Raw genomic sequence first — 72,089 nt, forward strand, 5'->3', positions numbered from 1 at the left:
GATGTAGTCAATGAATAGCATTCTCACATAGGTGTTGATTTTGTCTAGGTGTGAAAGAGCAGTGTGGAGTGCAATAGAGATTGCATCTGTGGATCTGTTGGGGCGGTATGCAAAATGGAGTGGGTCTAGGGTTTCTGGGATAATGTTGTTGATGTGAGCCATGACTAGCCTTTCAAAGCACTTCATGGCTACAGACGTGAGTGCTACGGGTCGGTAGTCATTTAGGCAGGTTACCTCAGTGTTATTGGGCACAGGGACTATGATGGTCTGACCAGATAATGTTGTTTCTCATGGTCTGAGAGTTCTTTTGGTGACTTTTGGCAAACTCCAAGCGGGCTGTCATGTGCCTTTTACTGAGCAGGGACTTCTGTCTGACCACACTACGATAAAGGTGGAGTGCTGCACAGATGGTTGTCCTTCTGGAAGGTTGTCCCATCTCCACAGAAGAACTCTCGAGCTCTGCCAGAGTGACCATCGGGTTCTTGTTCACCTCCCTGACCTAGGCCCTTCTCCCTTGATTGCTTAGTTTGGCCGGGCGGCCAGCTCTAGGAAGAGCCTTGTTGGTTCCAAACTTCTTACATTTCAGAATGATGGAGGCCACTGTGTTCTTGGGGACCTTCAATACTGCAGACATTTTTTGGCACCCTTCTCCAGATATGTGCCTCGACACCACCCTGTCTCGGAGCTCTACGGCCAATTCCTTTGTCCTCATGGTTTGGTTTTTGCTCTGGAACGCACTGTCAATTGTGAGACCTTATATAGACAGTTGTGTGTCTTTCCAAATCATGTCCAATCAATTGAATTTACCACAGGTGGACTCCAATCAAGTTGTAGAAACATCTCAAGGATGATCAATGGAAACAGGATGCACCTGAGCTCAATTTCGAGTCTCATAGCAAAGGGTCTGAATACTTATATAAATAAGGTATTTCTGTTTTTTGTTTTTAATAAATTTGCACACATTTCTACAAACATGTTTTAATTTTGTCATTATGGGGTACTGTGTGTAGATTGATGAGGGAAAAACATTATTCAATCAATTTTAGAATAAGGCTGTAACGTTACAAAATATGGAAAAAAAAATATATATATATGGAAAAATAAATAAATAAATATATATATATATAAAGTATGTTTAACTCACATAATATATATGTAAAGTATGCATTAAGGTGTCTGTAATAGAATAAACGTGGGAAAAAATTGTTTAGACATTAATAATTGCATTTCTATAGCTTCCAAAATGATTTTGTTTTTACTGTGTTGGGCGCATGCCAGGACGTAGGCGCGTTGGCTTCAAAACAGTGCCCATGTCAGTCATCTAGTGTAATTATAGAGAACCGGTTTTGATCGATTACCTTTTTCTATGAGTAAGGTTTGATTGACAGAAGGTTCGTTGTCGTTACTGCCTGTTACAAGTAGTTCGTTCACTTTTCCTAAACGGTTAGCTCGCTAGATAAATTGTATTTAGATAGCAAATGTATTGACAGTTGGGTTTAGTCGGTGACTACAAGCTAGCTACATTGCAAGTTAGCTAATGCAGCAACTGGTGGTGATGCAAGACTGAACAGTAGTCGAGTCGTTGCAGCTGGATAGCACAGCAGAATGGAACTTTGTTCTTTTTCTACAAGACTTTATCAAGCAAGGCAAGTGTGATAACACGAAATTATGTTGGCATGGGTGGCTGTAGCACAGATACATGAGGGTTAGTTAGAACATATTTGGCTGTAGTGTTAGCTTGCCAGGTTAGTTAATGTTAGCTAACTATGGGCAAGTGTATGAAATGTGGGCTAATTTGTCAGTTAACGTAACATGAACGAGTAAGGACGTCTAACTACGTTAACTAGCTATAACTAAATTAACTCTAGTCTAGATCTACACAGCAGCTAACAAACCAGCCACGTCTATCCGTGACGATTGTAAATATGGCTAACTTGTTGACTAACGAAGCTTAGCTAGGCTGCTAACTATCGAATGCCTTAACCAGACATCATTTCAAATGAGACGATGTAGCTAACGTTAGCTGATGCATCCATTGTGAAACACAATTTTGCAATGCAATTGCACTGTTTGCATGTAATTAGCTGACTAACGTTAGCTACCATTCAAAGTCACATTATTAGACCTCTTGTGTGCATGCAATGTCTAGCATTAAACAGTTGAATCTATTGGTATTCAGTGTCTCTGGTTAATGATGCGTTTTGTTTTACAGAGCACAACCCATGGAGCACGCGACATTAGGTACGAGTCAAATATGGACCGAAAGATGATACGGAACGGTTTTGTGCAGATGTTATAACGAGGTAGCTAGCTAGCAAGCCAGGACATTGGATAAATACAACAGCGTTGCAAGTGAAACACCTACATTGCAGCTTGACAGCTACGCTTGGTTTGCCTGTGTCCGTCGAGTTCCTATGGCGGAGTTTGGAGAGATCGACGGCTCATCTCCATCGAATACTGGGGATTCGGTGGCCTTGCCCAGTGATAAAACAGACGGGAAGACGCAGTGCGAAGTATCGGTCTTCAATGGGGACTGTGGGATACCGGCAGACATGGTTGGATCACAATCTGTCGCCGTAACGTTACCTGACAGCCCAGGGCTTGAAACAGCCAACAACTCCTCTGTCGGATTGGATTCCAAATCTGGAATACCACGCAGGAGCAGCATTATAAAGGTAAATCATATTTGTATACGGATTTGAAAACGCGAAGAGGGATAGATGGTTAGCATAGTGGATGCATCCTTAGATTAAATTTTCCACGAAGTGTAACATGTTATGCACATTGATTGGTTCAGCAACCTCGACCATACGACCACTTGCAATCCAAAAACCACTGTTCACACACATTGACAATGCAAACAGTCAGGTGAAAGTATAGGTCTCGTCTGAATTTCATCGCAAGTATCAATTCACCATTCAGAGCAAATTAAGTAACTTCTATGTTGTCAACTCATGGTAAATATCTGCGCGATTTAGCTGAATTCTGGCTAGGCTACTACTAGGAGGGGATAAACCTCCGTTATCAGTTTGAATACTATTGTTTAAAAATATCCTAGGCCAAGTCCTCACTAACTCATTTATGAAATTGAAGATGGGACCTTAATATGAAGACACAGGGAGTTAGTATGGGACAACAATGTCTAGGCTACAGGCGTTGTTACAAGTACGTTCTGTTCTGTTGGAAAACATTGCTTGAATGCTTTGCGTAAACTGAATTTGGAGACCAAAGTGATCTGTTTGCGACATCTTTCAAACAACAATCTTGAGTGCTTGACTTTTACCATATGTTGCCATTCCACATTTGGGAAAAGTCGGGGCCAATTCCTGTGGTTAAGAACGGTTTCCAAATTAAATTGGTGCCGTTGTTGTCTGAACACATTGGTTTTGTAAGCAGTTCATCACGAGACAAGGCTTTTCCTCATTAAGACTTCCCAGCTTTGTATTCCGTTGTCTTCATTACGATAGTGTTGTCAGTTGGCCTCTATATTAGACAACAACAGATGGCCTCATGAAGGAAATGATGCATTCACCTATTTCCTCATATTGACTGTGTTGCAAGGTTGTTCGTTTGACTTGTTTTCCCTGAAAGTGAAGGCTACAAATCCCTAAATAGGCCTATAAATTGCATTCAAGTGTAGCCTAGGTCTTGCAAACTGAGGCTATCACATTGCTAAACTCACAACATTTTTGTATTTAGCTTATTGCTGCTCATTAGGCAGGTTTCCATTGACCCAGGTTTATTCAATAAAAGCAATGTCGCAAAGAAAACCATTGCGATGTGTAATAGAAACAGCAGCTATTGAAGAAATGTTCTAAAGATTGACAACATTTTTTTTATCCATTCAATGTGTGGATTTGTAATTTGTCAAACGTTCTTTATTGTGAGGAATTATGATGGAAACAGTTTTTCAGAACAAATGATTATTGACGAATAATTTAAGGTACTCTGGGCACGTGATGTCATGCATAACTATAAAGCTCCACTACAGTTTAATTCTAAATGTCTACTGCTTGCAAAAATAAAAATGTTTCTTTGCAGAACAAGGATTGTCTTGACTTTCAAGAATGCCTGAATTGTTTCGCATTGCTTTTCTGGTTGGCTGGATGCAAGTTTCACAACCCAATTATTTCAGATCTACAGGAGTGCAAGTTGCACAATGGCACAGACCATGGCGATATGTTGGCACATGAGAATTATTAGAATATGGCAAATATGAGTCAATTCTTGCATTCTATCCATGCTGGCCTTTGTGGGCCACCTGAGACATGAAACATACTTTAGGTGGGAAGGCATACAAACTGTCACATTTATTAACGTGCAATTTCCCTAAATGGATTATGGAAACAGTTCAACCACTTGAATTTTTTTTATTCGGCACTCAAGTTTTTTGCGAATGTTTACATTTTTTGGGGGCAGTGGGGTGACATCATTACAGCCTGCTGTTTGTCATAAGACAGTTCAGAAGAAACAAAGGCAGTTGTTACAATTTCTATGCAAACTTTCTAAATGTCAACAACAAAATCACTGGACAAGTTAATGGAAACGGCTTATGTAGGTCTTTTCCTTATTTCTATGCTTCTTTTGATTTTAAGCTGCTTATGGCTTACACTCTAGCCCAGGGATGGGCAACTCCAGTCCTTTTGCCCCAGCTAACACAACTGACTCCAATAATCAAGTAATGATATTTTAGTTTAGACTGCAATTAGTTTAATCAATGTGTTTGCTAGGGATTGGGGGGAAAAGTGAGACAACCACTTTGGCCCCTGAGGACTGGAGTTGCCCATCCCTGCTCTAGCCTTCTTATCATATCTGCAAGTCAACTGTATAGCCTTATGAATGGATAGTCCCCACTGTGACTGAAGTTGCATCAATATCTTTTGATCAGCTAATTTCTGGACCAACTGTAGATGAGGCTCGTACTTGTTATTGTCCAAAATCTCAATCAACTATGTTATTCATTGTGAGCCTTTTCATTGTGGTATTGTTGATTTGCCGGCAATGAACATGGTTCTTTCCAGTTAGCTCTTTTTCAAGCCAGGTTTTGTGGGCAGCACTTTCTTGGCATATTGAAAGCGTTGAACTTTGACGCTCTCTCTGCCTGGAGATTGATGAAGGTAACATTGACATTTCTGCCTTGTAAAGTAATCTCTCACCACCACACAAGGACCTGTCTCACTTCCCAGCTGTGAAGAACTATTTATTTCATCTGATGTCCACTCCTGTGACTCACGGTTAAAAAAAAACTACAAATGAATAGATCAGTTATGTCTATTGAAAGGTATTGGAGAGCAGAGAATTCTGTATTTCCCCCCAAAAGATTTGCTGCACATACTTTCACTCACCAAGCTCTTGGTAGGTCCAGGGTGCCCACATTTGGGAAACCTTCTGTGTCGACAAACTTCTCATTGCTATTGAACAAAGCTTAATGCACACGTCGTGTTAGAACTGCCAAAGGATCCAGTCAGAAAATGATCACGTGGCTTACCACCAATGTCCCAAATGCAATATGGGACTGTAAGACTACACAATAACAGCCTTCTCTGCCAGCCTTGACAAGTTGGTATAATACAACACTGGTCCATATGCAAATCAGCGTTGGGCAAATTTCCAGGCTAGTCATGCTCGCCCTGTCAGACCAGAGCTAAAATGGACAGCTCCCATTAGTAGCAGTGGGTTCTGCTGCAGGTCTTAGACCTGTGCTGCCATATTACGCCACTCCACTTCCACCTTACACTGTAGCCTTGCAGATATGTCAGTGAATAGAAAGTGAACAAAAATATATAAATGCAACAATTTCAAAGATTTTATATGACTGGGAATACAGATATGCATCTGTTGGTCACAGATACAGTACCTTTAATAAAAAAATTAAAAAAAGAAGTGGTATGGATCAGAAAACCAGTCAGTATCTGGTGTGACCACCATTTTTGCCTCATGCAGTGTGACACATCTCCTTCGCATAGAGTTGATCAGGGTGTTGATTGTGGCCTGTGGAATGTTGTCCCACTCATCAATGGCTGTGCGAAGTTGCGGGAACTGGAACACGCTGTCCTACATGTCGATCTAGAGCATCCCAAACATACTCAATGGGTGACATGTCTGGTGAGTATACAGGCCATGGAAGAACTGGGACATTTTCAGCTTCCAGGAATTGTGTACAAATCCTTGCGATATGGGGCTGTGCATCATCATGCTGAAACATGAGGCGATGGCAGCGGATGAATGGCATGACAATCGGCCTCAGGATCTCGTCACTGTATTTCTGTATAATGATCATGCTGTTTAATCAGCTTCTTGATATGCCACACCTGTCAGGTGAATTGATTATCTTGGCAAAGGAGAAATGCTCACTAACAGGGATGTAAACAAATCTGTGCACAATTTGAGCTAAATAATTTTTTTGTGTGTATCGAACATTTCTGGGATCTTTTCAGCTCATGAAACATGGGACCAACACTTTACATGTTGCGTTTATATTTTTTGTTCAGTGTATAATTAATTGAGCACTTCCAATGAGAAGACTGGCACTTTCACTTTTTGTCCTCACACTCATAACATGAACACTGATTTTTCAACTGTATTATGGAGCGCAAATCCCCATTGGCACACATTGAAAGTTTTCCTTCATTTTTGTTTTAGCCTTTGAAATCAACATTTGTTTTTACATTTTACTCCACCAATTTTCAGAGAGAGCAGCTTTTTGTGAAACGGATAAGATATTTGTTTACATGTTTGATTGGTCAGATAAGTGCAGGCTTGTGGTAATGACTGGAGTAGAATAAGTGGAATGGTATCAAATACATCAAACGCGTGGTTTCCAAGTGTTTGATATTCCATTTGCTTCGTTCCGGCCATTATTATGCCTCCTGTGATGTGGGGATGGAGGGGGCTTGACATGAAGTGAATCGGAATGTGTTTAGGATATCACATGAATTATTACAGAATGATGCACTAGAAATGGGTAATCTTTCTGGAACAAAGAAAAACATGAAACTGTTCTTAAGATTTGAAAATAATGGTTCTGTTCCGGAACACTAGATATCACTTTTGTTTCTGTTCCTAAAAATGGTTTGTTCTTTTTTTATGTTCTTTGAAAACGGTTCCAACCCCTGAGTAATATAATAAGCTATTTCTCTACTAAAGCAGAATAGTTTTTCTGCAGTGACGAGAGGATGTGGTCGGCAGCGGTGGAAGAAGTACCCGATTTGTCATACTTGAGTTAAAGTAAAGAAAACTACTCAAGTGAAAGTCCCCTATTAAAATACTGCTTGAGTAAAAGTATTCGGTTTGAAATATACGTAAGTATCAAAAGTAAATGTAATTGCTGAAATATACTTAGTAAGTAATTATGCAAACCAGACAGCACAATTGGCTTTTATTTTTTTATTTGAGGATAGCCAGGGGCACACGTAAACACTGAGTCTGCCAGATCAGAGGCAATCGGGATGACCAGGGATGTTCTCTTGATAAGTGCATGAATTTGACAATTTTCCTGTCCTGCTAGCCATTCAATTTAATTTTGGGTGTCGGGAGACATGTATGGAGTAAAAAGTACATTATTTTCTTTAGGAATGTAGTGAAGTAAAAAGTCTTCAAAAATATAAATAGTGAAGTACAGATAACCCAAAAAAACAACTTGTGGTTGGCACTTAAAATAACACTTTCTCATATTAACACACACACAGTGGGCTGAAACTTGGCTTCCAAAGTTGTGGTATTGCTGAGTGGAGGGGAGATAGGCCTAGCTTGGGTCAGGTCACAGTATGTGCTCAAAATATAATCAAAAGTAGACTCTCACAATTAAAACCACTGTGTATCATACTGCTTGAGGTGTCAAAATCCAGATTTTTATTTATTTAATTAGTCAAGTCCGTTGAACAAATTCTTATTTACAATGACGGCCTACACATTATGTGAATGATAATGTAGCTTTGGCCTAACAGTTTTTAAAATGATCTGTTCAGTTTTGACCAACCACTGGAAAGGACTGATTTTTGAATGAACCTGTAGCTAAATCATTTTTTCATAGAGTTCCCTTAACATGGTCCCTCCATTGTTTGATGGCTATCAATTCTCTTCTGTATCTTGTTGCCAAAACCACAGCTCAGAGCATGTCCCTGATTTAATGATCATCCAAGCAAAATGTAGGCCTAGGATTTTTCCGACTGTCCACTGCAAATAAATTGATCTTCTGATCTGGTCAAGGCAGAACAGGAGTAGCAATACGTTCTCTTTCAATTCAGATGCTCCATATTTCAAGGGGAGCCTTATACTTCTACTTAGTTAGCTTAGGAATCCCTTGCAGCAATTAGTTTTCTTCCCTTTTCTCAAGATCAGGGTTATTTGTCTATTGAGTAGTTTACATGACACATACCTACACCAGTTTTATGATGCCTGATCTTTCTTGCACCCTAGCGTTAACCAAACCCTGTTGAATGTGAAATGTCACTGGTCTCATAGACTAGATGTAACATGGTAAGTGTAAATCCTGGAAATTGTAATGATATGTTATGTTTGCTATGGTTACATAAGATGGAAGATTACTTGAGGCAAAAACTAAAGGAAGGTTTGTATGGTCGGGGTGGGTGTATAACGTGAATGTCTAGCAACGCAAAGGTTGTGTGTTCGAATCTCATGGACATGTTTAGCATTTTAGGAAAATGTGCTGTTTTGCAACTACTTTTTAGCTACTTTGCAACTACTTAGCATGTTAGTGAACCCTTCTTCTAACCTTAACCCTCTTAGCTAACCCTAACCTTGACCCCTAACATCTAGCAATCCAAAGGTTGTGTGTGAATCTCAAGGACAATTTTTGCTAATTAACAGCATTGTTACTTCTTAGCATGTTATCTAACCCTTCCCCTAACCTTAACTCTTTTAGCTAACCCTGACCTAACTCCTAGCCCTAACCTTGACCCCTAACTCTAGCCCCTAGCCACTTAACTAACGTTAGCCACAACAAATTGCAATTGGAACATATCATACGAAATGGATGATGGACATCCACAAAATAATACATATTATTCAAAAACATAAAAATTGGGCGGTATGATGATATTTTTTTTAAATACTGTGATATATTTTGGCCATATCACTCAGTCCTACTTGACTGCATCAAATCAATGTAGAGAAGATTGCTCAGCTAGCTAAGTTAGCCAGCTAGCTATTTAGGTAATTGAGGCTACAATATGCTGCGCTCCCTGTCCTTGTAAACAATTAACATCATAATTCAGATTAATCAGCATACCTGTTGGTTGTTTGTTGTAGCTCACTCATTCTCATTTAGCTAAAAAATAAATATCCTATGATATCCTATCCTTGGCTACGCATGGCCTATCTGCAAGGAACTTGAAACATTGTCAACTATTAGCTTGGTCCGGCCCAAAGCTCGTGCTAGCGAAGTAGTAACATTGCCTATAATTTTCTGGGCCCTCAGTTTCCTGTGCCAGTGAGCTCCGGAGAGACACACAGCTGTAGGCTATTTGCGGGATAAGAAGTAATCAGGTAGGCCTATTTTATGATATTTCCACCGGATCGGGGCATGACATTTTTTTTTCTTCCCCTTTCTGAGACACAAATAGGCTACATTGAGGAACTATTGGCATTTTCAATGGATGTAAAAACAGACAAAGGGGCATATTTATAGGCCTGCATTTGCGTGCAGGCCAGGTAGCCTATAGGCTTACTTCTATGTGTAATTAGGTGTGTGTCCTTAGTCAAGATTGACAGGAGCGCTACAGTACAAACAAAAGACAATTAATAAATTGACAACTTGTAAATGGAATGAAATAAATCAGAAATCAGTGTAGCCTAGGTTGTGTGCTCTGCAAACAATGTGTCCACTCCTACAAGGACGACGGTAAGACTGTAGTGATAATATATTGAATGCATTAACAGAAATTACCTTAACCAAACAAACATTGTAGATTAGAAATAGTGGGAATTAATGGTAAATGTACTACTGGTGATACTGGTGTGCCATCCCTGCGGCCTCTGCAATGGATTAGTCCACTCAGACAGGCGTGAATCAGACTAGTGTCTCGTGTGCCATACATATTTTTATTTTATTTTCCACTGCTTGACTAAAAAGAAATCTTGGTCGACCAACAGCCTATCGACCAAACAATCGACCAGTCGACTTAATGGGGTCAGCCTTAAAAGCTATGAAGTGAACATGGATCAAATGGATTGCAGGAGCAATGCGTCATTAATCCTATAATTACTTATCATTGGGAAGGCTATTTTATGATTGCTATTTCAGTAATCGGCCATTGGATGCAGGTAGGCATACATAATTGTCACACATGCACTGTGCACCACTGTTAATCTTATTTTTTGTAATTCATATTTCACCATGCTATATCAATGGCTGCAAGAATGTTAGGAACTAAGCACTGCGGCAATATTTTGCCTCTGTTAAAAAGAAAGAAGCTAGGCCTAGTATGCTGCGCAACATTTGCTGTCAGTGAAAAGCCGGAAAATATGTGTTGGCAAATAGAAAGTTCGAAAGCCAACCCATTTTCATGCCAAGCTACTTGGTCATAGGTCCGTTTTTCATCAGGGGAGCAGTAGTACGTTTTTAGGGAAGACCGCAGTAGTGGTGCGTGGGTATAATCACTGGGGAAGCCAGAAAAAAAGCAATATTACAGCCTACAGTTGAAATCGGAAGTTTACATACACTTAGGTTGGAGTCATTAAAACTCATTTTTCAACCACTCCACAAATTTGATTGTTAACAAACTATAGTTTTGGCAAGTCGGTTAGGACATCTACTTTGTGCATGACATAATTCATTTTTCCAACAATTGTTTACAGACAGATTATTTCACTGTATCACAATTCCAGTGGGTCAGAAGTTTACATACGCTACGTTGACTTTGCCTTTAAACAGCTTGGAAAATTCCAGAAAATGATGTTATGGCTTTAGAAGCTTCTGATAGGCTAATTGACATCATTTGAGTCAATTGGAGGTGTACCTGTGGATGTATTTCAAGGCCTAACTTCAAAGAAACCACTGCTCCAAAATTGACATAAAAAAGCCAGACTACGGTTTGCAACTGCACATGGGGACAAATATTGTACTTTTTGGAGAAAGGTCCTCTGGTCTGATGAAACAAAAATAGAACTGTTTGGCCATAATGACCATCGTTATGTTTGGAGGAAAAAGAGGGAGGCTTGTAAGGTGAAGAACGCCATCCCAACCGTGAAGCACAGGGGTTGCAGCATCATGTTGTGGGGGTTCTTTGCTGCAGGAGGGACTGGTGCACTTCACAAAATAGATGGCAGCATGAGGCAGGAAAATGATGTGGATATATTGAAGCAACATCTCAAGACATGGGTCAGAAAGTTAAAGCTTGGTCGCAAATGGGTCTTCCAAATGGACAATAACCCGACGCATACTTCCAAAGTTGTGGCAAAATGGCTTAACCTCTCTTGGGTAGGGGGCAGTATTTTCACGTCCGGATGAAAAGCGTGCCCAAAGTAAACCGCCTGTTACTCAGGCCCAGAAGCTAGGATATGCATATATGGTAGATTTGGATAGAAAACACTAAAGTTTCTAAAACTGTTAAAATGTCTGTGAGTATAACAGAACTGATATGGCAGGCGAAACCCCGAGGACAAACCAAACCATCCCACCCAAAAGAATTTAGCCTACCACTATTTTCAATGGCTGTCACTTTTATTATAAGGCGAAGTCCTCCCAGATTGCAGTTCCTAGGGCTTCCACTAGATGTCAAGTCTTTAGAAAGAGTTTCAGGCTGGTTTTTGGAAAAATTAGCCAGAAATTGTAGTTTTTCTAGGTGGCTCCCATTTTGGCTGTAGTGTTTAAAAGTGCGTGAATGAGAGCGCTATGCAATTTGTTGTTTAAAAGTAGTTCTGTTATACTCACAGACATCATTCAAACAGTTTTAGAAACTTCAGAGTGTTTTCTATCCAAACCTACTAATAAAATGCATATCCTAGCTTCTGGGCCTGAGTAGCAGGCAGTTTACTTTGGGCACGCTTTTCATCTGGACGTGAAAATACCGCCCCCTAGCCTAGAGAAGTTAAATTGTTTAACTTGGGTCAAACGTTTTGGGTAGCCTTCCACAAGCTTCCCACAATAAGTTGGGTGAATTTTGGCCCATTCCACCTGACCGAGCTGGTGTAACTGAGTCAGGTTTGTGGGCCTCCTTGCTCACACACGCAGTTCTGCCCACAAATTTTCTATAGGATTGAGGTCAGTTCTTTGTGATAGCCACTCCAATACCTTGACTTTGTTGTCCTTAAGCCATGTTGCCACAACTTTGGAAGTATGCTTGGGGTCATTGTACATTTGGAAGACCCATTTGCGACCAAGCTTTAACTTCCTGACTGATGTCTTGAGATGTTGATTTCAATATATCCACATAATTTCCTGCCTCATGATGCCATCTATTTTGTGAAGTGCACCAGTCCCTCCTGCAGCAAAGCACCCCCACAACATGATGCTGCCATCCCCGTGCTTCAAGGTTGGGATGGTGTTCTTCGGTTTGCAAGCCTCACCCTTTTTCCTCCAAACATAACGATGGTCATTATGGCCAAATGGTTCATCTCTAGGAGACAGAACGCGTCTCCTTTCTGAGCGGTATGACGGCTGCGTGGTCTCATGGTGTTTATACTTGCGTACTATTATTTGTTCAGATGGATGTGGTACCCTCAGGCATTTGGAAATTGCTCCCAAGTATGAACCAGATTTTAAATGTTTTTTTTGAGGTCTTGGCTGATTTTCTTTTTGTTTTCCCATGATCTCAAGCAAAGAGGCACGGAGTTTGAAGGTAGGCCTTGAAATACATCCACAGGTACACCTCCAATTGACTCAAATTATGTCAATTAGCCTATCAGAAGCTTCTAAAGCCATAACATCATTTTCTGGAATTTTCCAAGCTGTTTAAAGGCACAGTCAACGTAGTGTATGTAAACTTCTGACCCACTGGAATTGTGATACAGTGAACTATAAGTGAAATAATCTGTCTGTAAACAATTGTTGGAAAAATTACTTCTGTCATGCACAAAGTAGATGTCCTAACTGACTTGCCAAAACTATAGTTTGTTAACAAGAAATTTGTGGAGTGGTTGAAAAACGAGTTTTAATGACTCCAACCTAAGTGTATGTAAACTTCCTACTTCAACTGTATATTTTTTTTTATCTTGCTTTGTTTGCTCTTTTCAATATTATGTCTATCTCTGATAAGCTACCCAGGAAAGGGCTGAAAATAGCCCATATTAATATACGTAGCCTTAGAAATAAGGTTCATGAAATCAATAACTTGCTAACATCAGATAACATTCATATATTAGCCATTTCTGAGACTCACTTCGATAATTCATTTGATGATACATCAGTAGCAATACAAGGATATAACATTTATCGAAGAGACAGAAATGCGTATGGGGGTAGGAGTTGCTGTATATATTCAGAGCCATATCTCTGTAATGCTTAGAGAAGATCTTATGTCAAGTGTTATTGAAGTGTTGTGGTTGCAGGTTCACTTTGTACATATAAAGCCTTTTCTTTTGGGGTGTTGCTATAGGCCACCAAGTGCTAACAGTCAGTATCTAAATAATATGTGTGAAATGCTTGATAGTGTATGTGATGTAAACAGAGAGGTCTACTTTCTTGGGGACCTGAATATTGACTGGTTTTCATCAAGCTGTCCACTCAAGAGGAGGCTTCTTACTGTTACCAGTGCCTGTAATCTGGTTTAGGTTATTAATCAACGTACCAGGGTGTTTACAAACACTACAAGAACAAGATCATCCACATGTATCGATCACATTTTTACTAATGCTGTAGAACTTTGTTCTAAAGCTACATCCATACCCATTGGATGCAGTGATCACCATATAGTGGCTATATCCAGGAAAGCCAAAGTTCCAACAGCTGGGCCTAAAATAGTGTATAAGAGATCATACAAAAGATTTTGCTGTATCTCTTATGTGGATGATAATATTTGTTGGTCTGATGTGATTTGAGGAGCATCCAGACACTGCACTTTATGAATTTGCTTCTTCCAATTATTGATAAATATGCACCTGTTAAACTGACTGTTAGAACTGTTAAGGGTCCATGGATTGACCAGTTGAAAGAGATGGGGCAAAAGGAGTAGCTAATAAGTCTGGCTGTACATCTGACTGGCTTACTTACTGCAAATTGAGAAATGATGGGACTAAACTCAACAAAAAGAACAAACTTTATTATGAAGCCAAGATCAATGATCTAAAGAATGATGGGGAAAAAACTGGTGTGGCTGTTAAACAAGTTGAGGAGACTAAATTACTTGGTGTTACCTTAGATTGTAAACTGTCATGGTCAAAACATATAGATTCAATGGTTGTAAAGATGGGGAGAGGTCTAGCCGTAATAAAGGGATGCTCTGCTTTTTTGACGCCACACTCCAAAAAGCAAGTTCTGCAAGCTTTAATTTAGTCTAATCTTGATTATTGTCCAGTTGTGTGGTCCAGTGCGGCAAGGAAAGACCTAGTTAAGCTGCAGCTGGCCCAGAACAGAGCGGCACGTTTTGCTCTTAATTGTAATCAGAGGGCTGATAATAAATACTATGCATGCCAGTCTATCTTGACTAAGAGTTGAGGAGAGACTGACTGCATCACTTCTTCTTTTTATAAGAAACATTAATGTGTTGAAAATGCCAAATTGTTTGCCTTGTCAACTTACACACAGCTCTGACACACACACTTATGCCACCAGGGGTTTTTTCACAGTCCCAAAATCCAGAACAAATTCAAGAATACGTACAGTTTTGCATGGAACTTCCTTCCATCTCATATTGCTCAAATAAACAGCAAAAATGGTTTCAAAAACAGATAAAGCAACACCTCGCGGCACAACGCTTCTCCCCTATTTGACCTAGATAGCCTACATATCAATGCATTCACAAACTATGTGTGCCTTTTTAAAAATGTATGTAGTTCTGTTCTTGTCTAATGATGTTCTGTATTATGTCATTCTGTTTTATGTTTTGTGTGGACCCCAGGAACTGTAGCTGCTGCTTTTGCAACAGCTAATGGGGATCCTAATAAAATACCGTAAGTCCAAATCCCTATTTCCATGGCTAATTTAGGAAAGGGACAATTTTAGCTAGCTTTCCACCGGAGGACAACACAACAATTCAAGTTGTTTCTGTCAATGACGTTTGCTCTCAATGCGATTTGATAGGAGTGACGCCAAACCCAAACTGGCTTCCATCGACACTTTTTTATTTCTTTTTTTAAAACATTTTTTAAACATTTATTTTTTAAATTGGGGGTGCGCCAGGACCATTCACAGTTGAACTCACACTGATTGGCTATTATTTTATTTAAAAAAATGTATCAAGAGAGGCCAAATACTTGCTGGCTTTCCTAGCATTCAATGCTACGGGCTGCAACAATGTCATACGCTTTCAGCCAAGACCGCATCAGATAGATGGCCTACAGAGACAGAGGGGTGCTGTTTCGATCATTCGGATACTTTCTCAGATACATTCAGCCTCCTGTGATTTGAAGGAAAATTATGAAACACAGAGATGAAAGATTCTAAATTATTTGCTTTGTTTTCTTTCTTGGTAATTTTTTGGGCGAAGTCTGGCTATCCTTCACATCCACGAATACACACCACTGGAAGACGGTCCATCCGCCATGTACCAACTTCCCTTTCGAAAATTGGAAAGTCAGGCTTACTGCCATTTTTTTTTTTTTTTTGTGTGTACCGTCTCTCAGCACCAGCTTAACCACACCAGGATTACACTGGCATTTTACCCAACCACATGCTGTTATCCACCATGAGGACTTATGGCATTACCTTTTAAGTTAAAATATTGTGTGCCAAGTCCAATGTTTGAGTGTTGCTTAATTTACCAAAATGCCATGCTCTGGTTGGGATCCAATGGCATCAGCCAACGCTGTATTTTTTTTGTCGTTGATTAAAGATCTTCTGTCACCATTCCTGGTCTGGGTGCTGTCTCAAGTTGCTCACTGTGCTGTATTTGTTCCAGACGACTCACTACACTTTACCAAGCCTGCAGTACCATTTATTCATTCATCCACTAAGATGTCACTCATTTACAGGGCTGGGGACTTGACGGAGAGCTACCGGCTATAACCTGTTATTTCAGGGGGACCACAGATGACTTGGCAGTACTCAAGTGGCTTTACTAGGGTTAAAGTTTGTAGTAGACACCATTAACTGAAGGGAAGTGCATAAGAGCCTGATAACAAAGGTATACACATTTCTGACACCTTCAATTATTAACAGATCTTAGCACCTGTTCACTTTAAACACAAGTCTGTTTGAATTGTGTAGTGGTATGGAATTAGCAACTAGATCCAGCTGTGGTCTGATTTTTGTCAGAGCGGATGTTCCGGGGTCCGGAAGAGAATTATAATTATTTGTACATTGCAAAATGTACAAAAAGTAAGCCCAAAAATATATTATATTTGAAAATAATAATTTTGTAAATATTTTATATTGACATGATCACATCTCTTTTTATTTGTGGGAATACTTAGTAGAAGTGTTTACTGAATTCCTGGTGAATTTAAAAAAAAAAAAATATATTTTATTTTTTGCAGAAAAAATGAAATCCTTTATTAGACTTGTTTGTTTTTTTTTACAAAAATCTTTGCAGGGGTGGGGAAATCACTCACAGGCCGGTTTTTACCCACGGGACACCTGTTACTGACCCCTGCCATACCCCTGCCATCTTCAAGAGTTGGCCCAGGATATGACATAACTATTCGATAGCATACATTTTGCTCAGTCTGCAGTCATCGACTGCAATGTAGGCTAGTCGATCTCAAACACGGCCGGCATCTTTTGATCTGTGATTGAACGCTAGAAAGGCAGTCACTGTCACGACGCGTTGGCATTGTACTCTACAACTTTAGTACAATTATTGATCTCACAAGATTTCTCTTCTCACATCCTAATTTGTTCATGATTGGCATATGGATTTCTTTGACCTGACCACATTTCCTCTGCCCCAGCACCGTCCTCTTCTCCTGTTGGACCTTGGGGCTCTTCCAGCTATGCAGCCAATTAAATCGGCAAAACAGTAATCACAATACATTTTATGCAGGCTTTGGGCATCTTGATACCCTTGGCAAAAACTAAGCAGTAGGGCCCAATTTTATTCACAGTGCAGTACTGTGATGTTAAGAAGCCTTCCAGCAGGATGAGTTAGGCTAGTCTCATTAAAGATGCCTTATTAGATGCTGAACTATATTGAAGCTGCTCACTCTCCTTCATGGATATAAATTGTGTGACATGACACCTATGATTTATTGCTGCTTGCCTCTTTAAAGTGATACTTTGGGATTTTGGTAGGAGTCAGATTAATCGTGGATACAATTTTTGTCTGTCCAGTATGAAGGAAGTTAGCATTGGCTAACGAAACTGCCTCTAACTAGCGTTACCCTATGCAATACGATGACTGCACATTTTGCCTTACGTCCCATACTGTTTTTGAATATGAAAGTGGTCACACTTTCTCATCATAAAGCAATGTTATAACTGATGTGATTTTGATATTGTACATTTTCATTTCCCATATTGGCTATTGTTTCTCATCACATTGTAGTTTAATACAAATGTGGTTCTGGTCAGATTTAAAGCAGGGGTTCCCAACTAGGGCAGGGCTCGACATTAACGCTTGTCCTCTTGTCTGGGACAACTTAAATATGAGCGGAGGCGGTCAGCATTTTAAAACGATTTAATCATAATTGTTTAAAACCTGGATGTTTGTCATTTTATGAAGCATGTATTACCTTGTTTCAAATTCGACCTTGATAAAAAATAATTCCCTCAACATTTATAAACACTTAACATGCTATTGAAGCCAGCATTTTTCTCATGTTCTTTAAAAAAAAAAATGTAATCATTTTTTTAATTTTTATTGTCCAGCAGCCAAAGGCATAATCCTAGTCATAGCTTTTGAGAATGGCGTCTTCCCTCTAATTGCATTTTGGAACATTCGCGTGTAGCCTACAGCCATGTGTGCACTGTTGTGCTTTATAATATGAAAATATAAAACTCATCAACATTTCTTAAGCTAAACGATCTGATCTGTCCTCCCAGAACTGTCCCCAGAGCCTGTTTTGAACCAAATACATATTATTTTATTGCCTCCAATTTCAATCCCTGGAGGGACTTATTTTATCAAGGCATAAAAAGTATTTGGTTTTAATTGTAATGTTGCAATATTTTATAGGCTACCAAGGGTGGCCAACCATCATTCAGGAGAGCCTTTAAAAGGGTTGTGTTGTATTTTGAGACAGGCTGGGATATGCAAAGAAGCCAGTAGGCAGAGTGTAGCCTCCATTTTTGTCTGATTCTCTATCTTAAAAAATATAGTAATGCATTTCATTTTGTGAAGTGGTTCCTTGCATCTTACAGTGATGTAAAAATTGTGCTACTTGTCCTTTTTGGATGAGTGATTTTTGTATCTAAAATAGTTAATGTCAGGCCCTTATATGGGTCTCGCCCCCCACCGGTGGTCGCCAAAGTTTCCTGGTGGGTCACAGGACTTTCCTTGATTTGAGGGGTAAAACATGTTTTAAATGATCATTTGTATAAACTGATCTACAACGATTCATATCTCTGCAACGCTTTAGGCTTGAAACAAGCGGTTGTCTTTGGTTTGTGTCTGATGTTCAGAAGCTGAGCTACGACCTTCTAAATATATATATAGATTTACTTTCCTTGTGAAGTCATCTATACAATGTGTGACTCTGTCGCTATCAGTCGATCTATTCACTTTCTGTAAAATAATATGTATAATTAAATTGAGGGTTCATATAAATTATAATAAAATATATTTGGTAGCGGAATAAAATTTGGGGAAAAAGGGTCTAGACTTTGTTTTCCTTATTTATTATTAGGATCATCATTAAATAGCCTACCTAAAATATGTAATGAGTCCTGTTAAACTACAAAGAATTGCAGGAATTGAGCTTAAAAATCCTAGGTCCCTCAAATTAAACAAAATCAAGATGGCGGATTTAATATTGGCTATTTTAATAAACAATAATAAAATGGACGGGGGACATGTTTTCTAATGTGAAAAAAAATGGATTAAAGGACTCAAACCTCTTGGTAAAATAGCTGTGACAGTGTCGTGAAGTTGCTTAGCTTCCTCACACACTAGTGATGTATTATCCATTGATTGCATCACTCAAATCACACTCTGTGTGAGGAGTGCATCGGGGCTTGACTGGAGCTAAATCAATCAATGTGGATTTGGGTAGCTTCAGGGGCTCTATCGACGTCCTGTTGCTGCAGCAGTTCTCTTATGACTGCCTGTCTCTGTTTTGTAAAGCCTGTCTGATTGGTAACCCAGCTTGGCCCTTTGTCATTCTGCTTTCCTAAAGCTGTATGTTCGTTATGAAATAAGAAGTGATTGGTGTAGTGCAGTGTTTCCAAACTCTCCTCGGGACCCAAAGAGGTGCACTCTTTGGTTTTTGCCCTAGCACTACACGTCTGATTCAAATAATCATCAAGCTTTGATTATTTGAATCAACTGTGTAGTGCTAGGGCAAAAAACTAAACGTGCACCTCTTGGGGTCCCGAGGACAGAGGTTGGGAAACACTGGTGTAGTGGAAATGGCCCAATTCACTGGGGTTGGTAATTACTTAGTCTTAGAACACTCACCAGTCCACATGTGAATTTATGTATCACTATAGTCAATGTTTTTGAAGTAGCTGTGAACTAATTGAAATGGGCAATCTGAATACTGCAGTAGAAAAGAACCAGGCCTAGATAATTACCACAACAGGTGTGCCTTTTGTGTGAGGCACCCAGTGAGGAAACCATCAGCGTTTTGGAGCTGCTTCTGTGTTTACTGTTTTTGTTAGTTCACTTTTGGATTACAATTTCTTTCACCCGGGATGAGCTACTGAATAATAGGGACACATTACCAGCTGGCTTTTGTCCTGAGATTCTGTCCTCATCAGACGATATACTGCTGAAAACCCCCAGACCACGAGTCTGATTTCTAACTGAGGCTATGTGACTGTGCATCGGAGAAAGAGGGGAGAAAGAGGGGGAGAAGGCGAAGTCGCCGTGCTCTGCTCCAAGGTCATTTCCTCTCCAATATGCATTTACTCGCCTCAAAATCGACGCGCTACAACTTCTGATTAGAACAAAAAAAAGGACTTCTCTGTCATTTCGGTTTCACTGAATCTTGGCTAAATGACGACACGCCTGAAGCTGCTGTGGCTCTACCAGGCTTCCAGCTATACCGGGCTGACAGTGTATCCGAGCTGTGCAAAAAATCCTATGGTGGCGCTGTATGCTTTTTACGTCAAACAACGTTTGTGCAATGATGTCACTTTACTGGCGAAATCTTGATCTCCTGACTTGATCTTCTGACTTCCTGATCTATTTTCATCAACTGCCATCCGTTTTATTCACCACGTCCCTGCCCCCCTTGTTTTGGGGTCCCCCCCCCCAGATAATTGTTATGTATAAAGACTTTTTAACAGGACATTCTACTCCAAAATGAATGAAAATACAATGATGCTGACACATCTAAAATATAATTTCCACCTCTAGAAATGATTCCAATTTTTGTTTGTTAGAATTATTTGAACATATTGGACCATGCGTATAGCCTATGCATGGTCCATATTATCAGGTATGCTAATAGCAATAAGCATTACCACCTGGAGTTGAGCTGTTGCGGTGACTGTATTACCGCCACACCGGCAGTCACGAAGGCAGTCAAATTCCATGGAATTAGGCTTCCCCAAGCTCTCATGCTGCTGATGGTCATTAGTAGCCTACCAAACTAGCTAACTGCCTAGTACTCAGCACTCGTTTGTCCCTCTAATCACTCTGACATCAATGCAAACGTAATCGAAAATCTAATCATGAGCTCATGTTGCGCATAATTTCTATAGGCTATGCAATTGCGTGTGAAAACAGTGATGACCTCTACTAAAAAGAGGAGTATCCTATCAGCTTTCTATAGGCTAGGCCTACTTTTTTTATTTCTCAACTTTCCTAATATTAAGCACAATGCTTATCTTTACAACAGGAGTATAGCCTACCTGGTTGGCATGAAAATGCACCATGGGCCAACAGGACAACAACCCTAAACACACAGCCAAGAAAACACAGGAGTGGCTTCGGGACAAGTCTCAATGTCCTTCAGTTGCCCAGCCAGAGCCCGGACTTGAACCCGATCGAACATCTCTGGAGAGACCTGAAAATAGCTGTATAGCGACGCTTCCCATCCAACCTGACAAAGTTTGAGAAGATCTGCAGACAAGAATTGGAGAAACTCCCCAAATACAGGTGTTCCATGCTTTTAGCGTCATACTCAATAAGACTCGAGGCTGTAATCGCTGCCAAAGGTGCTTCAACAAAGTACTTTGTAAAGGTTTTGAATACTTATGTAAATGTAGCTTCAGAGCCGGTGTATTAGGATTCGATTTTGGTTTTGTATTTATGCTTTGCCTGTTTGTTTGTTGGAGGGTTTAGCGGGATTTCTTATAAGCGTCCGGATTAGTGTTCCGCTCCTTGAAAGCTGCAGCTCTAGCCTTTACCTCAGATGTTACCTGTAATCATGGCTTCTGGTTGGGATATGTACGTACAATCACTGTGCTCCTAGAAATATTAAGTATTCTAGCTTTATAACCTCAAATGTTTTTGTCTGTCTAACTGTGCACAGCACCATTTCTGAGTCAAATTCCTGTACAATCAAATGTACATGGTGAATAAAGGTGATTCTGATTCATTTTCCCCACAATTAACTTTCCTTAACACTAAAAGCATGCATTTTGCATGAAGAACATTTGTAAATGGGGTCTAGTTTCTTACAGAGAGCTGCAGAATGAGTTTTTATTTAGCCCTCCATTTTGAGAGAGACACCTGATCCTGGAGGTTAAGCAGACATTGCAATATTCATTTCTGAAAGACCATGGTTTTAGCTTCAAAACAGGGTTTTTAAGATAATTCATATCAGTTCAGGCACACATAATTCAGGAAATCCTCTCCATGGCTCCCATGCTAGTTATCTATTTTATGGTTGATTTGACTCAGGTCTGATACCAAATTACAACGTGAACAGCTGGGCATTTGTCAGGTTCCTCAGTGGTATAACAGCCACATCCAGCATCAGTCCATAGTTTCCACCTACAACAGGCTTTTACTCCATGTTTCCCACATCCAACACCCACCATGTTCCTAAATATGAAATATCCTTGAAAGCACTGTTTGCCAATGTGGTCAACCCTGGAAATAGCCTACCATAAACATATATGATATTTGCTGTGACTCCTAGCCTATTAATGCATCTAAATTACCCTTTTATATAGTAAAACCTAAGCCAGCATGGCTGACTCCTAATGGCTGTTTTCAGATGTGCTCTTTAAAATGTGACTATGGTCTCAATCTGCTCTGTGGATGTGAATGAACCCTGGTGTTTGGAGGTCAGAGTGGTAGATGAGGTTGCAGTCACAGAGTGGGGGGCACGAGCCTTCTCCACATAGGGAGGCTTCTTCACATTGTAGTCGGGGGAAAGTTCAGTCTGGGCTCAGGTATCAAAGCCAATGCTCTTTTCCCTTTTGAGCGTTTGATGTTATTGAGACGAGAGCCTGATAAGGGACAAAATGATGAGCAATATCCCCTTTATGCTATAATAAGATTTCAGATTACACATTTAGCTGCCAACCTATCTGCACTTCTGGAGTTTAGTGCTGTTGAATGTCCCTTGGTAACATTATCATTTGAATGATAATTTATAAAGTCAAATATCGGTGTTGAGAATTCTATAGTATTTAGCCTAGCATAGATGTAGACTAATACTGATGATCACATTATGCAGCAGTCGTGGTTGGTCTCTTGTGTGATGCTCTATACAATGCACTTGGTCTGGACTGTAATGGGTCCCCTGTGAATTCTTCAGACGTACAGACAGTCCTGAACTGCTCATTGAACCAGTAAAGGGGGTTTCAGTCTATTAGGGAATTCAGAATCCTACGGGAGTTTTTGGCAGCTGAACACACTCAAATGTAATGCAGGGAGACAAAAATACTCTCCAAATCTCCCCATGCCGCTAAGCCCTGCACAGGTTTAGCTAGGCCTATTGTTATTAAATTTATCGAACATCATGTCTCTGGGTATTTCTGGGAAAAGTAAAACCACAATCGATCTCTATGTGCAAAGTGACAAGAACTCCAGGTGTAGACCTTTGCAGAATCTGACCTGCCTATGTATTAGGCCTAAACATTTGCAAAGGAAATCAGGACATCCAGTATCTGGAAATAAAGGGAGAATTTCAATATCATTTCTCATACACTGGTGAGGTTGGCGTCTGCAACTTATGACCTATTTGGATTCCACAAATTGTCCAACACGCAAGAGTGAGTCAGTTGTGGACCTCTCAGCATGGTTGCTTTACCAACGCAGGCCTACGCGTGATGATAATTGGGCCTGTGTCATTCTTAATTACGACAGCACCTCAGATCAGCAGACTCCTGGGATTGTCTGGATACAGCATCATCGTAGAATAACAAAACACTGATTTTGTGTTGCTTCAGAAATTGGACATTTTTAATATCCAGTTAAAATCTATTAATGAAATGGATTGTGGACCAGTATGCTGGTAATAAAGTAAGAATCTCTGCTGAGCAAGTAGGCTAAATTGAAACATTGGAGATTGTATGGTTGTCGTTATCATCCCTAAAAAGTATGTTCTTGAGGATTTCCTTTTAGCATCAAGAAATGTTTCTCTTTCAGGATAATTTTGAGTCTTAATGAAATCATGTGTAAGTGACTAAAAACACCCTGCTGACTTTGGCCATTACATAAGACGCAGAATTATATTTTCAGGAAGGGGGGGGGTTCTGTGGTATCGTTTTCTTGCTTGGGGAGCTGAAGCCAGTCCTCACTGAGCGCAAGAGGAAATCCTGATTAGCAGCCACACCTAAAGGCCAACACGAATGAAAACTCCTTCCAAAGATAAAGTCAAAATTCTTGTCCAGATCACATGGATTATCTTCAGTCATGCATTTTGGCTTTTTCTAAGCCTCAGGAAAGCTCCTCCAGAAGCACTTCTGTCTGGAGTGATGTACTTATTTTGAATAATTTACTTTTAGATTAGATCCTTCCTCACAGCACAGAGATGTATGTGAAACTCTGGTTAGGCTCTGCAGGGGGTAAAAATGAAGTGGTGGGGCCCTGAGATTGATTAGTACCCATTAAAGTACAGCCTGCCTTCTCTTCAATTACACCACAGAGCAAGGGTGAGAAAGTGTTCGATTAACATGGCCAGAGTCCTGTTACCAGATGTGACGTGTTGATACAAGAGATGAATGTGTCTCTGGAATGCCATGGCTTCAAGGAATAATACAGTTTTCATGGCTTCATGCTGCCAAACCCTGAATAATGTCATGGTTGAGACTTTCACCTGCATTTGTAGACTAGGTTAAATCTAACTCGTAAATTCCACACAGACTTTGCCTGCTGATAAGCTTGACTTTTAAGATTTTGCAGATGTAAAGGCCCTGAGGTATCAAAGCTATAATGTTACTAACCATTTATGACAACCAGGCTAGCCGGGATGTACGACTATGATCCTAGTTGCCAAGAGCAAAAACTACCACTTTTCCTTTCCTTCTCAAAAGATGTCTTGGGGCTCTACAGACCCTGGTTCGATTCCAGGCTGTATCACAACCGGCCAGGATTGGGAGTTCCATAGGGCAGCGCACAATTGGCCCAGCGTCGTTAGGGTTCGGCCGGGGTAGGTCATCATTGTAAATAAGAATTTGTTCTTAACTGACTTGCCTAGTTAAATAAAGGCTTTTCCTGGAAATGCCAAAAGAATTGAAGGCACGAGTAACATTTTAAAGAGTTTATTCATGTCGAGACAATGTTTCTCCTAGCTAGGGCTGGGAATTCCCAGGGACCTCATGATTTACAGTGAGGGAAAAAAGTATTTGATCCCCTGCTGATTTTGTACGTTTGCCCACTGACAAAGAAATGATCGGTCTATAATTGTAATGGTAGGTTTATTTGAACAGTGGAGACAGAGTAACAGCAACACAAATCCAGAAAAACCCATGTCAAAAATGTTATAAATTGTTTTGCATTTTAATGAGGGAAATGAGTATTTGACCCCCTCTCAATCAGAAAGATTTCCTGCTCCCAGGTGTCTTTTATACAGGTAACGATCTGCGATTAGGAGCACACTCTTAAAGGGAGTGCTCCTAATCTCAGCTTGTTACCTGTATTAAGACACCTGTCCACAGAAGCAATCAATCAATCAGATTCCAAACTCTCCACCATGGCCAAGACCAAAGAGCTCTCCAAGGATGTCAGGGACAAGATTGTAGACCTACACAAGGCTGGAATGGGCTATAAGACCATCGCCAAGCAGCTTGGTGAGAAGGTGACAACAGTTGGTGCGATTACTCGCAAATGGAAGAAACACAAAAGAACTGTCAATCTCCCTCGGCCTGGGGCTCCATGCAAGATCTCACCTTGTGGAGTTGCAATGATCATGAGAACGGTGACGAATCAGCCCAGAAATACACGGGAGGGTCTTGTCAATGATCTTAAGGCAGCTGGGACCATAGTCACCAAGAAAACAATTGGTAACACACTACGCCGTGAAGGACTGAAATCCTGCAGCGCCCGCAAGGTCCCCCTTCTCAAGAAAGCACGTATACATGCCCGTCTGAAGTTTGCCAATGAACATCTGAATGATTCAGAGGACAACCGGGTGAAAGTGTTGTGGTCAAATGAGACCAAAATGGAGCTCTTTGGCATCAACTCAACTCGCCGTGTTTGGAGGAGGAATGCTGCCTATGACCCCAAGTACACCATCCCCACCGTCAAACATGGAGGTGGAAACATTATGCTTTGGGGGTGTTTTTCTGCTAAGGGGACAGGACAATTTCACCGCATCAAAGGGACGATGGACGGGGCCATGTACCGTAAAATCTTGGGTGAGAACCTCCTTCCCTCAGCCAGCGCATTGAAAATGGGTCGTGGATGGGTATTCCAGCATGACAATGACCCAAAACACATGGCCAAGGCAACAAAGGAGTGGCTCAAGAAGAAGCACATTAAGGTCCTGGAGTGGCCTAGCCAGTCTCCAGACCTTAATCCCATAGAAAATCTGTGGAGGGAGCTGAAGGTTCGAGTTGCCAAACGTCAGCCTCGAAACCTTAATGACTTGGAGAAGATCTGCAAAGAGGAGTGGGACAAAATCCCTCCTGAGATGTGTGCAAACCTGGTGGCCAACTACAAGAAACGTCTGACCTCTGTGATTGCCAACAAGGGTTTTGCCACCAAGTACTAAGTCATGTTTTGCAGAGGGGTCAAATACTTATTTCCCTCATTAAAATGCAAATCAATTTATAACATTTTTGACATGTGTTTTTCTTGTTTTGTTGGTTGTTATTCTGTCTCTCACTGTTCATATAAACCTACCATTAAATTTATAGACTGATAATTTCTTTGTCAGTGGGCAAACGTACAAAATCAGCAGGGGATCATATACCTTTTTCCCTCACTGTAGATATTATCACAATACTTAGGTGCCGATGTGTTGCGATTCTATGTATCACAGTTCTATGTGTTGTGATTCGATACTGTGATTTTATTGTGATTTGATGTTTCAAACACATTGCTCACTACATGTCTGCTGCAGAGGGACAGTAGAAAGCCATGAGAGGTAAAAGTACACAAAACATGTTGGCTCACCATTTAAAACAATGAAAAATATGGGGAACTAGTTATAGGATGATATACCAGAGTTTTGGGGCAGGTACAACTGACTAGCGATCGCTGACATTACAAATCGATACTTGGCGTCACAGTTTCAATATAAAATCGCAAAATATTGCGATAATCTACTGTATTAATGTTTTTTCCTTATCCACAGCATACGCTTGTGGATGAGTTTGTTTAAATCTAATGCAGTGTTGGCCAATATTTTTATAGTGCGCTTCTCAATCTAGAATTTGGCGTTTTGAAACAAATAGTGATGCAACAGTCCTCCTTCTTTTTTTTTTTTTACGCACAAAGCCAAGCCAAATTTATAATGACAGGGTATTCTTTTTTTTTTTTTTTTTTTTTTCTTCTTTCAACTAATTTCTCTCTGACTGGCTTTGTTAAAACAGCTATGATGAGCTGTTATGCAATGTATAACGTGTAAAGATGTGCTAATGTATAACGTGTAAAGATGTGCTAATGTATAACGTGTAAAGATGTGCTAATGTATAGGTTGTAAAAGAAAGATGTGCTGATTTCATTTATCTACAAGACCAGACGAGTGGGGGTTACAGTGAAGTTTAGACCTCTGCCAGTAATGGTGTTAAACAAAATAGCTCACCAGTAGTTCTTCATCACAATCGCCACTTATTCATATGAAATACTGAAGCTTTCTCAAAGGTAGAAGATTCATAGGCTACAATCTGTGGACCATACCTCCCAGACATGTTTACAATGGTTTACGTTTTGGAATCCGGTCATACAATTGAGTTGTAGGCCTATAGAGTGTATTGGAGGATCTTTTCATTTCTCTGTGACGAAGTCCTATATTTCTGAACATGTCTCCCAGCACTGTGTTGAACATGAAATCCTTTGAGTTGTACCTTTTTTAATCCTCTGTGTACACCGGCAGACTATAGAATGAAAGAAAAGCTCTAGCCCTGCCTGCAGAGAGGCTTGTCTGTCTTTTAAAGTGCATTCATGGCTCAATGTGGCCTTCCCTTTTGTCTCATTTCAACCTCAAGGATGAGAATGAGGGGCAGGAAGTAGCCGACTAGAATAGATAAAATGTCAGGATGCTGTTGCTATTCTTTCACCAGGATGAGGAACCACAGCATCAGACGGGTCAACACTTTCATATACCGTACTAAAGAAAATATTTGACCTTGCCTACTATTGTTTGTAGGCTATGAAGTCTGTAGTGTACTCACAGCCTGTGATTCTTATTTAGCTAAATCTTATAGCATAATAGATTTGGTGTCCACACCTCAAGTGTTACAACGAAATCAACTGAAACTCTAGGCTATGCAACTGTTTTGACAAAAATGTGATTCTAATTTTCTTCATCAGCAAAGCATGTTAGAATTTCTACTCAAACTAGCTTGGCATTCAACATGGTTGATAGGAATACATTGTCAAAAAATATATAAATGCAAAGAATGCAAAGATTTTGTTGAGTTACACTTCATATAAGGAAATCAGTCATTTGAAATGAATTTATTAGGCCCTAATCTATGGATTTCACATGACTGGGAATATAGATATGAATCAGTTGGTCACAGACACCTTAACAAAGGTAAGGGTGTGGATCAGAAAACCAGTCAGTATCTGGTGTGACCACCAATTGCCTCACAACGTGACAAATCTCCTTTGCATAGAGTTGATCAGACTTGATTGTGGAATGTTGTCCCACTCTTCAGTGGCTGTGCAAAGTTGTTGGAAATTGGCGGAAACTGGAACACGCTGTCGTACACGTCTATCCAGAGCATCCCAAACCTGCTCAGTGGGTGATGTGTGGTGAGTATGCTGGCCATGGAAGAACTGGGACATTTCAGCTTCCAGGAATTGTGTACAGATCCTTGTGACATATGGCTGTGCATTATCATGCTGAAACATAAGGTGATGGTGGTGATGAATGGCACAACAATTGTATTTATTTATTTTTATTTCACCTTTATTTAACCAGGTAGGCAAGTTGAGAACAAGTTCTCATTTACAATTGCGACCTGGCCAAGATAAAGCAAGCAGTTTGACACATACAACAACACAGAGTTACACATGGAGTAAAACAAACATACAGTCAATAATATAGTAGAAAAATAAGTGTTTTACATTTATTATTATTATTTTTTTAACCTTTATTTAACTAGGCAAGTCAGTTAAGAACAAATTCTTATTTTCAATGACGGCCTAGGAACAGTGGGTTAACTGCCTTGTTCAGGGGCAGAACGACATATTTTAACCTTGTCAGCTCGGGGATTCGATGTAGCAACCTTTCGGTTACTAGTCCAATGCTCTAACCACTAGGCTACCTGCTGCAAAGTGAGTAAATGAGGTGAGATAAGGGAGGTAAAGGCAAAAAAGGCCATGGTGGCGAAGTAAATACAATATAGCAAGTAAAACACTGGAATGGTAGATTTGCGGTGGAAGAAAGTGCAAAGTAGAAATAATGGGGAGCAAAATAAATAAATAAATAAATAAATAAATAAATACAGTAGGGGAAGAGGTAGTTGTTTGGGCTAAATTATAGATGGCCTATGTACAGCTGCAGTAATCTGTGAGCTGCTCTGACAGCTGGTGCTTCAAGCTAGTGAGGGAGATAAGTGTTTCCAGTTTTAGAGATTTTTGTAGTTCGTTTCAATCATTGGCAGCAGAGAACTAGAAGGAGAGGCGGCCGAAGGAGGAATTGGCTTTGGGGGTGATCAGAGATATATATATATATATATATATATATACCTACCTACCTGCTGGAGCGCGTGCTACAGGTGGGTGCTGCTATGGTGACCAGCGAGCTGAGATAAGGGGGAACTTTACCTAGCATGATGATGACCTGGAGCCAGTGGGTTTGGCGACGAGTATGAAGTGAGGGCCAGCCAACGAGAGCGTACAGGTCGCAGTGGTGGGTAGTATATGGAGCTTTGGTGACAAAACGGATGGCACTGTGATAGACTGCATCCAGCTTGTTGAGTAGAGTGTTGGAGGCTATTTTGTAAATGACATCGCCGAAGTCGAGGATCGATAGGATGGTCAGTTTTACGAGGGTATGTTTGGCAGCATGAGTGAAAGATGCTTTGTTGTGAAATAGGAAGCCAATTCTAGATTTAACTTTGGATTGGAGACGTTTGATGTGAGTCTGGAAGGCGGGTTTACAGTCTAACCAGACACCTAGGTATTTGTAGTTGTTCACATGTTCTAAGTATTCTAACAATGGGCCTCAGGATCTCTTCACGGTATCTCTGTGCATTCAAATTACCATTGATACAATCTGTAGCTTATGCCTGCCCATACCACAACCCAACCGCCAGCATGGGGCACTCTGTTCATAAAGTTGACATCGGCAAACCGCTCGTCACACAACGTCATACACTTGGTCTGCGGTTGTAAGGCCGGTTGGACGTACTACCAAATTCTCTAAAACGACATTGGAGGCAACTTATGGTAGAGAAATTAATATTAAATTCTCTGGCAACAGCTCTGGTGGACATTCCTGCAGTCAGCATGCCAATTGCACACTCCCTCAACTTGAGACATCTGTGGCATTGTGTTGTGTGACGAACCTGTGTAATGATCATGCTGTTTAATCAGCTTCTTGATATGCCACACCTGGCAGGTGGATGGATTATCTTGGCAAAGGAGAAATGCTCACAGGGATATAAACAAATTTGTGCACAAAATCTGAGCGAAATAAGCTTGTGTGTATGGGAAATTTCTGGGATCTTTTGTTTTGGCTCATGAAACATGGGACCAACACTTTACATGTTGCGTTTTATATTTTTTGTTCCGTATATATTTGGTGGTGCTCATAGTCAATCATAAACTTACATTTTCAGCAGTTAATGTCTGTCATTCAACTCTGTCTAGAAAAAGGGTAGTCAGATTTTTCTTGACCCAAAGGTAATACATTTTCAATGGACTTTGCCCTGGGGGTGAAGCACATAGACTTTCATGAGAGCCATTACTCTTAGTAAGTGCACACAAGCGTGGACAAGATCACATGGCAGGCCTTGGGACATTGAACATCGCAGGCCATTTGATCAGGAATGGCAGTGCGTTCGTTGCAGGACGATGGGCGCTGAAGGCTTCCCCACATCTATAGCGCCATATGCATGCTGTTTATTTCAGTATAAACAACTTACACGAGAACCAGCAGCACGCTTGTCTATGTATTTTGAATGCCCATTTTAAACTTCCAATTGGCCTTAAAAAAAGGCATCCAAAATATTGGGTGAAAACAAATTGGAACCGCTTAGTAATGTCATGAATCTTTTCATCAGCAAATGGAAATGGAATCTATTCATTCATAAGTCAGGCACTTTCAGCATGCATTGAAGGCTTCACCTGATGCTAGTCAATTGATGCAGAATTCATGTTTTATTTAGTTCAGCTTGAATGTGGAAAGGTTGAAAATAAAGGTGCTGGAACACAATGACACGGACTACTTGGGAAATGTCACGCACGTGGCCAATACACTACTAGATCCTTTTTAGGGGGGGGACTCATTGTGGTTCACCCATAATGCACTGTGACAGGCACCTTAAGTCGAGCAACACAATTGTTGAAGGAGATCCTTCAAGGTAACGGTCCTCAGTTCTCAAGAAAAATAGAAGGGGTTGGGGGGAGTTAGGAAAGACGTATACACAAGATATGTCAACAACCAGTGTTTTTCACATCATGTGACGCACCATAAATGGTATGCTGCTCTCAACTTTGCTTTGACCTCTTTGTTAGCATCTCATCAAACCAGTTTATTGGATGCGTACACAGTTTAGCAGATGTAATAGTGGGTTCAGTGAAATGCTTATGTTACTAGCGCCTAACAATGCAGTAAAATGTCAAATAATCCTCCAAAAAACAAACAAGATATCAACAAATGTCGGAACGAACCTGAATAGCACTGTAACAGTAATCCAAATGCAATTTATATGCATGTACACTTGATGAATTTAAACAAGATATACTAAGAATGATATGTACAGCAGTAGATACTGTATATTAGAGTGAGAAATTATGATGCATTAATTAACCCATGCTGAAACATGCTCTTTTAACAATTGTTTATGTTCCCCCTAAAGTTATTTTAAGCTCTCTACAGCCTATAGTTTCAGTTTGAAGCACTTATCCAAGGTCAAATATTTAGACACTAGGATAGCTTGGCAACATTCCTTCGAGGATGTAATTCATCTTAAAATGGTGTGCTGCCTGCGCCCCATTTAAAAAGACAGGTAGCCGACCGGTAGCCTTCAGGTATCATGTGTAGCTTGTTGTTTATGTTGGCCAATCGAAGTGGCAAAGAGGCTCAACATGTAGCAAGTGGAGTGAGAGTTCACTAATTCAATGCAAGATGGAATACAATTATGGAATTAACAGTTTGCAAAATGAGAAGGAGTAGGAGTAGGCTACAACGAGCAACCAACAAGTAGGATATTGTTTTATCGGAATGGGGTTGGGGAGAAAGCCCGGCATTTAGCCTAGCTAACTATAGCTTCTCTAGGCTACTCCAGTCAAGACAGGTACTGTTGTATGGGATGATAAATAATATTGTGGCTGCTACAAGTTAGCTAGTTTTGGCTGTAGCCGAGATGTCTCTCGCTCTCTCTCTTTCTTTCTCCTCTCCAGTTTCTTAATATTCCAGTCTCTGACATTGCTCGTTCTGATATATTTATTTTTCTGGATTGTCTTTTTTATATTTTTTATTTCTAGGTATTACTGCACTGTTGGAGCTAGAAACGCAAGCATTCCGCTGCACCTACGATAACATCTGCAAATCTGTGTACACAACCAATAAAATGTTGTTTGAGCCTCTCTCCCTCGCGCAGCAGCAGTGCTCAGGTTAAAAACGTACACGTATTTAGAATATCCAAATAAATGAAAAAAATTCATGATACTATTCATATAGTGAAATTATTTCAAATCCCCATCCCTACTGCCTATCCCAACTGATTATATCCCATATACTGGCCGCTTCCTCTTTGATCGGAGTGTGACTTGCTTCCCCAGAGTCAAGAATTTAACAGCACGCATTTCACAGGAATGTTTTAATTATTTTATTTTATTGAGCCAAGTTTAGTTCGATAGTTCTCTCCCTCTGGGCTCTGAGAGGTAGGGCTGAAAAGGAAACATTGATGACCTCTAGACCATAAAGGCCTGCAGCAACATGGACAAAGAGAATTAGCAGGCTACCATACCACTGCATTATGCCCAGTATTTGAACATTATGTTTTATACTTCACAATGCTCTTCGTGGCTATTTTAAGAAATTATCAATTTTTTTTGGTCCTTCTGAAACTAATGAATCATAACTGTGCTTAGTTAATACATAGTTTCTCTGGGGTTAAGCCTGAAAGGTAAAATACTGTTTAATAGAGATTGCTCACAATTTTAAATGTTTTTATTTTTTCCATTTAACCTTTATTTGACTAAGCTAGTCAGTTAAGAACAAATAATTATTTACACTGACAACCCACTGTAGGCCAACTGTCTTGTTCAGGGGCAGAATGACAGATTTTTGTATTTTTTTTACCTTGTCAGCTCGGGGATTCGATCCAGCAACCTTTTGGTCACTGGCCCAACACTCTAACCACTAGGCTACCTGCTGCTCCGAAAGAATTGCAGTTAGAAGTCAAACACTGACATTAGGCAGCTCCAATCATCAAGGAATGCTAAGTTGTTAAACAGATTTCATAGCAAATGGTAGTGAAATAATCAACCCATTTCAATAGGCAGACACATGCGCAAATGCTTTGTCATACAGTCAGGAATACTCCCACTTTTTCAGTTGGCCTATAGTATATCTCATAAATTAAATATTTTGCTTCCAGCTCAGAGAAGTGATTGAAAGAGTATTCAGCCCCTCTTTTTACCTCTAAATCTAAAGTGATTTACTTATTTTCTACTGGTTTACAGAACAGGTATTCAGGTTTTTGCTTTTCTCTTCCTCAGGATGGCTCGAGGCTGCACAAAGAGAGGAAGAAGACGGTTTCGTTCAGCAGCATGCCCACTGAGAAGAAGATCAGCAGTGCGAGCGACTGCATCAACGCCATGGTGGACGGCTCTGAACTGAAGAAGGTCCGCTCCAACTCCCGCGTTTACCACCGCTACTTCCTCCTGGACGCGGACATGCAGTCTCTAAGGTGGGAACCCTCCAAAAAAGAGTCAGAGAAAGCCAAAATTGATGTCAAGTCCATCAAAGAGGTGCGGACAGGGAAAAACACAGAAACGTTTAGGACCAACGGAATATATGATCAGATATCAGAGGACTGTGCCTTCTCAATCATCTATGGGGAGAACTATGAGTCTTTGGACTTGGTTGCAAACTCTGCCGATATGGCCAACATATGGGTGACCGGGCTTAGATACCTGATATCCTATGGGAAACACACACTGAATATGATTGAGAGCAACCAGAACAACATGCGCTCCTCCTGGCTCGGTGACCTCTTTGAGCAGGCTGATGCAAACAACAGCAAGCACATCAGTCTATGTGCTGCCGTGCAGCTAATTAAAAACCTAAACCCTGGACTCAAAAACGTTAAGATTGAACTCAAGTTTAAAGAGTTTCACAAATCTAAAGATACGGTGGGATGTGGTGTGACTAAGGAGGAGTTCATTGAAGTCTTTCATGACCTTTGCACAAGACCAGAAATGTATTTCCTTCTTGTCCAGTTCTCTAGCAACAAGGAATTTCTAGATACCAAGGACTTAACTATGTTTCTGGAGGCTGAGCAGGGTATGGCACAAGTAAGTGAAGACACCAGTCTGGAGGTCATTCAGAGGTATGAACCTTCCAAAGAGGGGCAGCTCAAGGGCTGGCTCTCCCTTGATGGGTTTACCAATTATCTTATGTCGCCAGAGTGCCACATCTTTGACCCTGAACAAAAAACAGTGTGTCAGGACATGAACCAGCCCTTGTCCCACTATTACATCAACGCTTCCCACAACACATACCTGATCGAGGATCAGTTTAGAGGCCCCTCTGACATTACAGGGTACATCCGTGCCCTCAAAATGGGCTGTCGTAGTGTAGAACTAGATGTCTGGGATGGACCAGATAATGAGCCTGTCATTTACACTGGCCACACAATGACCTCGCAGATAGTCTTCTGCAGTGTCTGTGACATCATCAACAAATATGCCTTTGTTGCATCTGACTTTCCCCTGATATTGTGTCTGGAGAACCACTGCTCCTTAAAGCAGCAGAAGGTCATGTTTCAGCACTTGAAAAAGATTCTTGGTGATAAGATTTACATGGATCCACCTTCACCTGAGGACAGCTACCTGCCCTCACCCTTTGACCTCAAGTGTAAGATCCTGCTGAAGGGGAAGAAGCTGGGCACGACTTGCATTAGCTCAGAGGGCGAAGTGACTGATGAGGATGAGGGGGCTGAGATGTCCCAAAGAATGAACATTGAAGCCGACGAACAACAGAGCATCCCACTGAAAAAGTTCCAGCTGTCCAAGGACCTCTCTGACCTGGTAACGTTGTGTAAATCGATTGCGTTCAAAGACTTCCCAACAGCTTTCCAAAGCCAGAAGCACTGGGAACTTTGCTCGTTCAATGAGGTCTTTGCCAGTCGCTGTGCCAATGACTTCCCAGGCGACTTTGTTAACTACAACAAGAAATTATTGGCGAGAGTCTACCCCAGCCCAATGCGGATCGACTCCAGTAACATGAACCCTCAGGACTTCTGGAAGTGTGGTTGCCAGATCGTGGCAATGAACTACCAGACCCCCGGCCTGATGATGGACCTAAACATTGGCTGGTTCCGTCAGAATGGGAACTGTGGTTATGTGCTGCGACCAGCCATAATGAGGGAGCAGGTGTCATATTTCAGTGCCAACACCAAAGACTCAGTACCTGGTGTGTCTCCTCAGCTCTTGCACATAAAGATCATAAGTGGACAAAACTTCCCCAAACCCAAAGGCTCAGGCTCCAAAGGAGATGTTGTTGACCCTTATGTCTATGTGGAGATCCATGGCATCCCTGCTGATTGTGCAGAGCAAAGGACTAAAACTGTCAATCAGAATGGGGAGAACCCACTGTTTGACGAAAGCTTTGAGTTTCAGATAAACCTACCTGAGTTGGCCATGGTGCGCTTCGTGGTGCTTGATGATGACTACATTGGCGACGAGTTCATCGGCCAGTACACAATCCCCTTCGAGTGTCTCCAGCCAGGATTCCGGCACATACCGTTACAATCGCTAACGGGGGAAGTCCTTCCCCACGCCTGGCTATTCGTCCATGTGGCCATCACCAACCGACGGGGCGGGGGCAAGCCTCACAAGAGGGGACTGTCTGTGCGTAAGGGCAAGAGAAGTCGGGAGTATGCCACCATGAGAGTGCTGGTCATCAAGGCTGTGGACGACATCTTCAAGACAGCCATACTGCCACTGAGGGAAGCCACCGACCTCAGAGAAAACATGCAGGTAAGGGAGTGAACATTATTTGTAATAAGGGTTACATGGAGAAAATCGGACCTCTCTGAAATGAAAAATATATTTGACCTAATCCCTTACTGAACGTAATTTTTTATTTTTTATAAGTGACCATCCCCTATACCCAAAATAGTAATTAAAACAAAGTGGATAGCAGAGAACATGTCTACTGTTTACCCTCACGTCTTGGACTGACCAGGGCATCACATGGCAACGCAGGAATTCTTTATAGCGCACAGGGCTGAGGGCCAGAAAGTTGTGGGCTCACAGACCACCATGGACAACAGTAGAAGTGGAAAGATCTCCTTTATAGTAAAAGCATTGCATGAATCTATTATTGTATTTGCAGGTCTGAGATTTTATTTTCCTTTTTATAAAAATGTCAGGCAATTCTACAATTCTACATAATCTTTTTTAATACCACACAAATTACCAAAATTGCAGGCTAAGAATGGACTGAGCGATAGCTTATGTGTTCATCTTATCATATTTCTCCAATGCCAAATCGGTGTACTTGGTTTGCAACAAAGCTGTCCCTGTTTGCAAATGATTAGGAATCTGATCGTGGTTCTTTTAAAAGTTAGGCCTACCTTTCCACCCCAGACAGAGTAGGCCTACCTTTCCACCCCAGACAGAGTAGGCCTACCTTTCCACCCCAGACAGAGTAGGCCTACCTTTCCACCCCAGACAGAGTAGGTCTACCGACACATACAAATGTAAGCTTTAACTGCTGGCTACTTTTCTTCTGTGGCTTAACCCAACAAGAGATGGTCAGAAGTGTTTCCCTAAAAGCTGTCTGGGTTTAATCATCTTCTATTGTACATGGTGAACAGCTTAATCGATTGATAGTGACAGAATTAGATTACTTCCCAATCAAAGTCTGTTTTGTCTCATCGGCTATAGAAGGTTGTAGCTCAGCCTCTTAATGTCAAAGAAAGGATGCATCGGAGTCACGTCTTTCCTGGGTATTTTACAGCTTGTTTCTAGCATAAAACATTGCGGACCAAAGCACTGTTATCGATCACTTTATATAATCGGATCCCATTTAATTTTCTTCAAAATCTTAAGCTAACAAGGGGTAGGCCTGTGCTTTTTGCCATTTAAAAAAATAATAGATATCCTCTCAATTCGAGTGTTGGTTTTAACTTAACAGCCCTTCACTGACACAGGGTAGGATATTTAAAGAATGCATGATGGGTGGAGGAATTGACTGACAAATCTATGGCTATTGCCGCCTACAGCCTAATTTCGTCTGTCAGACAGGTAGGCCTGAGTAACCATGGTGTAAATTTCGATCCATCCCTAAGGATTGACTTGTGAGACATCACCAATTTATTCCTAGTTTCTATTGGCCAGGCTAGCCTACATTATGTCATATTTTGGGGGGAATGTGCATGCTTTAATAAAGTCGTGGATGACTCGTTTGAATCCAAGTTTATTTACTCACCCGCCTACATAGGAATGTTTTTGTTAGAATATGAACACTGACCCCTAGTGTCAAGCGGGGATCACAGTGAGATTTACTACAAAGACTGTGTAGCATCTAAAATAAAGGCCTTTTTGGCAAGAGAAAACAAAGCCACCAAACTTCAGATTTGATCTAATCCATGTGTATTGCACAACAGTCGAGACAGACTCAAGGAGACTTCGAAGCTCAGAGCCAGACTGGTGACATTCCCACTGGAGCACTGAGGCCTGGGGTTGATTCAGATATCCAGGTAGTGGCTTATGAGCATACCTTCTAATATAGAAAATGGAAAACGTGTTACGTAATACTGCACTGTGGCGCTTATGGGCTTGTCAGTAATAATTCTAGAAGGAGATTACTGTATGCTGTCTAAAGGACAGATTACCACAAATTATGTCGAAGTGGAGTGGAAACGAGACTAGTGCGTCACCAATTTTCAAAATATCAAAAAACGGATATGGTGTTTTACTTCAAATTTGCACTTAGTAAACTGTTAGCAGCAATGATCAATCTTTTATTGCTTGAAACAGGACATAACTGAAAGATATATCGACCAAAAGATGAACAGTAGGCTATTGTTACCCACTACCCACATGACAATTTGACTGTTCAGACTATCCACCTACATCTGCTTTTGTGCATTCCTGTGTGCTCACTAGGTTCCCACTGGGCCCCCCATGAGCTAGCCTACTTCAAACAGCTGGTCTTTTCTGGTCTGAAGCAATACTGAGAAATGTGCCAGAAGGAAGTTGCATAGTCGATTGTTCCCCCACTGTGTGGTTGGTCTTTTGTGGTGCATTATGCATTGTGTATTAGGGTTTATTTTGGTCGCTCTGTTTACATTGCAGTCATTATGTGATAACAGGCCACTGTCCCTGAGACTAACACATCTTGGGCGTTCTCTCTGTGGCTGTTTGTCCTCCCGGTTGTTTACACACTGTTTAAATTGGGCCTTTCACAGGAATGTGTGTGTGTGTGTGTGTGTGTGTGTGTGTGTGTGAGATCGAATCACTAACAAAAACCAACAAAGGTTCTTGGAGGTAAGAAGTACTCGTAACCACTTCCTATCACAGGGTGTTTCTCTGTACTTGTACTTCTCGCCTGTTAATTAGTAACTACATAGGCCACATTAACTTAGGTAACTTAACAGAGCTCAGTTGGTATTTTCTACGTTAGATAATTGAAAACATTAGGAATCATCTAATCACTGATCTTCATTCATAATGAACCAGCTGAATGAGATAATTACTCAAGTGAACTTTGTCACAGCAGTTAGCTTTATCTTAAATGACAAAAAACCAAACTGAAATGAAAACAAATGGGAACTCTGAACTGTAATAATTCACTTGTCATTCATGCCCTAGTACCCTTGAGGCTAATACTGTTTTGCAACTTTGTCTGCAATAGGGGTGTGAATGTTTTAACGTTAAAGAAATTATGTAGATCCAGAAAGTAAACAGCATAGTTGGTCAATTTCCTCAACAACTAAGAGCTTTGAAGCACGAGGCACTTCACTACTGTTTTGCTGCCCTGGCTACCACGCTGTGAACAGCGTGAAGTGAACCCATGCATATGTGCAGATACAGTGCGAGAGTGACGTGTTGCATCTCTCTCATCTCAATATCCTAGCCTATTCATTGATGATAGGCCCTGCTTTACTGAAGTTGAGACATTGCAGGCCAAGAAATTGCGAGATATTGCATTGCGAGATAGAGCTTTTGATTGCCGATAAATAGCCTAGGCCAAGTGCACAGTTCTGACTCTGTCTGCCTGTTGGTCGACCTGCCTGTACTGTGCCCCTCCCCTCTCTCTCCGTCCCTCGTTAGCTCACTATGAAAGATGCAAGTGTTTTCGGAAGTACGGCAACTCATCAGTCTCCTCCATTCCCAAAATACTCAATCTTAGGAGTCGATTCCTAGTGGAATTGAATCTGGACACTCAGAAATGGGAGTCGACACGTTATTTTGAAGTCTACTCTCCACCACTACGTCATTGTCGTTAACAGTTGGAAAAATGGCTGAGAAAGGCAAGCGACAGCAGCGAAGTCCTGTATGGCAATACTTTGAGAAGGAAATGCAAACATTGCGAGGTGGAATTGAGGTACATTAATGCTTAACCATCTGAAAGGGACGCACCGTGAGACCCAAACCGTTGCTGGCAGCAGCACATCTGCATTGTGAATTCACATGGAATTTGATGAATGTTTCTTATCGTTTTAACAAAATTGTTTAATTTGTCACGTCCCTAGTCTGCAGTACAATATTCTGCATCTTGTCCATTTATGAAAGCTTGAGTTGTTTTTTATCTTCCACTTTGTCCAGTGATCTTTGTCTTCAATACAATAACATGCTAAGTCTTTAGTTCATCATCAGGACACCAACCCAAGCGTTCATGTTCCTTTGCAGAATGCCATAGTGCCCTTCAAGGAACTGTGTGGCCTCTCGGCGGTGGCCAACCTGAAGCAGTGCATCCTGGCCCTGTCCTCCCGGCTGACGGGGGCTGACAACAACCCCCTCCTGGTGTTCAACCTCAAGGACCAGTACCCCACCATGGAGCCCCAGGGCCAGCTACCAGATGTCCTGAAGAAGGTGGTCACCACCTATGACATGGTGAGTACAGGAGGACTTTTGTTTGAACAGTATCATGTTTGGTTTTTTTTTCTTTGTTTTATAAGGTTAGTTGATAGAGGACGTTCTTTTTTTTAGGACCAGGACCTGAAATCTGGGATTTTAGACCACTACTAATGTGCTGGTTGTAAAAACAACCTCAAAACACCTAGAAAATGAGTTTGACTCTAATCAAGTCAAGAGGAGGGTTTAGTGGGATTTGAATGGTAACATGGGGGTAAGAGGGTTAGGTAGTAGGGCAGGGGTGGGTTGTTTTTATGAAGTCATTTAATCAATGTTGACAATGGACTGAAGTTATATAATTAACCAATAAGGCATGAGGGGCTGTTGTATATGGCCAATATACCACGGCTATGGGCTGTTCTTATGCACGACACATCGCAGAGTGCCTGGATACAGACCTTAGCCGTGGTATACTGGCCATATACCACAAACTCCCGAGGTGCCTTATTGCTATTATAAACTGGTTACCAACGTAATTAGAACAGCAAAAATAACTGTTTTGTCATACCCATGGTATACGGTCTCATATACCACGGCTGTCAGCCAATCAGCATTCAGGGCTGGAAACACCCAGTTTATAATGTGTCATTGAGGCTATTTCAATACAGACCTATTACGCCTTACACCTCACCGTAATCAATGTACCTTAATAATACAAGAGTGTTATAGGATTACCTTTGTCCCCCATTTTGAATATTTCATTACTTATCTACTGTATTTGCTACAATACAGCCAGTAAGATAAAAACAACATGAAAGCTCTGCTAGGTTATCCAACGTGGCCATGGAAAAACACTTTAGGAGCATCTGATATTTCATCCTCAAATCTAGCATATTTCCTCTGAATATGTATTGAATACGCTTTAAAATATTCATACTTTGATATTTATATTTGACACCAGCTGTTTTCTGTGTCAGACATGTTTGCAGTGTGCTGTGCACAAAGCATAAATCCTGGAGAAGTATTGGTGAAGCTTATTATTCACTGTAGAACACAGGTCAAAGGCTACAGACTGCATTAGTACACCATTAGCATAGCATTGCATGTAATTTACCTAATGTATTCATAATGTCTCATTCTCTTGACTTTAGAACCCCCACACAGAGCATGAAGGTAATGTGCAAACTAACCTGCCAACGGATGAGTAGTGTAACTTTACTCAAAAGTGTCTCTCATTGAGAGTCATGGGCAGGCGTCAGTGAAGTTTGGATCATGAGTTAAGTGTTAGACAATGACTCTTGTGTGTCCTCAGCAATTCTGATGAAAATATGAAGTGAAAGAAGATCAAGTCGTGTACATTTTATGTAGAAGGACTGAGAAGCTCAGTTTGGGTGACTTTTTAAAAAGACATTCTACTCCAAAATGAATAAATACAATAACGCTGACATGCCCCCTGCCTGTGCTTCTCACAGAAACCACTTCATGTTACATTTTATTCCCCCAACATTTTCCCTGGTTGCCACTATTCTTGCTCAACCAAATACAGTTGAAGTCATAAGTTTACATAAACCTTAGCCAAATACATTTAAACTGTTTTTCACAATTTCTGACATTTAATCCTAGTAAATATTCCCTGTCTTATGTCAGTTAGGATCACCACTTTATTTTAAGAATGTGAAATGTCAGAATAATAGTAGAGATGATTTATTTCAGCTTTTATTTCTGTCATCACATTCCTAGTGGGTCAGAAGTTTACATACACTCAGTTAGTATTTGGTAGCATTGCCTTTAAATTGTTTAACCTAGGTCAAACGTTTTGGGTAGCCTTCCACAAGTACGGTGGATTTTAGCCCATTCCTCCTGACAGAGCTGGTGTAACTGAGTCAGGTTTGTAGGCCTCCTTGCTCGCACACAATTTTTCAGTTCAGCCCACAAATGTTCTATAGGATTGAGGTCAGGGCTTTGTGATGGCCACTCCAATACCTTGACTTTGTTGTCCTTAATTGCCACAACTTTGGAAGTATGCTTGGGGTCATTGTCCATTTGGAAGACCCATTTGTAACCAAGCTTTAACTTCCTGACTGATGTCTTGAGATGTTGCTTCAATATATCCACATAGTCTTCCTCCTCATGATGCCATCTATTTTGTGAAGTGCACCAGTCCCTCCTGGAGGAAAGAGCCCCTACAACATGATGCTGCCACCCCCGTGCTTCACGGTTGGGATGGTGTTCTTCGGCTCGCAAGTCTCCCCCTTTTTCCTCCAAACATAACGATGGTCATTATGGCTAAACAGTTATATTTTTGTTTCATCAGACCAGTGGACATTTCTACAAAAAGTACTATCTTTGTCCCCATGTGCAGTTGCAAACCGTCTGGCTTTTTTATGGCAGTTTTGGAGCAGTTCTTCCTTACTGAGTGGCCTTTCAGGTTATGTCGGCATAGGACTCATTTTACTGTGGATATAGATACCCTTCTACCTGTTTCCTCCAGCATCTTCACAAGGTCCTTTGTTGTTGTTCTGGGATTGATTTGCATTTTTCGCACCAAAGTACGTTCATGTCTAGGAGACAGAACGCATCTCCTTCCTGAGCGGTATGACTGCTGCGTGGTCCCATGGTGCTTATACTTGGGTACTATTGTTTGTACAGATGAACGTGGTACCTTCAGGTGTTTGGAAATTGCTCCCAAAGATGAACCAGACTTGTAGAGGTCTACAATTTTTTTTTTCTGAGGTCTTGGCTGATTTTCTTTGGATTTTTACATGATGTCAAGCAAAGAGGCACTGAGTTTGAAGGTAGGCCTTGAAATGCATCCACAGGTACACCTCCAATTGACTCAAATGATGTCAATTAGCCTATCAGAAGCTTCTAAATGACATCATTTTCTGGAATTTTCCAAGCTGTTTAAAGGCACAGTCAACTCAGTGTGTGAACTTCTGACCCACTGGAATTGTGATACAGTGAATTATAAGTGAAATAATCTGTCTGTAAACAATTGTTGGAAACATTACTTGTCATGCACAAAGTAGATGTCCTAACCGACTTGCCAGAACTATAGTTTAACAAGAAATTTGTGGAGTGGTTGAAAAATGAGTTTTAATGACTCCAACATAAGTGTATGTAAACTTCTGACTTCAACTGTATGTAATCTGTCTCATCACAATTTAGGTCACTCCAAGTTACCCTACAATTGACCCGTGTTACGTTTGGTCCACTCTCCCAGTGCACTCGAGGTGAATTGCGGAGCGGTATCGTGCTCAACCATGCCGCTGCTAAAAACTCTGGGTTTAAAATGGTGCATTTCAGAAATAAATAAGTATGAATGGAAAGCCGGGATCCACCTCTTTTTAACAAATGCCATTTAAAACTTTGATTTTCCCCCACTATTGAATTAAGAATTGTTGTGCATTGACTGCTTGTCAGATTGCACGTTTCCGTCTCTGTGGCACTCATAACTTGAATGCGCTTTGAGATGAACATTTCTCTCATAGAACACACAACGTCAAGCCGACTAGGTAAATAGATATACACAATTCTACTATGGGGTTGTCTGGTTTTTCTATTCATTACTTGTTTTATTTGCAGAGGAAAAGTAAATGTGGACTCTTCCAGGATCATCACAGTGCTCCTCTGCAGAAATTATCTTTAATTGAATGTGCTGTTCTTCGTGTTGTAAATGTATTGTGTCGATTTTTCTAGAAAAAATGTAGGGAAGTACCAATGTGTCACAAAGTACTAGTTTGTTAATGATAACTATTACCATTTTGAAGCCTTGTAAAACACTCCCAGTAGCACCACTAAATACACAAATCACCACAGCTAGTCTTTAGCGAGCAAAGCCAGCGTTGAGTTCAGCCACTTACCTCTCAATCCACTATAAATATCTCCCCGTGTTGCTGTGTCTGTCACCCAAGGCTGTAATTTCTTCACCCATTAGTAAAGTAATCAGTGTGCCTGACAGCCTCCAGCCCTGTTACTGCAGCTGTGGACTGTCACAAACACCCCACACGCCTCCCTCAGCTTAGTCACGACGTGTTACACTCATCACAGACTGTAGGAATGCTCTGGATTGCCATCATAAAACTAGGTTTGATGCCCACCTCAAATATATAGGCCATATTGTTAATTGTCAGGGCTTTGAAATAATTGTATAAATCACTCCTAATATTCAAATTGATGTATCACCAAAGAACATATTCTAATTGGTTTATTTCCTAATATCCCCACTTGGGTGTAGAGGGCTGGAGTCACTGTTTGAGTTCTCCATTTTCACTGCCTGAAGTGGAACGCCCAGCCCAGCAGTCCACCATGGACAAGCTGTCACAGACACACAGTCACAGTGCTGCTGATCCCCTTAGCTCCTGTCACATCGCTCTCAATGCTCCTAAGTAGGTACTCTCTTCTTTCTCACTGGCTGGGAATCTGGCACAGCAACAGGGATCGATCTCGGGGGCATGTTGTTGGGTCACTGGCCGACCGTCAGAGATTGACTTGGCAACTGGAGCTCTGCTGAAACAGCTGCCCACGCTCCCCACCCCAAGCCCCCTGCCCGGTCTGCCTTGGCCATGGAACAAGACCGCCTGTTTTTATTATGTGACCTTGCAGTGCTCTTAAGTCACTGAGGGAATGTACAAGTCAATTACGCCAGAGCAGAGAATATAAAGCCCAACACCCGTACCACTAATTGAAACGGAAGGCTGCCGTAATTGTGTCATCTCGCCCCAGAATCGCATTAAGAAGCCTATTCTAATTTTACATGTTATATCATTTCCTTCAGATGATCGTATTAATTGCACTCCGAGAGACGGTAATAAGGGAGAAAGATCCAGATGGTCGTATCCGTGTGTACGTCTCCTGGGTCGTGCAGTGGGTATTTACCAGGATCCATGACAGTAAACACACGCGTCATTAACCTCCCGAAATACCCCCGATGCACCAGGGATGTATTTTGGGGTGTTTTATTTTTTGGCCAGGCATTAGAAGTGCAAATGGGCCTCTATATGTGACCAGAGCCACCATGACAGTTTCAACACAGTCATGGAGGGCAGAAGAGTGTGCACTCAATTAAGACAGGGAGCTAAATTTAGCGGTCCGCTATCCAGCTGTGATGCCACAGATAAGGCTGTGTTACGCCTCTGAACAAGACCTCTCCTATTTACAACGGATTGCTGTAATAAACAATAATAACCTACTCTTGAAATCACATGTTTCAGACCAACTCTGAAACAGGACTGGAGCGTCATATTTTATAATGGTAACATGCAATGCCCTAGTTGTCTTGCGAATTTCAATAACATACACGAATACACTCTCCTCCCTCTGTTTTTTACCGTGCCTCAGCACAACTCCCGCTGCTTGGCCCTCTATCTCTGTAATAAGGGCCTAGGCTCCTTTCTCCCCCGCACTGAATACATACTCTGCAAAAACAAAACAAATGAAGATTGCTCACTACCGCAGGATGCCAGGCTGCTGTAAAGGGAAAAAGAGGTTGAACTGGACTGTCTGCTTTCTCCTCTCCTGACAGATGATCCAGACCAGCAAGGCTCTGCTGGAGAACTCTGAGGGAGCCTACGACCGAATACTGCTAACCCAGAAAGCAGGTAAGAGAGGGAAAGAGATGACTAAAGAGCGATGTTTAGCATGAAAGCCCATTTCTCTGCAAAGATCCACTGTCCCTCAGATCTTCCCATCTTCCTTTCATATACAATCACCCCCCTGTCTGAAGTATGCCATAGAGAGCAGCAGCTAACAAAAAATATGGACTGATTATGCCGGCCCTGTTACATAAGTTATTAACATTTGATTCATGCTCATTTCTGTGACCCGGCTGCTTTGAAACGCTGCTTTGGTTCTGCCTGGTTTTTGATGATTCTCACGGCGTCGGCCTTGCTGCTCCTCTAATTAGGAGGGTTGCAGCTGAGGTGGTAAACACCCAGGTTCTGAACAGAACAACATCAAAGACTGGCAAGCGGCTGCTGTCTCTTTTTATACCCGGTTTCCAACAGGAACCGCACCGCTACAAGACGTGCAGAATGAGATCAAGCCCATCTAATAACAATTGAAAGGGAATAATTTACCAGAATGGATAAAAATACGTTTTTTTTTTTTTTTGTCTGAGCAATTGATTGGAAAATTATTGATCTCATTGTTAGAATTCTGCGTTTGCACTTTGATATGAATATTGCAGCTTGTGTGCTCTTGCAATTTTATTATATCTGTGCGCTTAGCACTGTTTATCCCGCTCCTCTGGTGAGAGTCTCTGTGAGAATAGCCTTCTGGCCCTGCATAATGTGTTGACTTGACTTGGACAGGGGCAGTGTTAATCCATTCTGCTCTGGGGCGTGGGGGATCGGAAGGAGCTTGGAGCCTTGATAGGGTGATTGGCAGCTCATCAATGGAACACGCTGGCAGAGATCTCACTCCAAGGTTGGGAGAGTCTTGGCTTGAGAATCTTTCAGAATGTTCACCCTCTACTTCCTTCCCCCATTATGAGGGGAACTCGACAAGGTGGATTTTTCCAGAAAGAGCTCTAGTGGTGCAAACTCTGCAAAACCAAATTGTGTGCTTTAAAAGCAGCATAAAATTGACCTGTAGATTTACTACAGTACAAATAAAATCATATTCAGTGACGGGATCATTTAGACGTCTGTCTTTAATCTAATGCAGCGCATTTCAGCAACGTTTCCCATCTAAGCATTGTTTATGTTTCATTCATCATGGAGTAACTTGCTTGGAGTGCCGAGTGAGGAAAAACAGGCCATCGTTCCGGGGGCTGGGATTTATTGGTTTCCAGATGGATGACACATAAAATATTCATAGTCTGTTGTCTTGGCTCATCAAGGGGGTGGACGAGTGTCTTCTTTAACTGAGGTGTGTGTCGCAAATCAATGGCTTCTTGCCGTCATCTCCTCTTCTTAGTATTCATCACAACACCAACATGACCTGCCTTCAAGCTGCTGCCCGAGACATTAGCCGTTGGTAGTCTGAGAGTTAAGATGTGAACTGCCTAAAGGAACGGTGCTGAAAGAGACAACAAAAACATCTCTTACTCTAGGCAGAAGGGCCATACGGAATTGGGCTCACTTTTGGTGCTCGTAAGATCTATAGTATTACAGTATATTGTGTCCATAGTCTGAAAACATTCCTCTTCAAAGTTGATATGAACCCATCACACTTTGTCAATGTATGGTTATTTTCCTCTAGTCTTTGAAATGTCTATGAAAATGAACCTGAAAGTAACTAGGGATGGGCACACGTACACAGTACTCGATTTTAAAGTTTGCGTTTACTAATTACTCGAATACAAGTACTCAATTCACAAATGCGACTATTTATTATGTTACATTTATAAGCACTGACATTTCAAACTCGGGTAAGGTGTGTGTTCTTTGAGGAGTATATGAAGTGCATTGGACATGTTTTAAGTTGGGTTTTCAGTTGTGTATCTGAACAACCAGCATAGCGCAAACTTTTTTTTGCCTTCAGCACTGTTTCACGCTAACATGTTTGACGTAACTCAATTATTTCCATGAGTACTCAAATACAGAAATTCTTTCAAATTGTACCTAACTAGGCCACTCAGTTAAGCCAAAACGATAGGCTTGTGAAGGTAGGAAATGCTTCATGAATTTGTATTATTTTATTAGTTAATACGGGCACACATGACAACTAAACAGGTTAAACATGGACTTCCACATTGGCTGCCCAAGGCCTTTGGTTACTACCAGGCACCATATCAAATCTACTGGGCTGGATTCAACCACCAACATTTTGCAAAATAGGACACAGCAAATGGTAAACTAAGCAACGAGAAATTCATGTTATAATTTCATCTATACGTATTGTGAGTGTGAGTGGAAAATGGGTCAATACAAACTGTATTCCCTCCGGACAGTGAGCAGAACATTCCAGCAACAGCTACTGGAGTTCTGTGTAATCCATCATAACCACTCAGAGAGAGCAACCCGCCTCAAAAGACCCCCTGGGTAACAATAAACAAAGCTCACTACTTACTGTCTGAAGTGCACAGATCAAATGCAATACTTGACATTCACACAGGTACCAAATAACATCTGGGACAACTCAATAGCTGAACGAAAGACACCTAGTCTGGACAGAGTAATGCTTATAACAGATCCCACCTAGGTTAACTTTTACAAACTGCCTAGAAAACAAGCTAAAATGTGGAACATAAGATGAATGGAAAAACCCCATTACAGTAATGACCTATGGCCATTAAATACAGTAGGTGATATTCTACAGGGTCAAATGCATCATCTATTCAGGAGGATTGGGGACAATCCATCAATGTGTTGCTTTTGCGATTTCAATCCATTATTAATAAAGCTAGTAAACAGGCAGATCATCTTTTATAACATATGTACACGTATGCCACCGTTTGATACCAACAGGGATTTAGCCTCGGCTACAATACAGTTTGGGGAAACGGTTTCATGAATATTTCCTGTGACTGGGCACTGTGGTCCAAGTTCATTGTACTGACAGTTATTGAGCTCCAGGTATCCGAGGGAAAAAAATTACACCATCTAAAGAAGCTTACCCCTGATGTATTGTCATTGGCCACGGCAAACCCCTTTCCTACCTGCCGCTCGGTTATGGACTGTCAAAGGTGACTGAGAACCTTTGGTGGCTCCATACAGTCTCTGTCAGCGAGCATAAGCTTGCCGAGAATTGAGTTTGAAAGGGCTTGCTCAGAATGACAGAATTAGTGCCCCGCCACACACCCCCAACTCTACACTGCGTTGCTAAGCAACCCCTGCTGAGAGTTGGTTGTGTGTGTGTGTGTGTGCGTCCAGCACAGTCATGCTTCATGAGTACAACAACAGTGACTGTAGTTACAGCAGCACAGCACCTGAGGGTGGGGGATAATCATTCCGGAATCATTACGATGTTTCACAGTGAACAAAATCAAAAAGGCTGGGAGTAACAGATTATTAGCACAGTGTATGGTCCAATTTTAAAAAAAAATCTATGCCCTACGCATTCTCTGTAAGAGAATACAATACTAGCCTCAGCCAGGGCCTAATTTGTGAACATTTCTTTGGCCGTTTTCTCAGTCTCGACTCTTCATCTAGGTCAGGTATGTGCTAACTGCTGGAGTGCCAATATCACAGACCTCCTCAGAATCATCATCAACATCCATCCAACCCACCGTATATCTCATATGTACGGTATGTGGTGTTGCCATGGAAACAACACCAACAGGGCTGGGAACCGACCCAGAGCTGATAGAGCGCCGCGATAGATCTGAGCATGCTCAGTCTGACCGTTTCAGCGTGTGTGTGTGTGTGTGTGTGTGTGTGTGTGTGCCATCAGCTGAGTCTGGTGAAGCTATTAGTAGTATACCAAGCTCCCGTTACCGAGCACCTTAACGGCCAGACCCTCAGCTGTTGCTCTTATGTTGTGGACTGCAACCTGACTCAAATCAAACACACGGCAATGTTCGTCTGTGTATCCTAACGGAGAGCCCCACTCCGTCAGAGAGAGAGAGAGGAGGAAAGAGGGGAAGGAGAGGAGGAAGGGAGCTCCTCGCCTTGATGCTAATCCACAGTGAGGGGATGTCATGTCTGCCCTGCCCTGCCCATGCTAGTCTTGCTCTCTCTTTCTCTCACACTCTCAAGAGAAGATGTCTCTCACTCCATCTTGACCTCACCAGCTTTGCTTCCGTCCTCATGTTGTCTGCTGGGCAGCTGTTTTCAGACTAGTGTAATTTTTATAGACCATGAAAACAAAAACTGAACCAGGTAGTTCTAGTGCTGTATGCACACTGAGAGACTGACAAAGAGACTTGAATACTTAACGTATGATCATCTAATGTGTGTTTGTGTTTTATCATTGTCTCACATGTCAAGAATGAAACCAAATGTGTGGAGGCTTTAACTTAAGGCTTTTCCCATAGTGCTGACACTGACCTAACCCCAATTGGCATTTCATGCAAACCTAGCATATAAATGCATTGAACATTGTACGTCAATGCTAGGCTCTGGGACAAATGTGTGTGAATACAGAGTGTAACACTCGTGTCCCCTGACCCCTCTCTCCCCAGCGATGGAGTTCCATGAGAACCTCCATGACATGGCGGTGAAGGAGGGCCTGAAGGGCAGGAAGCTGGCCAAGGCTGTGGAGAGCTTCACCTGGAACATAACCATCCTCAAGGTAACGATAATGATCACCTAGTTTGAGTAATTTGTTTTTGCAATCTTTTTTTGTGACAGTTTTTATCTTTTGTTTAATCTATTTTAGCTACCAGTAAACCGTATAAAACCATTGCGTATAAATCGATCTGTGGACACCGTAGATCAAAATGGTTTGCATGAAGAGGTAGGCCTGAGTCTCAGACACAGGAGTGTCTCATCTCGCCTGTATGAAGCAGGATGTGACATCTGACACCTCTTGCAGCAGGGATGTCCCTCCTACCATTTTAATTCGCTCTTCCGACTGTCAACTCCTGTCTGAAGCCTACAGTGCCCTCGGAAAGTATTCAGACCCCTTGACCTTTTTCACATTCGTCAGCAATCTACACACAATACCCCATAATGACAAAGTGAAAACAGGTTTTTAGAAATGTTTGCAAATTTATAAAAAATGAAAAACAGATACCTTATTTTCACAAGTATTCAGACCCTTTGCTATGAGACTCAAAATTGAGCTCAGGTGCATCCTGTTTCCATTGATCATCCTTGAGATGTTTCTACTCCTTGATTTGGAGTCCACCTGTGGTAAATTCAATTGATTGGACATGATTTAGAAAAGCACACCTGTCTATATAAGGTCCCACAGTTGACAGTGCATGTCAGAGCAAAAACCAAGCCATGAGGTCGAAGGAATTGTCCGTAGAGCTCCGAGACAGGATTGTGTCGAAGCAGAGATCTGGGGAAGGGTACCAAAACATTTCTGCAGCATTGAAGGTCCCCAAGAACACAGTAGCTTCCCTCATTCTTAAATGGAAGAAGTTTGGAACCACCATGACTGTTCTTAGCGCTGGCCGCCCGGCCAACTGAGCATTCAGGGAAGAAGGGCCTTGGTCAGAACCCGATGGTCACTCTGACAGTGCTCTAGAGTTTGTCTGTGGAGATGGGAGAACCTTCCAGAAGGACAACCATCTCTGCAGCACTCCACCAATCAGGCCTTTATGGTAGTGGCCAGACAGAAGCCACTCCTCAAAAAAAGGAAATAACAGCCCGTTTGCCAAAAGGCCCTTAACGAAGCTCAGACCATGAGAAACAAGATTCTCTGGTCTGATGAAACCAATACTGAACTCTTTGGCTTGAATGCAAAGGGTCACGTCTGGAGGAAACCTGGCACCATCCCTACGGTGAAGCATGGTGGTGGCAGCATAATGCTGTGGGGGTGTTTTTCAGCGATGGACTGGGAGACTAGTCAGGATCGTTGCAAAGATGAACGGAGCAAAGTACAGAGATCCTTGATAAAAACCTGCTCCAGAGCGCTCAGACTGGGGCAAAGGTTCACCTTCCAACAGGACAACGACCCTAAGCACACAGCCAAGACAATGCAGGAGTGGCTTCGGGACAAGTCTCTGAATGTCCTTGAGTTGCCCAGACTTGAAGCTGATCTAACGTCTCTGGAGAGACCTGAAAATAGCTGTGCATCAACGCTTCCCATCCAACCTGACAGAGCTTGAGAGGATCTGCAGAGAAGAATGGGAGAAACTCCCCAAATACAGGTATGCCAAGCTTGTACCGTCATACCCAAGAAGCCTCGAGGCTGTAATTGCTGCCAAAGGCGCTTCAACAAAGTACTGAGTAATGGGTCTGAATACTTATGGAAATGTGATATTTCAAAAATAATTAATAGATTAACAAAAAATACTTTGTCATAGATGGACAATATTAAAATGAGATGAAAGGCGAGTTCCTAACGAGTTCAGGAAGCCAAGCTAGAGCTCTGAGAGATGTTCAAAGCAATGAGGGCAGACATTTTGATCAAGAGAGACCTTTAGAAACTTTGCACATTTTCTCTAACACTAAATATACAAATATGTATTTTACAGTTATAAGGAAGGTGAAATCTTAATAGTTTTGAAAAAAAATTCATTTCAAGCCTTATTCATACAGTTTTGTTGAATAGGAAATCTGTGTACTTGAGCTTGTGTCCTCAAAAGTGACTACACCTCTGCAATGTAACTATTTTTACCAGAAAGGTGAGAGTTTAATCTTGGAGAATGCAGCATTACTAGTTATTGTTTATCTCATGATAAATAATACGTTTTTGGGATTACGTAGATTACATTTTCTATTACATTTAGTTACATGTAAGCGGTTTAACTTAATGTTTGTTTTATTGAGGACAGGCGTAGGCAATGAATTTAAATTCAAGAAACTACTTCCGAGCAAACACTTCAGAGATTCTGATTCCACAATGCAGTTGAGCTTCACTAAATGAGAAAAACAGTTTGTTTACAGAAGGGACATAAGGTAGCTAGGTTTAAATTGACATTTGTTTTTCAGCTGCAGCGCGGTGGAATAAGAGCCTATGTCTGAGTTAGATTGTACACACTCAGTCTGATGTATTTGTCTTCATGCCGTTCATTTAATCCCTGTCTCAATACAAGGGGTAATTATCGAGGAATGACCTTCCGCATATTTATTTGTAATATTTGCATGCATTAATTGCATGCTCACCTCATGAGCGTTTGGGCTCATCATTTATACATGGTCCCCAGGAAATTGAGTTGGTGCCTGGTGAGTGTTTGGCTACGCTGCATAATTCATTATACACAGAAGCAGCGGTTACGCTCTGTGGGCGTTGGGGAGATGTAGGACTCCAATGTCTGACCGCATACAACTAAGATTAAACAGTTAGTACCACACTACTCTCTCGCTTTGTGACCTTTTTAAGGTATTATTGGTTTCACCCTTTGACTTTCTGTTTAAACTGGAGATTGAAGTTGTTGATACATGCTCCATTGTCTCTATATTGCCATTCCTGTCATGTCCCTGCATCCCCTCCAGGGCCAGGCGGACCTGCTGAAACACGCAAAGAGTGAGGTCCAGGAGAACCTGAAGCAGATCCACTATGCCGCCCTCACCTGTAACCTCAGTAAGGACGGGCCATCAGGGAGCACGGCAGGCTCCGAGTCCAGGACCCGACCACGCAGCCTGGACGCCATCCCCGAGAAAGCCACGGGGGAGGACGAGCTCTCTGAGGAGGACAACTGAAGGCTTACACCCTAAACACTTCATACCTCCAAGCCCCTTGCCCTACCCTAGTGGCATACATAAATCTCCTTACCGCATTCCCACACAAACCCAACTACAGTATAACTGTTCTAGTGCCGTTGCCACACAACTATTCTTATTCCAGCGCCGTATACAGCCATTCCATTCCCACCCCAGTCCCACTCAAACCTCCCTTTGCTTAACCCGGTACCACACAAAAAGCCCTTAACCCTTCCTGCCCACCTCAACGTTCAACAGCAAGATGTTGCGGGTCAACTAGGAGGGCCACGTGAACTTGCAGCCACGGGACAGTCTTAAAGCAGTGACCTACTGTAGAGACAGTGCACTTATTTACAGGCAGACCCCAGGGTCTGACCCTAGGAGAGCCACTCTGAACAGTCCAAGGATTTCTTAAGCACAATTTACGGGTTTCTGACCAACCAGAAACTAGAGCTGTGAATGTAATAGGAAACAGGAAGAGGAAGGGAGGAAAAGGGAGGAGAGAGCTGTTTACAATAATGAACTTGTTCATGTTTTTGTCTGCCAAAATAGTATGTGTATATATGGAGTTCTGTTACTTTTTTTCCAACGTGCTTCATTTTATTATTGTATTCTTGAGAAATAAGATTTATTTTGTAAAGGAAATGGCTCGTCCATGGGAAAAAAAAGTATTTTATTTGTCTGTGCAGATGTGAAATTGAGGTGTCCTTTACACTTTCCCACTGGAGAGTTCCTTTGTCGAGACAGAGGGACGGATAGAGACTTTAAACCTCAGTGTGTGGTCCAAGGGTGGCAGTCGAGTCTCAAGCACTACCAGCAACTGCTTTGGGAAGGAACCATGGAGAGAGTAACGCCTACGTTTTGGTGTCATTTCACCATTCCATGTGAGAGGGTTGAGTGGGATGTACAAAGTAATAATAGCTTCTCAACCTGTCCTGGTAACAAACTAGCACCCTATTCATGAACACGGTTTCATATATGACTGTGCCTCATATATGATTGCTACAAATCAGTCAACAAAGGGGATGGATGGTGAGGAAAGAGACGCTCTTCCTCACATCCATCCATCTTTTCCCCCACCAGTTGCTTCTAGTTTTGTATTTGTCCGCTGTTCATTCTCTCCACAGTGCTGAAACAGTGTTGCTCCTAGTCAACTTTAGCCACCCACCACTACCTCTGGATCTCACCACCAGTGTTTTAACTGGGCCCACACTGGGACAAAAAGTCATTCATGAACTTCAGTGTCGTGACAGTTGTATTTATAACTGTTGTTAACCATTTTTACAGATGGAAGGGGGAAAAGTTGAACTGAATACCGGTTTTGCTCTTATCTGTTAATTCCCGAAACCTTCAGAATAAACTACGTCAAATCGTTTATGGTGTCTGGTGTCAGAATCAATGACAGACCGTATGAACATTCATTAACATTCTACAGTGTGCTGTTTTCTGTTGTATTAATGGTATTACTGTTTAAGGGCAGACAGAGACTGCAGGGTCTGGATATCCCAACCATCACATGAAGCTGCTGGAGGAACTGAAGGATCTCTATAGATTAGTTTACAGTGTGCTGATAGGAGTGGAAAGAGCCTTGGGATATCTAGCGAACCACAGATGTGTCTGGCACATGTTCCAGATATATACACACACACACACAGCTGATAACCCATGCAAACACACACAGACAATATTTTTTGTCACGATATTTGTTTTTCCCTGATAGACCACTGTGTTGTGGTGGTCACTTGTCGTCACAGAAAACAAGCACCCCAACACATCACAGGACAAAGGCCCCGGGACATGTTCTTTAGAAAATCAGAAAGAGTCCTGAGTAAGTCGAACTGGAGTACAGCACCACACAGTAGCATTTAGAATAGATCAAAGCCAACTTTATTGGTCGCGTACACAGACTTGTAGATGTGCAGTAATACCTTGCAATAAAAATAAAAAAACAATCCAGAACAAATAATAAAAGATGTTTTATATATATACATAGTGGGGCAAAAAAGTATTTAGTCAGCCACCAATTGTGGAAGTTCTCCCACTTAAAAAGATGAGAGAGGCCTGTAATTTTCATCATAGGTACATTTCAACTATGACAGACAAAATGAGAAAAAAAAATCAAGAAAATCACATTGTAGGATTTTTTAAATGAATTTATTTGCAAATTATGGTGGAAAATAAGTATTTGGTGAATAACAAAAGTTTATCTCAATACTTTGTTATATACCCTTTGTTGGCAATGACACAGGTGAAACGTTTTCTGTAAGTCTTCACAAGGTTTTCACACACTGTTGCTGGTATTTTGGCCCATTCCTCCATGCAGATCTCCTCTAGAGCAGTGATGTTTTGGGGCTGTCGCTGGGCAACACGGATTTTCAACTCCCTCCAAAGATTTTCTATGGGGTTGAGATCTGGAGACTGGCTAGGCCACTCCAGGACCTTGAAATGCTTCTTACGAAGCCACTCCTTCGTTGTCCGGTTGGTGTGTTTGGGATCATTGTCATGCTGAAAGACCCAGCCACGTTTCATCTTCAATGCCCTTGCTGATGGAAGGAGGTTTTCACTCAAAATCTCACGATACATGGCCCCATTCATTCTTTCCTTTACACGGATCAGTCGTCCTGGTCCCTTTGCAGAAAAACAGCCCCAAAGCATGATGTTTCCACCCCCATGCTTCACAGTAGGTATGGTGTTCTTTGGATGCAACTCAGCATTCTTTGTCCTCCAAACACGACGAGTTGAGTTTTTACCAAAAAGTTCTATTTTGGTTTCATCTGACCATATGACATTCTCCCAATCCTCTTCTGGATCATCCAAATGCTCTCTAGCAAACTTCAGACGGGCCTGGACATGTACTGGCTTAAGCAGGGGGACACGTCTGGCACTGCAGGATTTGAGTCCCTGGCGGCGTAGTGTGTTACTGGTGGTAGGCTTTGTTACTTTGGTCCCAGCTCTCTGCAGGTCATTCACTAGGTCCCCCCGTGTGGTTCTGGGATTTTTGCTCACCGTTCTTGTGATCATTTTGACCCCACGGTGTGAGATCTTGCGTGGAGCCCCAGATCGAGGGAGATTATCAGTGGTCTTGTATGTCTTCCATTTCCTAATAATTGCTCCCACAGTTGATTTCTTCAAACCAAGCTGCTTACCTATTGCAGATTCAGTCTTCCCAGCCTGGTGCAGGTCTACAATTTTGTTTCTGGTGTCCTTTGACAGCTCTTTGGTCTTGGCCATAGTGGAGTTTGGAGTGTGACTGTTTGAGGTTGTGGACAGGTGTCTTTTATACTGATAACAAGTTCAAACAGGTGCCATTAATACAGGTAACGAGTGGAGGACAGAGGAGCCTCTTAAAGAAGAAGTTACAGGTCTGTGAGAGCCAGAAATCTTGCTTGTTTGTAGGTGACCAAATACTTATTTTCCACCATAATTTGCAAATAAATTCATAAAAAATTATACAATGTGATTTTCTGGATTTTTTTCCCTCATTTTGTCTGTCATAGTTGACGTGTACCTATGATGAAAATTACAGGACTCATCTTTTTAAGTGGGAGAACTTGCACAATTGGTGGCTGACTAAATACTTTTTTGCCCCACTATATATACACTGCTCAAAAAAATAAAGGGAACACTAAAATAACACATCCTAGATCTGAATGAATGAAATAATCTTATTAAATACTTTTTTCTTTACATAGTTGAATGTGCTGACAACAAAATCGCACAAAAAGAATCAATGGAAATCCAATTTATCAACCCATGGAGGTCTGGATTTGGAGTCACACTCAAAATTAAAGTGGAAAACCACACTACAGGCTGATCCAACTTTGATGTAATGTCCTTAAAACAAGTCAAAATGAGGCTCAGTAGTGTGTGTGGCCTCCACGTGCCTGTATGACCTCCCTACAACGCCTGGGCATGCTCCTGATGAGTTGGCGGATGGTCTCCTGAGGGATCTCCTCCCAGACCTGGACTAAAGCATCCGCCAACTCCTGGACAGTCTGTGGTGCAACGTGGCGTTGGTGGATGGAGCGAGACATAATGTCCCAGATGTGCTCAATTGGAGTCTGGGGAACGGGCGGGCCAGCCATAGCATCAATGCCTTCCTCTTGCAGGAACTGCTGACACACTCCAGCCACATGAGGTCTAGCATTGTCTTGCATTAGGAGGAACCCAGGGCCAACCACACCAGCATATGGTCTCACAAGGGGTCTGAGGATCTCATCTCGGTACCTAATGGCAGTCAGGCTACCTCTGGCGAGCACATGGAGGGCTGTGCGGCCCCCCAAAGAAATGCCACCCCACACCATGACTGACCCACTGCCAAACCGGTCATGCTGGAGGATGTTGCAGGCAGCAGAACATTCTCCACGGCGTCTCCAGACTCTGTCACGTCTGTCATGTGCTCAGTGTGAACCTGCTTTCATCTGTGAAGAGCACAGGGCGCCAGTGGCGAATTTGCCAATCTTGGTGTTCTCTGGCAAATGGCAAATGTCCTGCACGGTGTTGGGCTGTAAGCACAACCCCCACCTGTGGATGTCGGGCCCTCATACCACTCTCATGGAGTCTGTTTCTGACCGTTTGAGCAGACACATGCACATTTGTGGCCTGCTGGAGGTCATTTTGCAGGGCTCTGGCAGTGCTTCTCCTGCTCCTCCTTGCACAAAGGCGGAGGTAGCGGTCCTGCTGCTGGGTTGTTGCCCTCCTACGGCCTCCTCCACGTCTCCTGATGTACTGGCCTGTCTCCTGGTTGCGCCTCCATGCTCTGGACACTACGCTGACAGACACAGCAAACCTTCTTGCCACAGGTCGCATTGATGTGCCATCCTGGATGAGCTGCACTACCTGAGCCACTTGTGTGGGTTGTAGACTGCGTCTCAAGCTACCACTAGTGTGAAAGCACCGCCAGCATTCAAAAGTGACCAAAACATCAGCCAGGAAGCATAGGAACTGAGAAGTGGTCTGTGGTCCCCACCTGCAGAACCAGTCCTTTATTGGGGGTGTCTTGCTAATTGCCTATAATTTCCACCTGTTGTCTATTCCATTTGCACAACAGCATGTGAAATTTATTGTCAATCAGTGTTGCTTCCTAAGTGGACAGTTTGATTTCACAGAAGTGTGATTGACTTGGAGTTACATTGTGTTGTTTGTGTTCCCTTTATTTTTTTGAGCAGTATATATATATATATATATAAGCCATGACTAGAATACAGTATGTAAACATTATTAAAGTGACCATGTACACAGGGCAGCAGTCTCTAAGGTGCAGGGTAGAGTAGAGTGGTAGCCGTTTAGAACCGTGACTAAGGTTCAGGGCATGGTAATGGGTGGAGGCCTGGAAATAGAAGCTGTTTCTCAGTCTCTGTCCCAGCTTTGATGCACCTGTACTGTCTCCACCTTCTAGATAGTAGTGGGGTGAACAGGCAGTGGCTCAGGAGGCTGATGATCTTTTTGGCCTTCCTGTGACACCAGATGCTGTAGATGTCCTGGAGGGCAGGTAGTGTGCCCTCGGTGATGTTGAGGATGAACCTTTTGAACAGTATTTTTGTCATACTTTGTATAATTTATAAATAGTCCTCATAATGGGAGTTGAGATTCATGTCAGTTCAGCTGCACCATCTATAGCAATGACTCAAATCTGGGTATAATGTATTTCTTTTTAATAACCAACTGAATTCAAGGCAACCTGTGTATAAACTAATAAAAAACGTACTGTTGAACAAGCTCAAAGAAGAGAAGGGAATGGATTCCATTCGAATGCCATTCTGGATGCCCGTGACAAACAGTGTCTGGTTAGTATCAGTTGCACCATAGACAAGACAGGGCCTTGCAGATCACGTCAACAACCAGTGAGGACACATTCCCCATGAATAAATCTGAACGTTTGGAATAGATCTGCTTTGTAACATTGTGAAAGGTCGAGACTTAGATATTTAGTGGGTGATGCGTTGGCTAATAAATGAACTACCCAATGTTTGATTTAGGACAGACAGCCTCTCATGTTGTATGATTGTTTTGTTTATGCAGTTGTGCTTCCATGCCACTGTAGACTACATGTACGTGCAATCCTCCGGTCGCTGGTCTTGCCTGAGAAGCGAGTCTCCCTGTGGTCTTCGTGATGAAGCAGTGGAGGCCATTAGTCTAGCTGTGGACCAGGCCTCATTCTAGGGAGCTGCATCCAGCCGGTATGCCATGGCGTGATGGCCTGGAGATGCCTTGAATTGAACTGCTGGAGAAGCAGTCTGAGAAGGCTATGGAGCTAAGGTCAGCCAGTACCTTCTCTCAGCTCTGCTCTGCTCCCATCGATCCACATTCATCCCTTTTCAACTCTCACTCAAACTCCTATTCTACCCCTGCCACTGTTCTGAGCAAGAGAAATTATGTTTCTTAACCCACAGAGAAAAGTGACCTTTTGATCCATAACTGGTTTATGGGTCAGGCTTCTTTGCAACGTTCTCTAGGAATAACCAGAGGCAGCTGAACAAACTGTAGCCCTGTATTAGAAAGATACACTATCTTCCCACGTTGAATAATTCATGCTCTGCCAGTCACTAAACTGCACGTCCCAGAGCGGATTGCTCTCGCTCGACGGTCCCCTTTGTAGAAAGCCTGTGTTGCTCATCCAGAGCACTTAGTGCTATGCGCCTCTCTGCAGACTAAGCACCGCAATCATGACCGGGGGCATAAGCCTCAAGACAAGAAAGAGTATTCAGAGAAAAAGGCTCACAAACAGATAAATAGAGCACTTACAGAGCTAATGCTAACACAGAGTCTTTTTCTGCCTCCGCATAAAGAGATGTATAGATAGCTAGCTGCTTATCAGTTTAGCTAGCGGCTGGCATGTCCAGGGAATGTCTGCTGCTAACAATGTAGTGAACAATACCCTGTTTTTCCCCTCAACTATAAACTATACAGGAGAAATTGTGTGCGCTTATCTCAAGAGAAGCTTAATGGAACACATGTATACAAGCCAGGTCTGCAGGGCGCTCTGTTTATGTCTTTCTTTAAAAAGTTGTCTAGTTAAACTGTAAAGTAGACATTTTCCACATCAAGAGTTTCAAGTTTTGCGATGTCAAAATGACATTGAACAGTTCTCCTGGTTAGCTTGACCACCCAATGTTCTCACACTGTCTCACAGATGAAGTTGTCTCGTCACATCGAACAATGTGTACCATGCCCATTGATCATAAAACCGTCAAGTATTTACATATCAACATACAATTGAGATACCTGGGAAGTGGCGATGCCATATCAGACTATCAAGAATCCAAGCTACCATCTTGACCCTAAAATGTGTTATAGGAATACTGTGGATCCTTTTGGTAACTAACCTAGCAGAACCTCGACAAAGAACCCAGCGTTGACTGCTCTTCCGTTCCTTTCACTGTCACACTGCTGCACGAACTCAGTTTAATCATGGCACGACACAATAACTACTTGTTCTTGCCAATGAACATTGTGCCTCTGTGTGGGCTGGTGGCTGGTGCAGTGCTCTTAGCCCTGGCTTCCTTTCCCTGCTCCCTAACAAACTGCAACTGTATTCTGTTTTTGACTTCCACATAACGCCACATTCTCAGAGGACAATGCAGACGTACAGGACATAGCACGACAACAGTTGATGTAATGGTTCGATAGTGTGGTGAAGTCATTCATCCTTCTGCCTTGGGCAAAAGCAGTAACCCGGGATTTGAACTGGGACGTGATGAACCACCTGATCCTCCTCACATAACTTCTGTAACAGTTAGACTTATTCATCACAAAGGAAGATACAAAGTATTATACAAAAATAAAGTGCTATGAACATTTCATAACACTTTATTTCTGTATAGTACATTGTTCTTCCGTTCTCAATCAAACCAGAAATAAATTACCTACAGTATCAGGTACCGTGTGCGATAGTCTTGTTCCCTCTTACTCGATTAGAATGGTGGGTGAACCAATAAGCGTGAGGAAGAATATTAACGTAATTGCTGAAGCAGCTGGTTCCTGTCTGGTTTATGATCTATTGTTTCAATAGGACACATTTACCAGCAGCATACCACCCTGCATCCCACTGCTGGATTACCTCTGAAGCTAAGCAGGGTCGGTCCTGATCGGTCCCTGGATAGAAGACCAGATGCTGGTTGCTGTACATCACCCAGGTGGCTGCTGCACATTGGTGGTGGAGTTTCTATCTTACTATGTAAAGCACTTTGAGTACCTCAGTTGGTAGAAAATAATCTAATCAATTATTTATTATAATGTAGCCTGGAATCTAAATTGTTGAAGTAAAACCATGGTGAAACAGAGTATTCCCGTTTGTATTCCAGGCTAAACAGAGTGGGGGTTGAAAACACCAATTTCTTCTGCTTTCTTTCATAAACGTCATTATTATCTCTTCTTGACTGGATCTCTGAGTGACTCATTACTGAAAACTGACAGTGTCATCCTCAGACATGAGCGATTCTCTTCCTATAGGCCTCAGATCGTTAAATGATTAGTCTCAAAGTGACTTTGCTAGAGTCAAAAGTACACATTTTAAAGGACTTGTGAAAGCTTTTGAGTGATCAAAAAGAAATTCACTGGATATAGATTCCATATGTGGCCTACCCATTAATGCTTTTACAAATGTGAAAAGGAGTGTGGGTCGGGGTGTTTAGGGGAAGGATCAAATCAAATGTATTTATATAGCCCTTCTTACATCAGCTGATATCTCAAAGTGCTGTACAGAAACCCAGCTTAAAACCCCAAACAGCAAGCAACGCAGGTGTAGAAGCATGGTGGTTAGGAAAAACTCCCTAGAAAGGCCAAACCTAGGAAGAAACCTAGAGAGGAACCAGGCTATGAGGGGTGGCCAGTCCTCTTCTGGCTATGCCGGGTGGAGATTATAACAGAACATGGCCAAGATGTTCAAATGTTCATAAATGACCAGCATGGTCAAATAATAATAATCACAGTAGTTGTCGAGGGTGCAACAAGTCAGCACCTCAAGAGTAAATGAGGTGCTTTTCATAGCCGATCATTGAGAGTATCTCTACCGCTCCTGCTGTCTCAAGAGAGTTGAAAACAGCAGGTCTGGGACAGGTAGCACGTCCGGTGAACAGGTCCGGGTTCCATAGCCGCAGGCAGAACAGTTGAAACTGGAGCAGCAGCACGGCCAGGTGGACTGGGGACAGTAAGGAGTCATCATGCCAGGTAGTCCTGAGGCATGGTCCTAGGGCTCAGGTCCTCAGAGAGAGAGAAAGAGAGAAAGAGAGAATTAGAGAGAGCATACTTAAATTCGCACTGGACACCGGATAAGACAGGAGAAATACTCCAGATATAACAGACTGACCCTAGCCCCCCGACACATAAACTACTGCAGCATAAATACTGGAGGCTGAGACAGGAGGGGTCAGGAGACACTGTGGCCCCATCCGATGATACCCCCGGACAGGGCCAAACAGGAAGGATATAACCCCACCCACTTTGCCAAAGCACAGCCCCCACACCACTAGAGGGATATCTTCAACCACCAACTTACCATCCTGAGACAAGGCTGAGTATAGCCCACAAAGATCTCCGCCACGGCACAACCCAAAGGGGGGTGCCAACCCAGACAGGAAGACCACGTCAGTGACTCAACCCACTCAAGTGACGTACCCCTCCTAGGGACGGCATGGAAGAACACCAATAAGCCAGTGACTCAGCCCCTGTAATAGGGTTAGAGGCAGAGAATCCCAGTGGAGAGAGGGGAACCTGCCAGGCAGAGACAGCAAGGGCGGTTCGTTGCTCCAGAGCCTTTCCATTCACCTTCACACTCCTGGGTTAAAGTTATTTTGAGAAAAAATGCCTATATCACGTTAGGCTACCATTACAACCCACCCGTGGCATATACACTGAGTATACAAAACATTAGGAACACTTCTCTTTTCACAACAGACTGACCAGGTGAATACAGGTGAAAGCTACGGTCCCTGATTAAATGTCACCTGTTAAATCCACTTCAATTAATGTAGATGAAGAGAAGGTGACAGCTTAAAGAAGGATTTTTAAGCCTTGAGACAATTGAGACATGGACTACTTGTGTGCTATTCAGAGGGTGAACGGGCAAGACGAAAGATTTAAGTGCCTTTGAACGAGGTACAGTAGTAGGTGCCAGGCTCACCAGTTTGAGTCTGGCTAGAACTACAAAGCTGCTGTTTTTTTTTTTTTTTAAACTATCAACAGTTTCCTGTGTGTACCAAGAATAGACCACCACCCAAAGGACATCCAGCCAATTTGACACAACTATGTGAAGCATCAACATGGGCCAGCATCCCTGTGGAACGCTTTTGACACATTGCAGAGTCCATACCCTGACGAATAGAGGCTGTTCTGAGGGCAAAAAGGGTCCAACTCAATATTAGGAAGGTGTTCCTAATGTTTTGTACATTGTGTATAGTAGCCTACCAAAACAAATATACGAATATGTGGGACACAACCAAACAATTAAAACAGCTGTACTTTCCAAACTAGAACATGTTTGGTAGTACCCAAACAATGGTATCATTGTCATGTGCTTGTGATATTTAAGGTAATAATCAATGCTCTCCACATCCCTCTAAGAAAGTTTCAGTAAGAGGTGTTATACTGACCTCCAGTGGCTTTGGGCGGTACTGCAGGCATAATGTCGTCACAAGGGAATATCATGAACAAGATTAAGATATCCATACAGGGGGACAGTTGCATACTGACTGGGATGTCAGTTATAGATGTGTGGGTTATAAATTCACATGTTGTTCCTCTATAACGTGCACATAAGGCATCTTATATTGTTTGGGTGCTATCTCAGAAAGAACAGCACAGCCTCATTTGGGTTCCTCTGTGAAAGACAATCTAAAATAAACATGATTTGCCCTGCGGATAATTATTTCTCTGCCTGCATACACAACAGGCTAACTTGTAATTCAAATTCTCACAACACACCTGTATCTGTTATAGGGTATAACAAGTATGCAGGACTGAGCCTGTCTATTAGCCCACTTTGGCTACCTAACAAGACACAATGTCATGCATAATTAACCTGTTCCATTGAACTCAGACCCCAAACAATTACACAGCATGTGTTCCACATAGATAATACATGCCTTTTAATGTCTACCATTGTCACCTGCGGAAAAAAATCAAGAACACCTCACCAACAAAGCCTTTCAAAAGGAAAAACAAATGGTTTCAGTTACTCAAAATGGCCAGACTAATATCTAGTGCACAATACCTGAGATACTAGCTTTCATATACCGTATGCACGGGTTAAAACGTAAAAGCCTGAGCTACAACAATCTCTCTCACAAAAGCTCCTGTACTCCACTAGGTGGCAGGTGGAGCTAAGTCAAGTGCCATAGCAGCCCTACACAGAAAGTCCTCATGAGTTCTGCTTCCAATTATGGGTTATTCTACAGGGACCTGGCTCTGAGAGCCGCCTCCCGGAGTCTCACACCTGCCTGCTTCCCTCCACAACTAACCAAAAGCAGCATCCCACAATGCACTGCGTTTCCCTAAAATGATCAGCAGATCCTTATGCACCTTGAGAACCTCTGATATTTTGGCATTATTTGTAAGGCCACCAAACAAAATGTATTGATATTTGTGTCTATAAAAGGTGCTATTAGGCCACATAGAACCTAGAAACACAAGCATTCCGCTCCACCTGCAATAACATCTGCAAAACTGTGTATGCGACCAATCAACATTGATTTGATTTAACAACAGGAACCAAACCAAAACAGCCCATACTATTGCCTACTCTCTACATCGACAAGTCCCTGAGATGCTATTGTCTAGAATTACATAAAGAAGGATGGGACAATTATCTAATGTATGTCATTATACTGTTGGACATAACCCTACAATCAAATGAATGAGCAGGATAGGCCTTTCTGTGTACTGCAGTGTCTCTTGTATGCTAGTAGAATTGTTTCATCCTTCCTTCCTTATCTAATTTTAGGCCATTGTTTACAGAGAGCCGCAGAGAATTTGTCGGGGGGGGGGGGGCATTGTTTGTCGGTGGGGGGCGGGGGCATGATGGAATCACTGCTCAAAGTACATTAAAATGGAAGACAGCGTCGAGGTGACTTTAGCTCCTAATTAAAAACAGATGTGTCCATTTAATAGTCTTAATACTTTGAGGGAGAGAGACAATCACTGCAGAAATATCTATTTGCCTCATTAAATCGAGAGGCTTGATCATGATGGGGAGGAGAATAATGAATTAAGACAGACATGTTTACCAGGTTGTTTAAATAGTATTTGCCAGAAGAAAGAGAAGATCTAAATAGACTGTTGTTGTGTTGCACAGATTATTGGCTATTTAAGTGATGAAGTGACACGATGAACGGCAAGAAGTAAACTAGGAGCAGAATGGCAGTGAAACCTTATTATGGACAAATTCTTCATCAATCACAGTATAGATAGCTTGCAAGTCTGTTAAAAGAAACCACAGTAACACTTTATTTGGATAGTCCCGAGTAGATGGTTTGTAGATGTTCAGTAGATGTTCAATAACTGTCAACAACCTTTCAAATAACTATGCACGAACGCTAGCCTTAACCTTAACCCTTATCCTAACCCTAAACTTAACCCTTAGCCTAACCCTAGCCCTAACTTGAACCCTTACCCCTATTCTAAACCTAACCCTAACCCGAACCGTAATCTTAGCAAGCATTTGTTTTTCAACAGATAGTTTGTTGATAGTGTGACCATCTGTAGATCATCTATATGGGGCTATCCAAATAAAGTGTGACTGAAACAACTTCAAATTCAGTTTACTGTGGAATCCTCCCCTTATCATTAGAAAAAGAGCAATGCGATAACGAAAAGACAAAGCTGGAGAATACGTTTGAAAAAGTTCTCCACTACAGTATGTAATGGTGTTATATCCAAAGAGAAACATTTACCTGGTAGTAGCTGTTTGTGTCAATCCACACCACACATAGGTGTGAGAACAATGTTACGGAAATCATATCACAGACTGTTTTGTCATGTACTGCCAGGTCACCTCATTGAGAGTTTGAGTATGACACGCGTGGCATATTAAATTAGATTTAACTTGTATAGACATGCCGTACATAACTTAAATCTACTCGACACATCTGTCTGTGTGATGGGGACAAAGATGTGTCTGGACACTTCAGCCTTGTTCAGGGATCTCCTGTCACATTCAATCAGATCTGTGCGCCGTACCAGCCTCCACTGACGCCGCCCAAGCCTCCAGGAGGGATCAAAGAGTGAGTGGCATCGTGGCACTCCAGGAAAACCTCAGAGATCTATGGTACTGTCTATTGTTAACACCTATCACAGCTTTAACAGAATGGGCTTATTTGAAGTACAGTAGAGGTTGTTCCTTTGTCACAGATATTCATGATTTACCGAAAGGAGTTGGCACTGGCACTTTATTATATTTTGAATCTGTACTGAACAAAAATATGAACGCAACATGTAAAGTGTTGGTCCCAAGTTTCTTAAGCTAAAATAAAAGATCCCAGACATTTCCATACGCAAAGAAAAGCGTATTTCTCTCAGATTTTGTGCACAAATTTGTTCTTGACCTGACTGCAGTTCGGCATCGTAACCAACTTTAGTGGGCAAATGCTCACCTTTGATGGCCACTGGTATGCTGGAGAAGTATGCTCTTCATGGATTAATCCCGGTTTCAACTGTACCAGGCAGATGGCAGACATATGAGCAAGCGGTTTGCTGATGTCAATGTTGTGAACAGAGTGCCCCATGGAGGCTGTGGGGTTGTGGTATGGACCGGCATAAACTACAGACAACGAACACAATAGCATTTTATCAATGGCAATTTGATTGCAGAGATACCGTGACGAGATCCTGAGGCCCATTGTCATGCCATTCATTCGCCGTCATCACCTCATGTTTCAGCCTGATAATGCACAGCCCCATGTCGCAAGTATCTGAACACAATTCCTGGAAATTGAAAGTGTCCCAGTTGTTCTCTGGCCTACGTACTCACCAGACATGTCACCCATTGAGCATGTTTGGGATGCTCTGAATCGACGTGTACGACAGAATGTTCCAGTTCCTGCCAGTATCCAGAAACTTCGCACAGCCATTGAAGAGGAGTGGGACATCATTCCACAGGCCACAATCAACAGCCTGATCAGCTCTATGTGGAGGAGATATGTCACGCTGTATCAGGCTGACTGGTTTAATGATCAACTTCCCTACCTTTCTTTTAAGGTTTCTGTGACCAACGGATGCAGATCTGTATTCCCAGTCATGCGGAATCGATAGATTAGGCATAATGAATTTATTTCAATTGACTGATTTCCTTATATGAACTGTAACTCAGTAAAATCTTTGAAATTGTTGCATGTTGCATTTACATTTTTCTTCAGTGTATATAAATTCAATTGTTGCACAAGAAGTTAAATCAGAACACTTGATGTCGGCCTCAAAAGCTTGGTTAAACACTTTTCGGCTTGGGCAATATAACAAGATGTTTGTCCTGTCCATTGAGCATTTTTAATCTGAAGTAAACATGAGGTAAGTAAGCAATAAAAAATTGCTATTGACATTTCTATGGAAATATACCACTAAATCATATACCTTTGCAGTGGCAAGAAAGAAGGCCACACTGCTGAGGCTGATGGTGAATTAGTTGGTGGAAATGATGAGATAATTGGCACTGGATGGATCTGCTGTGTGAACAGGAAAATAAAAAGACCCAGAGGGGCAGAGTGATCTCACGACAAAGGAGGTGGGGGGGGTGGGGGGTCTCCCTGGAGTCACTCTCACAAGGGGAGCGAGGGAGAAATGGAGGGAGTGTCTGCTACAGAGACAAAGTCAAGAGTAACCCACTCAGGTGACATCAAAGGATGACCAGGGAGCATAGAAAGAGAGAGAGGGAGGGGAGGGGTGAGGAAGAGTCAATCTAACAAAGCAGGAGGGGATCAGGGGATGAGGGGTTGGCCGGTATTGTGCATTGTGTGAACTAGACATGCCGTTCCCTGGGGAAGGGCCTATAGACGCACAGGACCCTGACTGAGACACTTCGTTAGCGGGACTGTGTACGTAGGGACTGGGATAGTGCCTGGGGGGTAATTATTATTATTAACGCAATGTGCCCCGATAGTCCCCATTCCCCACTAGCACAGAACAGACACACATAGGGGTCCAATGAGAGTGTCCCATAAGGGCAGCAGGTGGGCCGGCGAGGCGCTAATATCTGGGCTAATACTGGCTGCCAAGTGCGGCTAATGGCAGTGGTGGGGGACACAGAGGTGACACTGGGGGGACGTGTCAGACTCAGGCCGTGTGGGGACAGGGCCTCAGGTTGTAATTAGTAGCCGGTGAAAACACAACTCACCAGAGGAGCAAGAAGAGGTAAACGGGGACACCAGGGTCTCAGCAACAATAATAATTATCAATCACCAAAACAATCAACCCAGGATATTCTATTAGACAAGCTATCACTGCCACTACTGACCCTCTTATTCAGCCATGTGGTTAGGCCAGGGCCTCAGGGCTAAAGCCAGTTGCATCCAGGAAGATAATGTAGAAGAAGGCATGGATTTTTTGCTATGCCGATTTATTTAATATTTTAAAACAGTTTGGGACATCGTAGGAACATCAGGGAACACAATTTGTGTAATGTCAGGGAACTAACCATGGAAACTCAAACATTTTATTGTGCACATTTTATAGAATGTCATATGTTCTGCAGTGAAATGGTATTTCACAGCTTTGCCGATATAATTTAGATGAATGCTGAACAAAACAGGCCCTAAATTGGAGCCTTGGGGAACCCCCTTCCTAATATTTATTTGAAACCCTCACATCGTATGTACATCTCCATAGTAAATAATTCTGATTGTGCGCGACAAAATACTGTTTTATTCGAGATTCATTGAAGCAAGTAACTATGGACCACTATGTACCACTGAGTACAGCTGGTTGGTGTTGTATTCTTTGAATAAGTATAAGTATCAGCAGAAAAAGGAAAGAGAGCATTGTCAATGTCAAGTATACAGTTAGAGTATGAAAATGAGACCACACCCAAGATGTCAAAACAAAGGAACAACATTGAAATATTCAGAAGGCCTCTCTGCCCTTACCTTAAGAACCAATATGCTTCCATGAACCATAGTTCAAATGTTATTATGTATATATTACTTTACTCAAACCACTGAGAAAAATAGATTGAGTCTATTTGTGAAAGGGAACTGACAAACAAAAGAATACAGGAAACCACATCCCACTGCGACTTCACGCACGGCTGTTACAGAGTATCTAAAGTCGACCTCTCGCTGCATGGAGCCCAGGGCAGGGGCTGATGGCAGATCTCGGGGGAGCCATTAGCGCGTGGATCGGCGGTGGAGCGCGGGGGGAGTTAGCACAAGTCATGGGAGAGCACCGGAAAACTCACAACACACTAACAACACCTGTCACCCCTGCACCTAATGAGAAACACAATTAGCAATTAACGGTGCGATCTGTCAGGGCTAATACCTGCCTCCCAGTACTCACACACACTGAGCCGTATCCCCATCATCAGCACAGACACACAAACAGGTAGGGAATGAACCCAAACAAGCAGATCCATTATAACAGGTAAGGTGACGTAATGCGGGCTGTATTACCTCTGTCTCAGGTGTCAGGTGGTCTGGGCAGCTTGTATTAGCTCAATACCAGGCATCTGCACAGATAGGGCTCAGTCAGTGCCCAAGCACCTGCCCTTTGGCCCTCTTATGAAAAAGTGCCCTCGCACCTCGTGGATTTTATTTTGAGTCTCTTAAATGTTTTTATTTTAAAAGGTAACGAATTGCACATTAAACTAGCTAATTTCATAAGCTTTAGAATCTCTGAAAATTCCCCATCCCCGCCCACACGCCCCAAGAGTGCACTCGTCTGACTTGTATGCAGTGGCCACTGGTTGTGGGCGCTGGGCGAGGAGACTTGAATACCGGTAGGAAACTACTTTTGAGATAGATCTCGTGTGTCTTTCACTGTTACAGACAAAGAATGGGGCAATTCGACTGCTTGTTAGTAAGAGGCAGATGTCACCAGCAGAACAATCTCATATCAAGTAAAAACTAGTTTGTTTCAAGATAGTATATTTATACTGAACAAAAATATAAACTCAACATACAACAATTTCAAAGATTTTACTGAGTTACAGTTCATATAAGGAAATCTGTCATTTTAAATAAATGAATTAGGCCCTAATCAATGGATTTCACATGATTGGGCAGGGGCACAGCCATGGGTGGGCCTGGGAGGGCATAGGCTGGAGAGCCAGGGCCAGCCAATCAGAATGAGTTTTTCCCCACAAAAGGGCTTTATTATAGACATAAATACTGACTTTCAGCTGTTCGGGTGGATCTGCTTTAGTATTGCAGATAGATTGTGACATCCATCAATGTAATTGTCTGCACCCTTTCCAATCCCCCATATATATATTGTAAATATATATCTATAACTGTCCAATGTGACTTTAAGTTCACAGTCACTATCACATGATCAAAACGCCACCAATAGTGCACCGTTCCGGTTCCAGGCACATTTGGCATAACCTCCTTGCTGTCACAAAACAGACTGTCATTCGCGACTCACAAAGTCGGGGGGGAAATTAACACAAATTGTTCCTTCAGATGTGACATCAAAAGATAATTGTACCCTTCAATTATTTGGTCATTGAACCACTTGTTGTCATTGCTTAATATGTTATAATCCTCTTTAGTAAGTGGAGATGGAAGAGTTTTGGTTGTCTTTGGAATTAGAAGTTAAGACACAGATTAGTTATTCTTTGTGCATTTGTCAGAGCACAGATTACTTTTGTCTTTCAAAATATTTTTTTTTACTTTTTCACTGTGTTTCTTTTCGTATGATACCAGATAGAACACAGCTTGCTTCAGGAATTCTTGGTCCTTCTCTAAGGTAAAGCCCACACTTGATTTTGATACTAGAGTGCAGTCGATATATACCAGAGCTTGCCATGTAGTGTGTACGATTTCCCAAATGGGTAATTATCTGAAAATGCTATAATTCTAGATAATTCAGAGAGGTGTATGTTATATACGCAGGATAGATTCAAGCTCTTGGGTAAACAGCTCTCTGCTGGCCTGTCTATCTTCACAGGTAATGTCTTTGGAACATGAATGACATTAAAGCTTGATCGCTGAAAGTTTTACATGTTGTTTTCTTGGGATGCTTGCAGTGAAAGGAATTCTTTGATGCCTGTTTCTAAAAACATGCCCTAGTTGAACTATTCGCTTTTGGCTTTCTTGAACTGACTGGAATTTTGAGAGCATAAACTGTGAATGTGGAGCAAATCATTGGCTATGAAAGTTGCAGGTAGCATTTCCTTCACAAAATATTTTATAATGTCACACATTTAAGCAATGGTGGTGTTGTCTGTCCTGTTTTCACTGCATCCAACTGTGAAATGACTTTGCCGAATTGTTGATTTGGACTCATACTGTTTGTTTTAAGTAATATTTTGTGACATTCTTTGAAAGCAGATGTTTTCTTCAGAAATGTCACAACAGGAAAGGCTTTACCCTCAAGATGATTGGGGAAATAGTTACAGTACCAGTCAAAAGTTTGTACACACCTACACATTCAAGGGTTTTCATTATTTTCACTATTTTCTACATTGTAGAATGATAGTGAAGACATCAAAACTACGAAATAACACATCTGGAATCATGTAGTAACCAAAAAACAA

General features: G+C 42.0%; 1 protein-coding gene across 4 annotated transcripts; it reads left to right on the plus strand.

Moving 5' to 3' along the window:
* Nucleotides 1-1,294: 1,294 nt before the first annotated feature.
* Nucleotides 1,295-54,785, plus strand: LOC106582018 (inactive phospholipase C-like protein 2). 4 transcript variants are annotated; one of them, XM_045703247.1, is made up of 7 exons: nt 1,297-1,646; nt 2,213-2,675; nt 33,681-36,164; nt 40,047-40,250; nt 45,736-45,811; nt 50,278-50,387; nt 53,204-54,785. In XM_045703247.1, the coding sequence occupies exons 2-7, from the start codon at nt 2,415-2,417 to the stop codon at nt 53,408-53,410; spliced, it is 3,342 nt and encodes a 1,113-aa protein (XP_045559203.1). In that variant the 5' UTR covers nt 1,297-1,646; nt 2,213-2,414; the 3' UTR covers nt 53,411-54,785. The 4 variants fall into 4 exon arrangements, with proteins under 4 accessions (XP_045559217.1, XP_045559203.1, XP_045559214.1 ...); XM_045703258.1 differs by having other exon boundaries at nt 1,316-1,391; XM_014164677.2 differs by lacking the exon at nt 1,297-1,646 and adding an exon at nt 9,440-9,507 and having other exon boundaries at nt 2,489-2,675.
* The last annotated feature ends 17,304 nt before the right edge of the window (nt 54,786-72,089 follow it).

Source organism: Salmo salar, chromosome ssa02, assembly GCF_905237065.1.
Source record: "Salmo salar chromosome ssa02, Ssal_v3.1, whole genome shotgun sequence".
Classification (NCBI taxonomy): domain Eukaryota; kingdom Metazoa; phylum Chordata; class Actinopteri; order Salmoniformes; family Salmonidae; genus Salmo; species Salmo salar.

What these genes read in the sequence shown, in the direction of transcription:
- LOC106582018 (XM_045703247.1), top strand. Translation starts at nt 2,415, where the DNA reads ATGGCGGAGTTTGGAGAGATCGACGGCTCATCTCCATCGAATACTGGG. An exon ending in ACCTCAGAGAAAACATGCAG is followed by an intron (nt 36,165 to 40,046) that starts GTAAGGGAGTGA and finishes GTTCCTTTGCAG; the next exon opens with AATGCCATAGTGCCCTTCAA. An exon ending in TGGTCACCACCTATGACATG is followed by an intron (nt 40,251 to 45,735) that starts GTGAGTACAGGA and finishes CTCTCCTGACAG; the next exon opens with ATGATCCAGACCAGCAAGGC.